We start from the raw sequence: 60,534 nt of genomic DNA, 5'->3' as shown, positions 1-60,534 counted from the left end.
AGCAAGGCACCCAACCCCTTACTGCTCCCTGAGCGCCGCTGTAGCTGGCAGCTCACTGCTCCGGGTTAGTGTGTGCTTCATCTCACTGTGTGCTCTGTGTGTTTCACTAATTCACGGATGTGATAAATGCAGAGACCAAATTCCTTGTATACACAACATTTACATTTAAATTTTTTTAGGCAAAGTGAAACTAACTTCACCGTGGTGTCATAGTCAATGACAAAACAGTTATACACAGCGAAGCGATGGTCATATAGGTTTAGTCAGGGCTTTTTTTTCTTCCAGATTTTCTTTTCTTTTTTTTTCTTCTCAGTGATTTTGTGTCAACGATTCCCGGGACACTGAAAGACCGGGCTGCACGAAACTTGGTGGCCATGTAGCCCCACAAGGATGGCACAGAACCAGTGTTTTTTCGTGTTGATCCGTCGCCTGACTGGACCCCCCGAAAGAAGGGTAGGCCGGACACAGTTTTCTGTGAATATCTCGAGAACTGTAGGGTCTAGGAGGACCACATTTTTTTAGTATGTTCGTCTCAAAGCGCTATGTCAACCCATCCCATAACCACTCATTTGATGTATAGTGTAATCGCAGGTATCTCAGGCTGACAGGTAGCCTGGGTGCCAGCCGAACTTAGCCCCGCTCACAACAAGTATAAGTATAAGTATATATACTTTTTTGATCCCGTGAGGGAAATTTGGTCTCTGCATTTAACCCAATCGTGAATTAGTGAAACACAAACAGCACACAGTGAACACACAGTGAGGTGAAGCACACTAATCCCGGCGCAGTGAGCTGCCTGCTACAATGGCGGCGCTCGGGGAGCAGTGAGGGGTTAGGTGCCTTGCTGAAGGGCACTTCAGCCACGGCCCACTGGTCGGGGCTCGAACCGGCAACCCTCCGGTTACAAGTCCAACATTTGAGCTTGGGAAGTTTGGTCTGACATTGCTTCGATGTGGAGCAACTATGCTCAAACCAGAGCTGTTTGGAGCAATCAAACTGGGCTTTACGATGATGGACAGGTGAGCAACAGTGCCCCGTCTATCACGTCATCTGAGCACGCTTAGGTTGATTTTGTTTGTGTGGAGTTTTGTGGAATTCCATTCATGGGGGACCACACAATAAATTAATATATGTGTACATTTAGTGACCGTACACTAAGCAGTGACTGTACACTGCACACATTCACAGACGCAATCATTAACACACGCAAACACACACATAAAGATACATGCACACACATAAAGATACATACACACACATGCCTGGCATACACACACACACACAAGCACAGACACAGGAATGCACACACTCACACATACGCACGCATGCACACATAAACACACACACATAAACACACACATATAAAGACACACGCACACACATTCACACACAGTAGACATGTAGACATATGTACGCAGGCACACAAATGCACATACACGGGGAATGCACGCACAGACTCACATACACACACAGGCACGCACGCACAGACAGGCACACACACAAGCACACGCACACGCACACACACACAAACACGTACACGCACGCATGCACAAACACACCCACACGCACAGACACACAAACATGCCCACACACACACACAAGCAGGCACATGCACACACACATAAACATACACACCCAATTACCCTCACACACCCACGCACAAGCGGACACGCACACAGACACATAAAACACACACAGATGCAGGCAAGCAAACACACATAAACACACACAAGCACAGACACACACACACATACAAACAGGTATGCACACACATAAACACACACACACACACACACACACACACAAAAGACACACGCACACACATACAGACATGCAGACATATGCACACACGCACTCACATACACACGCACAGACTCACATACACACAGGCCCACATATAAGCACACACACACATAAACACAAACACGTACATGCACGCATGCACAAACATACCCACACACACACATAAACACACACACGCACACACATACACACACCCCATTACCCCTACACACACAGTCACAAGCGAAAACACACACAGAGAAGCACACAAAAGCAACGGACACATGCACACACTAATTTACATACACAAAAGTTGCTAGAGTAGGAGATGGAGTAGGAGATGAAGACAAATTGACATGTGTGATTTATTGACTGTGCAGGACTTGGCAGCAGTCATATTTTGTACCGCTCTCTACCGTTACTTTCACTGTTGACTGTCAATGGGTTACCATCGAAAACATAGCCTGAAATAAGCAACACTTACCCCAATAATGTTCAAATGACTGAATAAAAAACCAAAGGACATTTATCCTGCAGAGGAGTTGCTGCTTACATCCCGTGACAGTGCGTCTTCAGCTGTGCTTCATATGCACCTTTCGCTATAGACCAGTTTTTTTGTGGTCAGTGGCGTAATGCTTTTTAGATGGTGTAAGATAGCAATTTTTAGATAATGTGCTAGACCACGCCTTAGGTCTTTAATTGCCACACCCCTGAGTGCATTGTTTAATAAAAGAAAAGCGCAATGGCGAAAAATTCAAGTGTAAGATAGGAATATGCTCTCCACCGTGATAAGAATACACTATGCGCTGCGTTTTAGATCGCCGAGATAGGGCCCTTTGTGTTGTTTTTTTCTCAGAAATGCCAGCACCCCAAGGCTCGCTATAAATGTATGTGTGTGGGTTGATCGTGATAAAGAATTACATCCTATTAGAGTCCCTCAAAACAACAGAGCCTGTTTTACCAGTTGTATAGCCTTGCATGTAAATGTATTAGTATGCTGTTACATGTTAGACAGTTAGTCGATACTCTATTATTCATGCCTTTATATGTGGGGGCGGGGGGGGGGCATTTTGAGCATAGTTGAATATTGTAGTTCAGGTTTCAGGAATCAGGTTTGTGTAAAATAGTGGCAGCTGTACAGTCTTCAGTAGCTACTGCTTTGGATGGGGAGGAGTTAGGACCTTATCTGAGTAAGATCTTATCTGCGTCTTCATGTTTTCCATTCTCTACTGGAGAGGGAGCCTGGTGCATGTCCTGCGTGCACACAACTGGACAGAAGGATGGTGAGGGTGAGCTGTGTTCGAGGGCTTGTGCCTTGTGTGGTCGTAGCTGCCACCTTGCTCTGTCTGACTTGGGTCAATTTGAAGATCCTCTCCAAGAGAGAGAGCGTGGTGGGGGAGCATAGGAATGATCACCTTACAGCAAACTACTCCATGCAGGGCACTGATATTCTAGAGAGACTAGAGAGAATGGAGGCCCACATCAACAAATTAGGTAAGGAGACGTTATGCTCATACTTGTTCATGGAACGAAGAGCATCATTCCAGCTCGCATGAGTTGTTGCACATACTGTAGCTTGGTGCCTGTTAGGTTACAGAAGGTGATGCATTGATTTGTGCCATAGTGTTGTTGAAGACTTTAACCCTCTGAATTGCTCTGTGAGGACCGAACAGTCATAGTCCCATTATTACGTGTTGTTATTAGGGGTGGTCAAAAATACATACAAAAAAGATTCTTGAACAAATTCGTGAAAAGATAATATGTTTATGTTATCTTTTGAAGAATAAAGTGTAATAGTATAGTTTTTTGAGCATGGGAATACCCATACAAACAAACCTTTTGGTAAATTTGGGATTTGCTCTGCAGGTCTGTCTGTCTTGAATTTCCCCTTGGGGATCAATAAAGTATCTATCTATCTGGCCAAGAGGAACTGATAACTACAGAGAGATAGATATGATCTGAATAGAAGAACGCTATTTTCCAAACTAAATAATATTGTATTAAAAAAAAACATACTTTCTGCAATCAAAAAAATATACTTTCAATCCTGATCAACTACTTCCTGAATAGAGACCTTGTTGTACATCATAAAAGATCATTTGAATCATAGGAACTCCCGCCCTGCGTCCTGATTGGCTCTACCATACAATCTGGTGCCGAAATCACTCTCAACGGAACCGATCCCAGATGGATGTGAGTGGAGCTAGGCGGAACAAAATTCATCTGGCGAGAGTCAGGTTAGGCAAATGCACCCACACCCAGAACTGAACCCAAGAGAATTGAACTGAGCTACATCCATTACTATTTTATTTATTTATTTATTTACTTTGAGTGCACTCACTTTTAGCCTAAATACTGTATCAGAGATGGACTCAAAAAGTCACAACTGAACTTATCAAGTGGTACAAACTAACCACCGAACCTATTGAGAGCCACATAATGCGGGCTTAAAGCAACCAAATGCAGTTCCATTACCTTAAAATACAGCTTTAAACTCATGGTACACTGACATACAATACAGAGAATGAAGTCTCTGACTGTCAATGCATGTCCAGAATGTTTGATATTGCTTTAGCAGATACATGGGGCAACTTTTTGAGCAATAACAACACACAAAACAGGCAAACTTAAACAAAGTGTGGGTGCAAGTAACCATGTGGTTGAGTGTGTGTATGTGTGTGTGTGTGAGCAGCCACTGTGGTATAACTTATCACTAATGTCTGTAAACATCATGATGAGACAAAGAGTTTTTGGTAACACTTTACTTGACAGTATCGATATAAGAGTGACATAACACTGTCATAACACATGAAACCTAATCCTAACCTCTAACCCTAATCCTAACCTCAACCCTAACCATAACTCTAAGGGTACGTCTACACGAAACTGCCAGGTGAATTATCTCTTACCACTTTCACACCGTTATGTCGTAAACGTTTATGTTGGTAAACAGTAAAAGTTGGTAAACAGTAAAACATGTATTTATATAACCTCAATGACAATCAAGCAATACATAATGAAGCCACCCTACCAGAATGTGCACTCTGTACCTCGATGCCTCTTTTTGTCACATTGTGTCTCATGCTGCCTTAGCATAGGCCGTTTGAAAAAAACAAAGTCAGCCTTGCAGCTGCAAGATAAGGTGTAAACAGGGGCGAGCTCTACTCATAACATCCAGTAGGAGAGTGCAGGAGAGTGAACGATATTTAGGCAGAGGCGGACAGAGTACACAGCTTCATTACTTGAGTAAAAGTACACATACCCTTTGCTAAATTTTACTCAAGTACAAGTAAAAGTACAACAGTCAGATGTCTACTTAAGTAAAAGTACTGAAGTACTTGTTTTTAAAAGTACTTGAGTATCAAGAGTACAAGTACCTACATTTTCTAAATATTGCATTACTACTGCCACAGTGCTTACATTTATTTACAGAATGGTCCTACATGGAGTTATGAAAAATGTTAATGTTAATACCTTGGAGAATGTAAAAGGAATTGAAATTAAAATCAAGTCATTTTTATCTTTTTACCATGTTGCCAGGGATGGGCAGTATTTCTAATACATGTATTTAAAATACGTATTAGAAATACAAAATACTATTTTGTAATTGAAACACTTGCGAAAACTATCATTAACTTGTTCAAAAAATTGAAATAGTCTGGCGAGGTGGGGCCACAGGTTGGCACATTCCCGGGATGGACCTGCTGCGTCTTCATCCATTGTTTCGTCCATGGTTTCGTCTCTTATCTAAATCTGACCATGGAGTTAACTTTGGCAGAAAGCTGAAGGTGATTGCTGATAGGCTGTCCCAATCAGTGGCGCCTGCACAATCCAATCACGTTTGAGAGGGAAACAACAAATTGAGGGTTTCCGAGATTTTTCTTTTTTCCTTTTCTTTTAGAAGAAGTAACGGGTACTCAAGGTTATGGATAGAAATGTAGTGGAGTAAAGAGTACAATATTTGCCTCTCAAATGTACTTGAGTAAAGTCATGAGTACTCCCCAAAAATGATACTCGAGTAAAGTACAGATCCCTCAAAATTGTACTCAAGTACTGTACTCAAGTAAATGTGCTCCGTTACTGTCCAGCTCTGTATTTAGGCCATGCACGATGTATGACCTGTGATCACTCTGTACACCCCTGAACTTTCTGTAAACTGAAGGTGAAAAGTTTGTACCCTTGGCAGCAATATTGCTGCTTTGTAAAGATAAGACCGATCAACGATCCTTTCATAATGCCATCTGTGGGTTCGGGGTAGTGTTGTGTCAGCATTTTGGAGGGGTATAAGTATGGGAGTTCAACCATTGTTCGAGAGTGCCTTCTCGAGATACACTCACGGTTTATTGCTGTTGGTATTGCTGCTAGCATCAATAAAACCATTTTTGCATTGAATTCTGCCTGCTTAAAAGCTCCTTTTTGCTTTAGCATAAGTGTTAGTGGTGATTTTTTTTTTTAAGTCGTGAGCTCAATTTTCTACTTATCTAACTTTACTCATCTTGCACTGGATCATCTTCCTGATCTCAGTATTCTGATCACAAGCCTGCAGTCAGAGGCTACATTTGTTGTTTTGCACCTTTATGATGTCATCACATCACCAAAAGTTTTGGTTTTACCAAAAATATTTTGCAGTATTTTTAAACTACAAAAATACACACCTATAAAGTATTTTGATACAAAATATGCAGCCATTTTTATATAGATAATATAGAAATGACCAAATACTATTTTGTATTTGAAATACATATTTTTATGTATATGTGGGCATAAATACTGCCCATCCCTGAGTGTTATCTCAGATAGCTAGTCATTGTTTTCTTCAGTACATTGGCCAAGTACAAGGGTGTGTGAAAATGTGAACATGAGATGGTGTGTGTATACTGTACATGCTGTAAAAAGTAAATCATTGGTTCAATGTGAAATTGAAGTAATCGATAAAGCTATTCGACATTGACTCAACATTTAAAACCCATTCAGTTTAAACTTATTCTTCAGGTCAATGGTCACGTTGACATTTTATATTGTATCCAGTTAGGTACAGTACAATGGTACTAGTACAATAGGTTCATTATCATTATAATTCAAGTAAACAATCTAATATTTGTAGGCTACTGTAGTGAGAAAATACTAATCAAATGAACAATAGCCACGTTTTACTTTTTACAGTGTACATACATTCACTACATACATACACTGAATATTCACCTAACTGTAGATCACTTATACACCAAATGTAATGAACATTTGACACACCCTTTTCCACTTTGATCCTTCTTGTGTGCAAACTCAAACATTCAGATTCACAAGTTTTTTTGTAGTGCACACATACAAAGTTATGGCCTAATGTGTTTAAGTAGTGACAAAACATGGGTTAAACATTTGAAACAGTGTAGTAAAATGATGACTGGTGTGATCTCAGTCAGTTCTCTTCACAAACGTGAGGAGAGACGGGTGGATGAAGTGAAGGAGGAGAAGAGGATCAAAAAGTACCCAAACTCACCTCTTTTCAAAAACTGGGATGCTGCTCTGACTGAGGAAGAACAGATGGAGGCTGAGGAGTTGTTTCAGAGATATGGCTACAATACCTTTCTGAGCAACCGTTTGCCATTGGACAGGGAGCTACCTGAAACGCGACATTATAGGTCAGTTGTGAGCAGCGCAGGGATTCAGCTATTTTTTCAGTCATGCACTAACAACTGTAAGAAAAAAAACTGTTTTCGACTGTGTTCCAGGTGTTTGGAGCGGGAATACCCAAAAGATCTGCCCACCATTAGCGTTGTGCTGATCTACCTTGACGAGGCCCTGTCCATAATCAAGAGAGCCATCTACAGCATCATCAACAGGACCCCTGCCCACCTCCTCAGAGACATCATCCTGGTGGATGACCACAGCTCCAACGGTTGGTTTCTCAAGCTGTCTCTTATTTGTCATGATATCAAGTTTGACACAATCTAGGATCCAGATATGCCAATTCGCATGTGCCAAATAGCTGTTTCATGTGGAACACAAATAAAATGGCTCAGTGTTTAGCCTGGCCTGTGCAGTATACACATGCTCTTGAAAGTTGCTATATTGCCCTATGATTGATGGCTATGTATGATTAATGTAGTTTGGAGTATGTGTAACTGTAAAATTATATATCTTGACAGGTGACCTGAAAGAGCCATTAAATGCCTTTGTGAGTCTCATTCATGTGACTAGGCCTGGCTTGGTGAAACAGGTCAGGCACTCCAGCCAGCTAGGCCTAAGTCAGACGAGAATTTCGGGGTGGAAGGTTGCCAGTGGTGATGTGGTTGCCATTTTGGATGCCCATATTGAGGTCAACAAGGGCTGGTAGGTTAACCAGAGGTGCGTTCAAATTAGTAAACACAGGCGAACATTTGCAAACAGGTTTTTGGCAAACGTTTGCGAACACTCGTAAACAGTCTGAGGAGGTGGTTCTCCGCGAACATACAATGGAGCTGGACGAGAGCTGGACGAAAAGTTGGACCTGGCCAGACTCTCAGTACATTACGAAATGTACGAGAGTCTGGTAGGACCAGGCTATTCCTACATGGCCATGGCCACATTTACTCATAACTAAACTCATGTCATTGTAAATGTGATGATGTCCATTTCTGAGTGCATGTAATGGCTTATGTTGTGCATTATGAGACATTCTTCTAACAATTTTATAATCAGTTCACTGAATTGTGATGCATTGTTGATCCATTAACTAAGTATCTGGCCTATTTCTTTGTGTTCTGTATTGACATCTATATATTTCCCCCCTGTGTACTTAGGGCAGAGCCGCTCCTGGCACGAATCAAGGAAGACCGCACTGTGGTGCTATCACCCGTGTTTGATAAAGTAAGCTGCTATGATCTGAAGTTGACAAACTACATGCCATCAGCCCAAGGGTTTGACTGGGCAATGTGGTACAAGAATGAGAAATTCCTCCCACAGTGGTATGCCAGAAATGATGAGACACTTCCTGGAAAGTGAGTTCTTGTTTTATCAACCATTTACATCCAGTGTGCTCCCTACAATGACCCAGAATACTGACCCAAAAACAGACACAAGTACAATAGGCATTAAGTACTTCCATCTAGGGTTCATGGTTCAATCACCAGCTGTTACCTCATAGATAACACTTTAGTTTAGGCAGAGACTGTTGATAAAGTATATTAAGGATCTTTGGTTTAGGGAACATGGCGGCCATATGTGGAACAGTTACCCCACTCCCTCACCTCCCCCCAACAGTCTAAGTCATTTTTATGCATCATAAGTTATGTAGCATAATCATATAAATGTGTAGTGCTTTACATGATCAAATTGATCTTATTAAGTCTCAATTCAAAATGTCCGATACCCCAGTACTTCGTACTTCACACAGGTATTCTGATTGTTCAAGAATATGTGTGTTTATTATGAATATGTGACTTATATTGACAGAATAGTAGCATATAGCATACCAATGTATTAGAAGGCTCTAAAGTGTCTATTTTGATCCATACTATATTTCAATAACCTTAGATCAAGACCAACTAGTTGTTTATTAGGATTACTCTATTCAGTAAGATTAAGAATAAGAAGTAGCTGAATAATTATATAATAAATGTGTGATGAGGGATGACACTTAACTCATAACCTATTAAGCACTAATACATACACATATTACTTTATATTAATGGCTAACATGTGTTATGGTATAAAATGGTTTTACATAACTTCCAAAATTGTGTTAACAGGAGTCCATCCATTATGGGGGTGCTGGTGGCAGATCGTGTTTTCTTTGGGGAGATTGGAGCTCTGGATCCTGGCATGAAAATGTATGGCGGAGAAAATGTTGAGTTCGGAATTAGAGTAAGTTTCAGCAGGTGCCAAATGAATAAACTGAGAAAATTACATGATTTACTCTGACAACAAAGACAAAATACTGTGCGAACGCTAAGGAGTGGGCCCTGAACTCATCTCATGGGAATGACTGATTTCAGGTGTGGTCGTGTGGTGGTAGCATTGAGGTGATTCCCTGTTCCAAGATTGCTCACCTGGAGAGAGCGCATAAACCTTACATGCCAGAGCTGAAATACTTGATGCAGAGAAACGCTCTCCGGGTGGCTGAGGTGTGGCTGGACGACTACAAGCACAATGTCAACGTTGCCTGGAGGCTCTCTGTACAGGTGAAACAAAACACAGAAGGGCTGGAAAAATACTATGATGTGAATGGCCAAATAAAGTTATTTTTATAAATAAATACAAAATGGAATCTTTTGAAATTGAAAATTGAATTGATCAATAAAATATACTATGCATTTAACTGATTGATTGATTGATTGATTGATTGAAATACATGTATATACTTAGTGTTTTGCTGCCCTCTGTATATTTTCTGTCTCACTGTAGAACCATGGCATAGATATTGGTGATGTGTCTGAAAGAAAAAAGCTGAGGGAAAAACTGAAGTGCAAGCCTTTCCAGTGGTACCTCGACAATGTCTATACCAGCTTAAAGCCATTCAACATTCTCGGCTATGGCAATGTAAGTTTTGTATGTAAGCATTATGTTACACTTCTTACACTGAAAGGTAGATTTTTGCACTGACGTTCACAGATTTTGCACAATGTTTAGACTGTGTAATAATGTATACAACCATACACAGTTAGAGTTTATTTTTAAAAGAGAGACTATTGGAAAGGCTTTTGTGAAGGAGTCACCACCTTTGTCTCTGATGTCAGTTGCAGAATGACATGAACACAGATGCATGTGTGGATCAAGGTCCTGTTCCAGGACACACCCCCATCTTATACCAATGTCATTCTTACACCTCTCAGGTATGTGCAGATCAGTATATTTTTTTAATGTGCTAATATAGATGCAATAAAGAGAGGCCTATAACACCATCTCACACATATCTTGCTGCAGGCTTGCTACTATCACTCAAGTCGCAAGATATACATTGGAGAAATCCAGTCCAACATGGACCAAACTAACCGTTGTCTGGTGGATCCAGGCTCGGGAGAATTGCCACAACTACATGAATGCAAGAAGGCCAAAAAAACAGGCCTTAATATGCACTGGGACTTCAAACAGGTGAGGCTCTCAATAAACCTGAACATGATTGATTTCTTGTTAGCTGTATTAGTTTCAAATGGAATACATGAGACATCCATGAACAAGATGCAACATATATTTGGTTTTGGATATGTTTTCTTTACCATGCAGGGGTCTGCCATACAGAACAGAGAGACAAAAAGATGTTTGGAGGTAAAGGACATTGAACTTGTCATGCAGGAATGCAGTGGTCAGAACTGGAGGATTACAAATGTGGTCAAAGAGTTTTGAATTCCTGTAGAGCATATTTCAACATTTAGACAACTGTCCTGTACCCCGGTTGCAAAGACACTATTAGGTCTTTAAACATTTACCATCACACACATTAATTCATCGGACCTAATATTTGTAGTTGCCTTAAAAAAAGGAAAAGAAAATGTGATAGTCCCCCCCCTCCTATTTTTTTTCTCATCGGATCTGCATCGATCTCAAATATGACATTTCTAAAATCAAATTGACGGAAATCCGTCGTATGACGGAGAACTTTAATCCTTGTACACTATCAAATCTATAAGTAACCGTGACAAATAGGGTATAAGATATATAAACTCACGCTATTGTATTATCATATATGTTTGGTAATGGCTCAGCTTTCTCTGATTGTTCTACTGACTTGGAAACTGCATCATGGAAGCAGTAAGTCAAGTCGCATCAAAAACAGTAGTGGCACCAAAGTGACACCTTGTGGTTGTTTGTGTCAACTGCAGTTTGTGCCATTTCTGCCGAGAAAATGGGGATCGTGATTCCTGAAGAAACCCGTCCAAACTTAACAGGGACCCACTGTATTTAGACAACTGCTGTCCTGTACTCCGGTTGCAAAGATTGATTTTTTTGAGTGACTGTACACAAACAGAATTCAGAAACAGATTCATAATCTCTGGTCAAGACAAGAGCATAGGAGATATGCCAGGTTTGAGTTGTGCTACAAGTTGAAGTCGTTCTCTATCTCCGTTGCTTCTAGCGCCACGGTGGTTAAAAATGGTACGGTCCACAATAGGGGTGTCTGAAATCGCTTTACATTAAAATGTTCCTACAGTGGAAATAGGAGTTGACTTGTATTGTAACTGTAATGATATTTTTTCTCAATATCAGAAAAAATATCTGACCCCCCCAAAACTGACATTTCTGTCTCTTTGGGGGGTACTGGGTATTCATTGGGGGTACCCCTCAGTACCCCCCGCAATTCAAACTATGCACACACACACAAAGACACATACAGGGAAGCAGACCCTATGAAGCAGACACACATACACACACACACAAGCACAGACACACACAAACAGGCATGCACATACTCACACACACACACGCGCACGCACGCACGCACGCACACACACACACACACACACACACACACACACACACACACACACACACACACACACATACACACACAGTAGACATGCAGGCATATGTACATACGCACTCACATACACACACACAGGCATGCCGTGCCATGCTCTGGGAAGAGGTTGCAGATATCATCGATTACTGGCAGTGACCACACCTCAGGGTTCTATGGGCATTGGAAGAAGAAGGTGTTGGAGAAGGTGAAGATCAATTCTGAGGCAAGAGAGCTCCTGGGACGAGTGGGTGAGAGTCTGGAATTAAAACATGAAGTCGGAGCGGATATGAAGGCATTTGTCCTCCATCATTTATGCTGAGAGTGCAGATGTGAGCTGCGTGCAGGCCAGATTTTCCAAATGGCACAAACTGAAGAATAAGTGTACAATCCATCTCCCACCTGATGATGACTCTTTGAATCTTCATATGGAAAGGACAAACTACCTTACATATTGCCAGGTCCATTACAACCCGCAAGAGAATCCTTCTTCCATTGGTCACGGCTGGAAACTAGTGAACGGAAAGTGTCGACCAGTGTGTCACACTGCCCAAGCAGCTCACACCTCATGACTGCTCAGATGAGAGTAGCAGTGATGATGAGAGGAGTCAGTGTGGAGATTCAACAGATTCAGATGGAGTCTTTTTAGTTAATAAATAAATAAATAAATCATAATACATTTTGAAAAATGGACATTTAAAGAGCCAAAAATTGGCGGCCATCTTGAATTTGAAGGTCAAAAATAGGTGAAATCAGTATATCTACATCATATATGAATTTCTTGAAAAGAAATAAAAAATCATGTATTATGCCGCACTGGGCAAAACCATTAAAAAGTTCATTTCCAGCTTGGCTGACGGCAGCCATTTTGGATATAGGGCTCTCACAAAATTTCCCCACATTTTTTTAAGGAGCACCCTGCTAAATTTTTTCTTTAACCATTATAGATGATAAATCTAGTGAGAAACGAACCTTCACTCTCCACGGTCACGGAACTGTCATAGATGACCCAACTAAAAGGCAAAGTAAGTAAACTCCAAACTAGGCTATTGAGTGCAGGGCAGACCTAAAGGAATCAAAGGAAGTGTTCACCTACAGTCTGCCTCTCCAAACGAACCGCAATCAAACCATTAGCCTACGTAAATGCACACAAGGGCCATGGTGTATCTAGCCAGGCGTACGCGCGTCACATTCACCAGCCAGTTCCAAACAGATGAATGAGGCCTCTTCGCTGTTTAAACAAAGTGGAATAAAAAGTCCAAATCTACACACGACGCATAATAAATTAGTAAGCTGACAGCAAATACATGGCATTTAGGCAACCTTTATCACAATGTTGGCACGGCAAGATGTCCAGATTGGTGCAACGGTAATTTTCAACTGCACCTTAATATTGGAAGCATTCTCCCTACAGGTTGGACTAATCCCCTGAAAATTGCAGTGACATTTTCTCCAAGAGGCCAAGGGCCCTGTTCTGTCCGCTACTAGTTGCGCTAAAATCTCCCCCCTCATTTAGTTAGCGAAACAGCGCCATCTACACATTATGTGGTGAACGTATGGTGAAACACAGTGTTACACCAAAGTCCTTTTAGGCAAGTCCCTCCATACAATAAAGGCTAGGTGTCTTATGGCGGTCTCTCATAGATATATACACTAGATGTCGCCTTGATTACTGCTGTTCATTGGAACGAATGCGTCAATCGAGACGCCATCTTGCTTCAGTGATCCACTCCTCTATAATGCATTAGCGTCAATCTGGGCAAAGATCTAGCGAAAATAAAATCACCATAAATCGTCAAAATCTCAAGCAATTATCTAGTTTTTGGGGTTGTTCCAACTGACAGGCATGTATTTATGGTTGAGTCTAGAGAAAACTAAGCTTAAGACGATAATAAAGATACATTTTACCCGTCTAGCCCCATAGACTCCCATTCATTCTGCACTAGCTAGCGGCGGCCCCTAGAGGAACAATGAGTAAACTGCAACCAGGCTCGATACAATGAAAGTAAACAGGCTCTTCGTAGACAGGCTCTGGTTGAGGCCACATACCCCTCGTCTCGTTTACTCATGTAAGTTGTAATCTCACCAGAAGTTGCTGTAGATCTGTAGAACATTTACATCTGCTACTACATAGGCTACGCCAGTCGTTACTTTCATAATCATGGGTCAGTGCCATGGGCAAACGAGATGTAGCTGAATTCATAAATGACAAAGCCATGAGAGGTGATTTTCTTACGTTTCAACAACAAAGAAGCCGATCTGCCATCATTGTGAGAAGTTCCCAAATTTGTCGCTAATCGCTAAAAAGGTTTTCTATCGCTGGGGATGGCCAAACGTCGCTAAATAGGTAACGCTGACAATACAGGAGAACTAGTTTAGCGCTTCAGATCCCTGTACCAAGATGGCGGCGGTGTTGACGCATGCTGAGAAGCAGAAGGCGACATCTAGTGTATATATCTATGGCGGTCTCTAACGGCATCACCGGCGGCCATCTTGTCACAGGCAAGCTATCTGGTGGGTTCTGTGGTACCTGATGTAAGGTGAGTGATCTGCACGAACACAAATACTCTTATCTCGCTGAAATCTTGACGGATTTAAAACGGTTTGGTTTCTTACAAACATTAACATAGCTATAATCTGGATGCTTGAACATTTTGAAGTTATAATTTTCATAAGTATGCAGTGTCATAACTTCATCTCTGACGTTTATAACAAACCAAACCGTTTGAAAATCAGTAGAAAATTGAGCAAGTTATGCACCATTGAAACACAATGTTATGAGTTAGCGAGCTGACTGTGGCAAGATGGCCGCGAGGTGCGGACGTCGACCTCCATTGGCCAGCAGCGCGGATGAGACATCTAGCCAATAGGGGAGTTCGACTTGCGGCAGATCTGTGCAGATCTGACTTGATGTGATGCATGCTGGGTTGTACACAATGCATACTGGGATGGACGCAATGCATACTGGTTAGAAATTCTGTCCGACTTCTGTCAGCCGGGGAGGGACTTACCACCGTGACACCATGTCACATGGCCTTAAAATATCGCGGGAGTCTTTGCCTGCAGACAGATCTTTCAGTTGCCTTCCACGAGCTGCACGAGCTGAAACACGCCCTCATGACGTCAGTTCTAAGACGTGATAGGGCCATTTGGGAGGAATGTCCTCATGACGATTATGACTAGAGGCTCATGCTGCTTCCTTATGTTGGAATATGCGAAAATAAACAGAAATCGAAGGGATACCTTCTTATATGTGATTTCTGCAACAATGGTAGGCTAGCCTACTGAAAACGTTTGGATATTCTATTTCTGCTGTTGGCTAAATAGATAGACACACATATAGGGGAAACACTTGATATTGAATTTATGTGCTACAATGCAGGCCTGTTAACTGTATGACAACAGTGGTTTATTTAAACTACATCATAAGAATTTATTTCGTCAGTCATCATGCTCATTTTAATGAGTAAGAATGAAAGTTCTGCTGTGTTTATTGCAAACAACATTCCGCGATATCTCCCGCGATGTCTCCCGCGAGTCACGTCAGGCAGACTGTAGCCTTTCTGTCCTGGATGAGCTGCCCTCTGTTGTAGCTCCTCCTGGCTAGGCTCTGAAGATCACGTTTACGTAGTAAGCCAGACCAAGTCAGACTCAGCCGAAGTCAAACAAGCCTATTATTATATCTATGAGTCCCTCCCAGGGGGTCAGGATTTGAAGGGTTAGCTTCAGCCACTTAGCATGGCATTTGGCCGCCGACATTTTTGAAAACATGGCGTTACATGGTTGCAACTTCCGGCACCAGTTTTTACATGCTGATTGGTAGATGACAGCTCATGCACGAGTTTAGTGTTGGGCACGAGCGTCCTCGCGCGTCCATGTTGGTTTGCATTTCTGGAAGACGACAAATAAAACAACTAACTACTTGGATTAAGCTACTGATACTTGACTTAATGCCAACATGGTTTAGGCTGTATTACCGGACTTTGTGGTAAATAAAAGAAAAATGTTAATGTTGTCATATTAGGCTATTATTTGCCGTATATGCGGGGTGCCAATTACAAGTAACTGACTATGACCATACACTTTGGCAGATGCATAGCAATGACCTAGCCTACTCATTGCGTTGTGTATGAAGACTATTTTAAAACGCACAGGCTGTAGTTCTGTAGAACGCAACGTCTGGATCATGTAACCTATGTCTAGGTGATTTAAAACGAAACAAATGTCAATTACTTATTTAGTTTGCTTTCTTGCAACATTGACATGATTAGGCTATGCATTTGATTTAAATGTTCAGGCTGCCAGTCGAGGCAAAAGCCAAATGTCCAACAACAGTTGCAGACTCTATGCCTGCTCGAACCACAATACCCGAGGGATGTGCGCTTCTATCGGAAGTTTAACTTGCATTGGCTTCATTTCGTCTGCCTGCAAATGTAGCCTAGGCTTAACAAGCTGCAAATTCACACTGGGTGCAGCAAAAATCCCAGCTATCCACACGTTTCCTACATACCACGTCTACTTAATTGTCATTTTCGTTGGATAGCCTATTGCGTAATAGGCCTACAACCTGTCCAAACATAGTATTTAGGGATCATTATTTGTGAAGCCTAAAGTGACACATTATTGATTCGCATAGTTTATTATCACATATGAACATCACATTAAATAACCTAGGACTTCAGAGAGAGGGCCAACTTTACCACCATTCCCAAAATGTTATCACAACCAATTAAATTAATTTGCGCTTATAACGAGGTGAAGCGCGTTCCCGAACAACCTCTTTTCCTCTGAGGGAATGTCCAATCTTCATCAACGACATACCGTTGTACCTTACGTTGTCTCCGTCTGTAACGTGGAATCTAATAGTCTAATTCTAGCTGGTGCTGGAAACGAACACCCATGAAACGCCATTTTCGTAAAGATGGCTGCGGTCAATTTCATGCTTTTTTGGCTGAAGTAGCTAGCCTAGCATGGGCCATTGAAATGAATGGGGGCGGGACTTAGTCACTCTCTCCAGTTATATATAATACCTACATGGTCCCTCCACTCAGCAGCCATATTGCAACACTTTTTGGGCACTCATTGGGCATCCGTTTCGACAGAAATGCGCGTGCGCAAGGCTTCACGACACCAATCTTGCTCCAGCGGTGAGAGCAGAACACATGATTGGCACGTCTTCACAACACACCACATTATTGGCTCAATGTATTTACAACACAGCACATGATTAGCTCAATGTATTTACATGTCGACGTTTTACCGCAGAAGGGGTGTGATATGCGTAGACAACTGCCATATTGGTGTTACAAACTAACCCAATGCATTTCTATGGAGGATTTTTTGAGTGCTGTGTCTCTTTATTAGAAAGCTTCTGGTTACACTTCTGCCATCTTCAGAGCAGAGAAGCCAGCTTGAGTTGGCCCCTTCACTAAGCAACGTGAAAAAAGAATGATCAACCAATCAGATGCTATAGTGGAACTGTGTACGAAGGGCAGGAAGCTTGCCTTTGGCTACCCAGCCTCACACCAGTCCAATCAGTGCCCATGGAGATTTGGGTTGGGTGTGTTGTTTTTTTTTTTTCCTGATTATGTTAGTGAATAAAGATATTATTTTGTTTACTGGAGTGGCCAGTTAATGAGAGAGAGAGAGAAGAAAAGAATGTGTTGCTGTCACAAGTGTAGGTAGTTCTTTATTTGACTTTAGCTGTGCAGGTTTGGGGTTAAGCTTTACTATAGACAAGATGTCCTGGGAGCGATTGCATTAAAAGTTCTGGGGTTCATCTGCAATGGTTTTACTCCACTGTTATTCTTACATCTCTCAGGTACGTGCCAGCTCTATAGGATAATGATTATGATAACAATACAATAATAATCTTTATTTATAAAAAAAAAAACAAGTTACAAAAGCAGCAAAATCAATCAGACAGTAAAAATAATACATTTTCAAAGTAAAATAAAACAATTACATGTTGTGAAAAGGTAGTCCCTCCTTTTCACCAACCTGCCTAACCCTTCCCGTAATATTACACTGACTATTTTTCTCCTACACACAAAAACACGGAAAGACCCTCACACACACACTTTCACTTCCCTCATGAAACTGGAGCACCCTGAAATTGGGTAATTTACTCCCTGATTGGGACATGGGAAAGTTATCAATTTGTGCAGGGGTTTTAGCAACTGTATGTGCTGTCTGTTAAATTATTATATTGCAGTGCTGTTGTTATTTAATTATGAATAATAATGTTATAGACCTCCCTCCTCCTTAAGTCATAGTGGTATGTACCAATTTAGCTAATTTACTTTATTTAAGGTGAAGGTTTTCTGTCCTCAAGTAGAGGGTGAGTCTGTGGAGAGTCATGCAGTACTGAGAAAACTAAAGTTTTTGTTTGCCGGGCCCAGGTCACTCCTTTTTTCTTTCACTGTAAATAAATCTGCACTCTTCACCAAAATCCATGTTTGCTTGCTGTGTCATTCACCCCATCACCACCTGTTTTCAATCATCGAGTTTTCAGAGCATACTAGAATATCATCCATAAAAAGCATTGCAGACTTGACAAAAGCATCTCAGGCAATGTTATAAAATAAATGGTATATGGCATGAATAAGAACAGGAACATTTCTACTTACAAAAAGAAAAAAACAGCTTGAAACAAACATAACAAGACGAACCAAGAAATGTCATGTCAGGCAAAGAACATATCTTAATTTAAGATTATGCTGCCTTATTCTTCCTTAGATTTCACATTTTGCAGTATATGGTTGGAAGACCTCCTGAGAGTGGGTCAGAGCGGATCTGGGTCTTTACAATGATCAGTTTCTTAATCTTTTTGGTTAGAAATAAATTTCTTCCATTTATCCTGCCACATGTTCATCAATTTCTTCTTTAAGTGTGGGGACAGAGAGCTGTACCTGTCAAACATGCAGGAACGGTTGGTTAGTTTTATGTCTCATCTTTCATGACTGAAAAACTAGAGCCTTCAGGTAAACTCTGAAGTGCTTACTTGATTGAATTCATAGCGAGTTCTTTTAAGGTGCCCAAGTTTGCTCTCATCCCTCCAATCCCAACAAAGGCCTCGTAGAAGTCATAGGAGAGTCCAGGGTTCCCAAACAGGGTGGGATCATCAGAACTTATGACCACAGGGTATCCCTCAGTCATAAGAACCACAGCAGGGTGATTACGCAAATCTGAGACCAGCCTCAGCACCTGTCATTAAATGTGAGGCAAACTTATAATAAATACAATTCTAATGAAATTAAATTCAATGAAAGGATTTTTATAATGAACTCTTCCCCTACCTGGTTTGATATCGGACATACTTCTACAGGTACACCATTCTTTCTGGAAAGTTCTTTGATTAAAGGATGGTGAGGCAGTGCATAACCATGCCCAATCCGACTGGTGTTGAACAGCAGGGCATCTATCAAGTTTGCATCCACATCTGTGCCCTCCAAGTCTTTACACACACACACACACACACATACTGTACATATATACAGTAGTATATATACACATACATACATAGACAAGTCACTGATTCAGCTTCAGATGATTCAGCACATAAAGACCAACTCACCAGTCTCTCCTGCGTGGAAATAGTAGGGTAGTTTTACACCAAGCTCAGCAGGGAGAGACAGCGCCTCCCTGAAGTACCAGAGAGGCCTCCCATCATCCTCCCTCCCCACCTGTTGGACCATGTGTACGACAAAACCATGTCTTAGTTTGAATTTATATACTGCATGAACATGAATAATGCAGCAGCCCAAATAACAAATTCTACAGGTAGTCCGTTGGTGGTGCCCCTCACCAAGTCAAACCCTGCAATTAGTTCTGGGAAATTCTTTTGCATTTCAATAGCCTCCTTGATTGCAGCCTTGATTGTAGATACTCTCTGAATCCTGTACAGAATCACAGTACACTACATCAAGTCAGTCAAACGACCACAATATGAATATGTATCTGGAGAAGGAAAAGGTTCTTTCCTTAAGGTTCTTTTATTTTGGTGCAGCAATCAATTACTGCACCAAAATAAAAAATTTAAGCCATCTCTGTGTGCTCCTTTGAACCCTCTCCTTCTCCACATGATCGGTCCTCTCCCGTGAAGTACCAGGCGTGACTCCAGAAGCGCGGTGGAACAATAAAAAAAAAAATGAATATGTATCTCTTTAAAAGACACAGTCCACAACCCTAATCCAATCCAGTTTTTGTCAAATTGAGTGAATTGCTCCTCTGTGTGTGCTCACTGCTTAGACACATGTGAGTTTGTACACACAGTGGTAAACACAGAGGCTCAGACTGAACTATAAAACATCTAGCAAATTAATTAGCAAGTTGCCTCAAGTGCGCCTAAGGGAGACGTGCCATTTGATTGGCTGTTGAGCTCAACTAACAAAACCCTTTTTATGAAAATTGTGGACTGCATATTTAATAGAATAGCCTAAATCTCTTTTAATCATGCTGCCTCTATTAGTTCCAGAGCCAAATCTACTGAATGTTTGATGAAGTGGCAAGACTTAGACTTGTGTAAAGTGTATTTCCATACCCGTGTTCCATGACCGTTAAAATACACTATCCATTGAGATGGAAAAAATCTGATTAAAAATCTTATTATTAATTTAATTAAAATCTTTCACTGACCTGTGTGTAGAAAGTATGATCCTTAACCCCAAAAAGTCTGGATGTTTAGCTGAAAACTTTGCACTCACATCCCTATAGGCTTTTAGGGACCAAATTTTGTCATGGACGCTGCCATCAAGCTCATAAGTCTGCAATCAAGTTCCTATGCATTAGTGTTTGATTTGATTGGCCAAAGAAACTATGTATAGCCTTGCATGATGAATAATTACAAATTAGCCATCATGTACTAACCCTGGTCAAACCACTCCTGATTTCGACATACATAACATTGTCTGCATAGAATTCTTCCAGGCTTTGGTAAAGGTAGTCCATAAACACAGCTGCATAGGTGACAAGTCCAGAGATGATCCTAAAAGCATCTTCAAACCTTGCCCACACAGCGTCGTCACTTGGGTATGCAGACTCTGGGTCCTCAGTAAACAGGGTGAGGTTTTGGATCAGGCTGGAGAATGAGAAACCATCCAACATGAACATAACAAGTAAACCTCCAGAATAGAAAGGTATATGTCAGTACAGTATAGTATTTTACTTGACTGCAATGCATTTTTTAGAGCAGTTTCAGAAAAGCATCTCTTTTCATTCATAAATGAATTCATTCACTAATCCATTAATGAATGCATTCATCCATTCACTAATCCATTAATTAATGCATTCATCCATCCATCCTGAACCTTTTGTCAAACTTAGCAGGGTCAACCATGCTGGCTCTGAGGCTTTGTAAGAGCTGCCAGTAGAGACAGTCCCACTGTGGGTAGGGCTGTCCATCTGAGAACAGGAACCTCACTGAGCCGCCCCACGTGAAACAGATGTAGCAGTTGGGCCTGTAGGTGACGTTCCTCACCAGCCACTCAGGGCTGACCATGGCTGTGCTGTGCACATGGAGAGCTGCGCCTGGTAAACAACAGCCCAGGTCACACTTTATTTTTCCAGGTGCAATCTGAGCACAAGAGATCCAAGGACACCGATGCAGATGTTTTAAATACTCCAGAAAAACACAAACACTGAGGTGTGATATGACTGGAAGGTGGCAAAAATTAAGACAGAGGACGATAAATCATGAATGCTGGTACCATAGCAATGCCAGTACAGGCCAGGGAATATAAAAAACAACAATAACTCGCAAACAGTTGCTTCCAATTCACCTTATATCACCTTACAGTAGTGAGCATAGACTAGGCCACCTGGGAGACAGAATGATAAACATACCTTTTGGCATTTTCTGTAAGAGTTTAAAGACAGGACTCTTCTGGATGAGTGGGCGAGCTTTGAAGAAATGTATGGAAGGAGGGAACGGAACAGATGCCATCTCCTTCACCTTCAACTTGTGCAGGTATGCATCCAGCTGCAGCTCAGCAGGAGTCAAAACCACACTGCCCCCTGTCTGCCTGGAGGCCTCCTGTCGCATCAGCATCTCCCTTTGACGTGGATCAGGGGCACCAGTGCAGGGGTTCATTAGGGCCAAGGCCATCAAAGAGAAGAGTGGGAGCCTGAGGATTCCGAAGGCCATGTTGTTGTCCTGGTATTACACAATTATCTAACCAGGGGTATTAGGACACATATCATAAAATAAGCAACAACCTGAGTAGTCATACATTTGTGCAATAATCAGTAAACACAAAAGTAGCTTTTTGTAACATGCTTAGGCTAACAAATGCTTATGCGTAGGCTCCGTTGATATGGACTCTAAGCCGTTAGCCTTAGTAGGCCCATGTCTTAATATGAATATAAGCTAAACAACAATCATTCTCCTCCAGATCAAAATGTAATGCCTGCCCTTATACAATTCTAGACATTTTAAGGTCTTATCAGAAATGAAATATAAGACATTTTAAGACTTTAAGGATCCACAGGGACCCTGTAGCAACCACCACTATAATGTCAACCTAGCAATCACAATAGCAACTAACATGATTACCCTAGCAACCACTATAGCAACCCTGTTATTACGCATAACAACCACCATATGTACCCTAGCAACACCCTAGAAACCATCTTAACTACCCTAGCAACAACCTAGCGACCACCACTATAATTACCCTAGCAACCAGCATAGCAACCACTTTATTTGGAATAGCAACCACTATATGTACCCTACCAACCATCTCAACTACCCTAACAGCAAATTGGCAACCACTAAAACATTGTTTTGATCAAACTACACCTGATCAAGCCCACTCTTGCAGTTCCTTGAACATGCATTCTAGTTTCATATGGTAGCCTGTCAGAGTAAACTTGCTCAGTTATTTATTTCTAAGGACTTTATGGGATGTGAAGCCATGTAGCATCATCCACAATTAGTTGTGATGACTTTGTAGCCTACCAAAGATTGTATTTTATTGGTGAGCTAATTATGAGAAATTAAATTTATTCCAGGCTACATCGCAAACGCGGTTTCCCGTGGTTGGTCAATATTATTTAACATTACTAGCAAAGGGAGCAGTGGCTTAATGCCAAGAGATAGAAATAACAACCAGTTATCTATCTGACTTTAAATCCTGAATTTTACTTGTAACATATGCTAATGGGAAAAGGTAGAGGTGACTTGCAACTTCCTGTCTGAAGTAACCTAGTAATCATATTTGCTAATAATGTCAACGCCATGCCTTGTTGACTCAGTGGCATGAATTGAATCTACCGCGCAAAAGTAGCCTAACCTCAGTTTTGTATTGTTTCACTCACTTGGCTTGTAGTCGAGGCCGTTTTCTAGCATAATCAGTATGAGGGATGCTGTCTTGACGCTTCAGAAATCGGAGTACGCCTATATCCATTTTAAAAATCCATTATCTAAACTCATTTAGGCCCACATGACATGCGGTGTGACTAATCGTTGTTGCTTCCTGCCGCAAGACGATTGGTCACTGACAACATAATGCAGAGCAATATGGATAAACTGTGTTGCGCAGGCCAGGTTCAACAATATGAAATTTAAAACTATAGACAATTGTAAAACGACATAAGCTTAATTTAGAATTGTTTATGAACGGTATACTATTTAAAAGCGCGTAAACGCTATTTCCGAATTTCAGGAGGTGCGTAAAGTGTTTACATGCGTTTAGCCTCCACTACATCCCTAATGGTACAGTGTACATTGGGAAGATGTACATATGCTCTTGTTAAACAATAGCTGGTGTCTAATAAACAAATATAAATAATTGTTTTTTTATTTTAAAAAAAGGAAGAGACTATATGCCAGGTGGACGGGTAGCCTAATCATGAATACTACTAATTCGCAGCTGTGCTTCCTCCTAAGAATTTTCTGATTGTGTGTGCGTGTGCGTGCCCCGTCACAAGAGTGCACCCACAATGACCCACAATACTTATAGCACATGCAGGCCTACATACAGATGAGTCTAACATTCATTGGAAAGGCAGCATTCTAGAGTTACACACAGATCCAAAGGTACTAGCCTACTAGTGAATGGCAAATAGGAAAAATGCTATTGAGTTATCAAAATCAGATAAAACTGTATATCCTAAACACAGCAAGTATCATACTGAAACATGTTGATGAAAATATTTCAAAACACACTATTAAATATAAAAACTGCAGAGTACAACCCAGTTATAATCCTGAGCTTTCAGAGTAAAACGTACCATTACCATGATGCGTCTCCAAGGACCTTCAAGTGAAGATTGAATGAGAAGTGAAATTTACTCCATGTTTAACTCTACTCACTCCATTCCAATGTGCAATGAGTGAATATTGGCTGCGACTAAAAGGCATTCCCTTTACATACGTCCTGCCTAAAATTTACAGAGGGACCAAATGTATCCCTTGGCAAACAGTAAGCTCCATAGTAGGCTTTTCCTAGTCTGGCTGGCAAACAATGTTCTTGTGTATAGACAACACCAACTCATTTCAAGCAGTCATCTGTCAGCTGAATTCCTCCACTAGCTGGAGACGGGTCAACAAAAATTTTTACAACAATCAAGCATGTGACCACTGCTAGACCATAAAATGACTCAATTTTGGGGGAAATAGGATGGGCATTTATAATCACAGGCTTCCCCAGCATTGTGCAAATGTGTGTTTCAGTTTGGATATAGAACACTTGAGTATGAGTAGCAAGAAAAAAAAATGACAACACAAAACTTTTACTCTTAATCATATATATTTCTTGAACATCAATATAATCCTTTCCACTCGGAAGCATTTAGACCAAGAAAAATAAAACAATATCACAGCCTTAAATATATGAATATGCATACCCAATTTTGAGACACAGCACATACCTTGTATTACAGAGAATGACAGAACCATCCAGTTGAAGACTCAGTTAAGTGTGCAGTTGAAGCAATTTAAAAATCTGACCAAGAAAATGTAATGCTATTCATCTTATCTCCATAACAAAGAAATAACCAACTATTCTCTACAATGCATCTTACCGCCATTGAACACAATCTGCACAGTGTACATGCTTTGGAGGTGTAAAATCTATGCTGCAATTAGGGAACTGATACAAGAGAATCAGTTTCTCTGTGCAAGATGGTTCTTGTTTCCGTTGCCCTAGACCTAATTGTAAGGTTTTTTTCTATGCCTTGCTCAAGTGCTATGTGTATGTGGCTTCGGCAAGGGCAAGAAAGGTTTGCAATGTACTCATCTCAATATGACCAATTGAAGCACTGGGATTCTGCACAGCTGTGAGTGTGTCTGAATAGGAGGTATCCAGGCAACAGTTACAGAAGCTCAACAGCAGAATAAGCGTGTCTCTGTGTCTAATGGTCACTGTTCACTGGACTGATGAGTTGTGTAAACATAATAAGCTGATCACTGAGCAGACCAGAAGTGGACAGACCAGAAGAAAAACAGTGGAAGTAGCACTAAAACACATTTGGTCTTTTCTTCTGTTTCATAAGGAACATCAACATTTATATACATACACACAGACAGACATGAAGATGAGGTCTTTCACACAGCCAAAATAATAATAATAAAAAAAATCAAAAACAAAAAACAAACAACACAACACCAAATACTGGACTCGTTGCCCTTGGTATGCGGTCATTTGCTCTGCTCTGTTGGGCAGTACCACACATTAATCCATGAACTTCCGGTTCTGGTTGGGGCCAAAGAGCGACACCCTTATCTCAGGCATCATCTGAAAGGAGAGAGACCACTTTTAGAGTCACATGTTTGTTTGATTTCCTACAGACTGTTGCAGTCTTGTATAGTTGCCACTGACACTGCAAAATAGAGCTGCATGGACCTTCATCAGGTCAACTACTCCACCTTCACAGAGAAAACATGTCATACTCATTTTCTACAGCGATGACGGAATTGATCATTAAATATGAATTGCCTTTGTTTCATTTGCCTTACACAATGTATAGTAAAAACAGTATTATATAATTATATAAAAGTCTGGAAGAGGAGTATAACCCATCCTAAATGTGTCTAACGTGTGTGAAGTCTTGGAGTTTTGAGTAATATGTATACTATTTAGCCAATCGAATTCTGTAGATGCTCCTTAGTGTTTAGATTCCACAGCCAGCCGTAGGGTTTACCTGCTGGGCCATAAGATCAAGCCTGCTGTCCAGGGTGTTAGAGACTTTGATTTTCCCATCTGCATTGTAGATTTCAATACCACCAGAGCTGTGAACACACACAAACAAACAGACACACTACATTCAAAGACACAAAATTACAGTAAACAGAGTCTTAAAATTATGATATTACAATGAAGAAGAATCCCTTACATTTCCGGAGAGAGGAAGTGATCCTGATCAATGCGGACCTCAATGTTGTTCTTCACCGCATTTTTGTAGATGGGGATGTTTTTCTGCACAGCAGCCTGAGAACAAACATATCAGCAATGATCATTTCAGATTTACTCCATACCAGGTAGACAGTCTAAAAAACCCTGTATACTCAACATCTCCTTCCCTTTATCCCTATAGGTCTTCTTTAGTGAAATATTCCAATGGGTTCCTGACGGATATTAAAAGAAAAAGTAATGTGACGACCAGTACCACTGACCTGTACCATAGCCACATCTTGCTTACGGCACCGGATGGTCACTTTGGGCTCGAGTAGCTGGTAGAAGCCCTGATAAGGTACAGGAAACAGATACAAATCATTTAATAAGGTAAATGATTTGACATATCTAAGAAGTCACAATTAAAGACAACAAAAAATCTTAATTATAAATCTGTATGTTCATATATCTTCTTTACGCAAGAGTAACAGACAGTCTTCTCACCTGGAGCAAAAGTCCCTCCATCAGGGCTGGGTACCTGGCAGGGTCTTTAGCCACATTACCAAGTCGTTGACGAGCCTCATTCAGTAAGTCCTACACACACAAACACACACACACAGAGAGAGAGAGAGAAAGAGAGCCTTAATCATAACAGCTCATCCTTGACATGAAGTTATCGCAGCTCAGATGTACTATGAGCAACACCTACTGAGATCATGTCATCCCGAGCCTTCAGGACCTTGAGGCGGGCCTGATTCATCAGGTTGGACATCTGACTGTAGGTGAGAGAGTGGAATAATGTTGGTCATTCAACACAACACAGACCTGAGGAACAGCAAAGACTCAACAACTCAACTGGCCAAGTGTGACAAATAGGAAGTTATTAATTATAGTTCAGGCCTAGTGGGAATTTCCATTTGCTGTAAGGGGAGGCACAAGGGGTGGTGCTGGCTGGGGGAGGGGGGGGGGGGGGTTGGGGATCTGTGTATGACTCACATTTTCTTCTGTTGCTCGATCTGCTTCTCCTTCTTCTCATAGTATTCCATGATCTTTAGGCGCTGAGTTTGGACCAAACGTCCCTTCTCGATGTTGAACTCTTCCTCGGCCTGCAGAGGGGGACATTGGGGTGTGTGAGTCATCTGGGCAGCACTACAGAATTCACCCTCGGCATTTCTTACAGTGCACCATCAAATTAATTATTATTTCTTAACATGATAAAATTTGAGTGCTAACTGCAACAACACAACGTAAAGGTTGGGTGATACACAACATCTAATGGAAGACATTCTCTTTAGCTTGATAAAAGCCAAGGAACTGTGTACATAAAATATAGGCCCAATGTCCAGAAAACTCAAAACTGTTGTTCAAAATAAAAAATATGGAAATAGGAATCCCTCTACCAGTGTTTGTGTGATAGAGATTACTCATGAGGGAGTGCTGCTTTTTACCTTGGCATCAATTTCCTCCGCCTTTTCATTGGCCTCCTGCTCAATGAAGGCCATCATGTGCTTGATCTATTTGAGAGAAAAAAAAACAATCAGCCATCAAATATAGTACTTCATTTTTATGAATCAAACATGTTGTTGAAATGTCTTGAGATACCTGGGGTGAAGGACATCTTCAAACTGCAAATTAGCACATGAATGTGAACCTGATACCTAACCATACAATTAACTTGGTCACCTTTCACTAAGGTGTAGTATTTGCTAGTCTTATGACAATCATCCAGGCAGTGTGCTATGCCAGGTTAAAGACTAGGTTGAAAGTTGGGGTAATAGAAGTAATTATAACATGTGGGAAAGAATTCCTGGTTATTCCTTTTCTATTCCTGGAGGAATTCTGACACAAAAACATTCGTTAACATTCACGAAAAAGAAAGATAAATATGCTTTATCTTATGGCTGACCACCCCATGATCAAGTGAGGCCAACCCACAACAGCGAGTCATGTGACTTTTTTTCAAAGGGCAGTGAAATACTAATAGTAAAGGTCCTATTCAATGCCGCTTTATGGGTAGGAGTGATTATACGAGTGGGTAAATAAACATTATATATTTAACGTTACAGAAGGGCCCACTGACTTGACGGTACTGCCATATCGTTAGCTAGCTGGTTACAAGGCATTGCCGTTTTTAAACATATCTGCTACATTACCATAACGTTACCCCTCCCTTGCCACAATATCGATTAAACATATATATATGCCAGCAGCGATTTAACCATCGGACACTGTATGATAACGGAGCTTTCAAGCATCCTTTTCTGAAGGTTAAATGTCTCGTTCCAAGCCATCGCTGGCTAACGTTGTCAGCTAGCTCGCTTACCTGTTTCTGGACATCTGCGTCGCTTAGCGCCATGGTTCTTGATAGATAATGTCAAATTTCTAGTGTTAAAACGGTTAATAAATACAAAGCACCAATTGCCTGTAGTAATTCTTGGGTAAAACGCTGAATCTACTGATATATTTGCCGTGCTATTCAGGCAACAAATCCCGCAGTATTGAATCACGAATACGTCCAGGACGGATCAGCTGATTCTCAGTCAAGTAGACGACTACTGTCACATGACATGTACTTCCTGTTAGGAAATCCAATAGGATATCAGCAGAGAATGTCTAATAAGACGGGCTCTGATATCAGTGCGTTTAGCACCTACCGCCCATAGATAATACGGTTATCAGTCTCACCAAGATGCCACAGTGATGAATGATCAATAATAGGCCTACGTTTCATTATGTATTTATTTTTTGCACATTAAACAGTATTAGGGCCTACATTATATTTTTACAAATATAGTTCATCAATCCACCTGAGTGTTGCCACTAGATGGCACTGGGTGAGGTTATCGTTTTGTTTTTAATGGGCATAACCATAGGCTACGGTATAACAAGCTGTTTTTTGTTTTACTTAGTTACACAACTAAAAATGTGATAACCTGTCATTATTATGGGTGCAACATTTCCCTCTGAGTTTGTTTCACTAAGGATTTTGAAAACTGTGAAATCTATTTTTAATGTTTGCAGGTGGTTAACAAAATGCAAACACCTGTAGGCCTATTAGAGACATTATCCTTGTCACCTATCTGTCTGCCAGGCCGATGGAAGGGGGTCATCGCTCTTCACAAGCCAGGAGTTGGAGGACAAAATAAACAGGGTGAATCAACATATTTTCTGCCGGCTACCAAAGATCTGAACTGAATCTGCATGGTGAATGCTTTACAGATGCTCCATGAACTTCACTTGTGCAACAAATATGTTTATTTGTTTATTTGTCATTATGTACCTCTTAATATTTTCAAACAGACATGATTCAAACAAATCTACACACTCACACAGAGACTTATCAGGAGAAAGCCTGTGTTTTATATCCCAGTCAGGTTTATAAAAAGCTTGGTAAACATGCTGTCATAAAGTTCACTTTTAACTATGTTTAATTGTGCTCAACCATAAATCAGCCCCTAATTTAAATGTCTGGCAAAATACAAATTCTAAAGCTAATTTAATAACAGGGCAAAATCTGCTGATTGAACACCATGGGTAAGATTCTAAACTCAAACATTGGTGGGTCAGCTAAATGTTCCCACATGTCACGTGATAGTTTTAGTTCATGCATGAGACTGGCTGTCTTTGCTTTTTGCCAATGCAGCATTTAAATTAGGGGCCCATCTTTAAAGGCTGACTTTCTGTCGATATTATTCAACTGACCTGAATATGTTCTATGTTCTATTGACAATATATTCAACCCGAGTACACTCCTGAAGTGCTGCTTGTTGATGTTATTTTGTCTGTTACTGAAGTGAGACATTAGATGAAGCGGCTTCAGTAAACACTATCCACTCTGGGGCACAACACTGGGAAACTTCCTTGCTGCCCTCAACAACATTTGAGGTATAACTTGAGTCAGTACAGTGGTTAGCTCAAAAAATTGAAAATATGAAATTTTAACCTTTTAAATATGTGTGCAAGAAAACCATATGTGTGTTCTGTATATTTTACTCATGTGCTCTTTTACTTTTGTTTGTGAGCAAGTTATTCATAGAAGTGAACAGAAATTGGGATGATGAGAGATGTTTAGCATTTGGTAATCTTTCTCAAGGTGATTGAGCCTATGTGCTGGTTTGGATAGAGGGGGCCCTGAGATGGAGCTGCCATCTTCATTAAGGAGGTTGGCGCCTGCATGTATGTTAAGTCAAAGTTTGGATAAATGTCACTGATGTCGGTTGTTAAGGGATACATCCTTGTGTACAATGTTGGATGAGTTTGGGTGATGGGGTCAGTGAATATTTGACATACAACAAGGGGTGCTTTGACAAGTCCTATAAGATGTGTGACTTCTCTGTATCTTTAGACTGCGTTTGTTAGCGACACGGCGTAGGTCTCCGGTACTGTGAATAAAGCTCTCTGAGATTTCTGACTGACTGCTGACTCTGAGAAATGTTTTGAACAATCCAGAATTTTAGCACGACGCAGTGATATATCATCAAACTATTGTTAATATTTTGGTGACATTTTGGTGACGGTTATAGATTGGGTGGGTTGGTGTTCCCCATAGATAGCTGGTATGAAGATACACAGTTTTTGGCCTTGAATTGAATTACACTCTTGCAGATGGAGATTGTGACAAGGTTCACAACAGCACACCCTAGTTGTGGCAGATGTTAGTGATATAGAGGTGAGAAGCATGAAGCATTGCCATAAAATGTGGTCATATGTGACTGTGGACTATTTGTTAATGAAATATATCAAATCAATGCGGTCAAAAAGTGGTCTTCTGTTATATTAGACCTAGGGTCTATCTGTTTAACATGCACTAAGTTACCGGTAATTAAGCATAAATGTATTTTTTTTTGTATTTGTGTCAATATTTAAATATGCTATTGATTGAATTGACATTGTTGTTTATCATTGCTATTCTCCTTAATGTCGTCTTAGCAACATTTTACAGTTCACTGTAAAATGTATCTTTTGTATTGTTTGTATTTACAAATAGCCTATGTGGCTGCATCTGCCAAATCCCATAACCAAAATAATTATTTTGGATTTGGATTTACATTGGCCAAGTAGGCTAGGATAAATGGATGTTATTGATTACCAAAAATCATTAATGATGAGCAAAAGTTGTTAAATGATTTACTGTAAGGCTTGCTTGTGCCTACATGGATTTTGTGAATGTGTCGAATCTCGGACGTCCATCATCTTTACCTTAGACATTCTCTGTCTTTACCGAGGTCTCTCAGTTGTGTTTGTTTAGGCCTACTCATCCTAAAACTCCAACTAGCTAGTCAGCCCTTTTTTCTTTTTTTGTTGGCAATAATTTACCTCAGTAGAACTTCCTAAACTTCCAGTTTGTGGTGCTAGCAAAAAATAATAATTAGTGTTAATAAGAGTTAACGTTATAGTTCAACATTGCGTTAATTTAAAGTAGCTGCTACTAAAATTCTACTTGGTGGTGTAGGCCTACTAGCAGAGGTTAACGTTAGAACTCTAGCTAGGGATACGTTAACCGTGCCTTCACAATGAGTAACGTTCCAATCCCAGAAGGGCTAAAGGAGATATTGCAGGGTTTCACTATTGAAGTGATCCGAAATCAGCCAAGGAATATATGCGACTTCGCCCTGCAGTACTTCGCCGAGCTGAAGAACAAAGAAAGTAAAGTGAAGGGGCAAAAGGTGAAGTTCAACAACGAAGCTATGCAGATCGGCTCCGAGGATGAGGACGAGGAATTTGTTGGTAACGTTAAAGTAGTGCTAACATAATTCTAAATGTTAGCTTGCATAAGACAACTGTTAGCATCAAGAAATGTGCCAGTTAGAAGCTAATGTTAATATTATATTATATTAGCTAATGTTAATTCTACGTAACATGATCGTTAACATTCATTTTATTTATTTATTAGCCCCAGTCATCAACAGGTTTGCAAGACGAGTGTCAGGTAGGTTAAGTTAACTTAAAGTTTATTCCGGGGTTGGGTTTGGTCCTAAGGTAACTAAACATAATCCGGTAGAAAGGGCTAACATAAGTTAGCGGCTAACGTTAATTTAGGCAGGAACGTTAACAGCTCCTGGTAGCAGCTTAATGGTAATAGTACAGTACATTGTGTTTGGAAAATAGGGTCCCGTTGGATTTTCATGTAAAAATTGATTTTTTTTTACATATTTTGCTAATATAGAGTCTAAGGAACAAGATTTTTTTTGTCTTCAAATTTTCACGATCCATCTTTAGTGTTTTTTTCTGTATGTTTTAAAATAAGCGATTATATCTAGTCTGAAAAGTGATTTTCACATTTTCTTCTAATTTTTTGACAATTAATTCCACTTTTTGCACACAAAACCCCCAGATAATGTAGAAAGGTTGTTGGTTCTAAAACAATATCCATAGTTTTCAAACTTTGAGTGTCTGAAAAGTGTAAAAACACCTCCACCCTTGTTGCCTATGTCAAAAACGATTTCTTAATCTTTGCTTTTCTTGATGCTTTCCTTGACCTGCCATGTCATTCTATTGTCTACCTTAAGAGAAATTTGTCTTGGAAATAATCTTATAATAGTACAGGCAACACAGTACACCACTAGGTGTCATAGGCATGGGTAGTTGAGTAACAGTAGGCAAAATTAACAAACAAAAGAATATAAGGTAAACAAACAGACAAACCACGGATGGCCCTCTCACAGCCTGAACTAATACAAAAAACAAATAACTCAAGGGAAAACATTGCTCAGACACTAAATCATGTGTATTTGCTCTCTTTAAAAGCAACGGGTTATCCACAGCCAACAGGCCGGGCGTGCGAGAGAAGCAATGAAGTCTTAGAATTAAGAATAAAGCCATGTTCTTCCAACAACAACAACCACAAACACCCATGCGCCAAAATTTTAAATGACGGCATTGTTCTCCCAGAGAGGAAGCTACGTATATGATCACCACCCACGGGTGGGCATGTGCGCCAGCGCTGCAGGTCAGCCTTTCCACATACACACCTGGCTTTAAAGTTCACCGTCCTGGTAGCATACCTATCTACTGCCAAGGCCTGAAGGGGACGGGGAGAATATTTACTTCTGCTACACTGGCAGAGAGCTCATGTGAAACAGACTGTGGGAGGTGGAGGGGGTTTGAATGCTGTCCGGCAGTATTATGAGTGGAACGTCTTAAGGGGGCCCTCTTCCCCATACAGCCTGATCTTATAGTGTGTGCCAATTCCATCAAGACACTCCACAATTTCATACTTGGTAGACACCCATGTATCCTAGATTTTGTGGCGATTGCAAAAGAGCTTACATGTACATTATATTTAGCAGACACTTCTTGACCAAAGTCACTTACATACTGTATGTCAGCTATATTACAAGGGATCACATTTTCCCCGGAGCAACTTGGGGTTAAGTGCCTTGCTCAAGGGCATAAGAGTGAAAGCCGGGAATTGAACCGACAACTTTCAGGCTACTGCGCGCTAGCAGAAGAACTACATTTATTGAGTTAAAAATGATGAAGACCCTGGTGAGTCGAAACGTTGCGTTATGTGTTATGATTGCAGTGTGCGGACAACTACTCTTCTTTCCTTGATAAGCTTTTTTGTCCTGCACCTGGCCTCAGTGAGGTGGGATGTGCATACAACCACTTTGAAGAGGACTACAGTGTTAGGACCACCATGCCTACGATATGCCGCAGCCTCTTCTAAGTGTCTCCTAGCACTAGCATAGACAGAAGTCAGGTACTCTTGATGTTGCACCACCCAATCAGTCGGTGGACTGTCCCTGTGGTCACCTCCAGTATTTCCAAGTAGGTGGTCGAATGGTAACTGTGGCTTCTAACCGAACATCAGCTCGTATGGGGAGTACTGTGTGGACTGGTACACAGTGGTATTATAGGCGAACAGGAGCTGATGGAGCAACTGGGGCCATTTACGCTTCTTTTCAGGGGGTAAGGTCCTGAGCAAGTCATGAAGTGTCCTGTTGAAACGTTCACATTGACCATTCCCCTCTGGAGGATAAGTGGTGGTTCTAGTCTTTGTTATGCTGTAGGTGTCACACAGGTGCTTCAACAGCTCCCCCTCAAAGCTGCGCCCCTGATCAGAGTGGATTCTCCTTGGCACGCCATACACATAGAACCATCTCTCAGTTAGAATCTTAGCTACTAGGTGGAAGCTCTCTGATCAGGGGTGAGAAAGGCCTGGGTAAACTTTGAGAAAAAATTTGTGACTACCAGAACATTCTCTTGTCCTGTGCTAGCCCAATCCAAGAGAGTAAAGTCAATAGAGATTATCTACAAAGGCTAAGTGGCTAACATATTTCCCAAGAATGTTCTGGCTTGGGTTGTCTTGCTTTAGCAACCACACAGTGCTCACACTCAGAACACCACTTTTGCACCTCATGCCACATCTGGTGCCAGTAGCACCTCTGTCATATCAAATCTGTGGTTCTGTCCACCCCCAGATGGCCGTGGTTGTTGTGTAGGCTAGTGAGCACTTCGACTCGCAACACCTTTGGCAGTAAAAGCTGCAGCACTGGATCCCTGGAAGGAGGAGCCTGGATCGCTCGGTGCAAGGTCCCATCCATTTCCTGTATCTGGGACCACTGCTTTATCAACTGCGGACTTCCCTTGGTTCACTCCACTTGTCTTAACGGGTATGTGGTCGTCCCTGTCACCAAAACCACAGGTATCTGGAACAGTCCCTTGCAGGACTTTCAGGTCTCTTTTGGTTCGACCAGGGATGGTGTCCACCATACAAGATTCTGCCATCCAAGAGTCTTGGATAGGTGCCAGTGTTGCGCGGGCGGTCGCCCGATATTTTAATCAACCCGACCGCAACTCGGACCGCGAATATTAATTAGGACAAAATTATACCCGACCCGCGATCCGACCCGCTTATTTACAAAATGTGTGCTTTTTGTTATAGCCTGCATGCAGTGTGACAGTAGGCCATTTCTGTAAAACAAACTAATTTATTTGCGAAACTTTATGCAGTAGAACTACACGCAGTAGGCATGCAGGACATAATGTTTGCGCAGGAGAGAGAATGAGAAAAAGAGCGCAAGCACGCATGCAACCACCAAGGATTAGAACACTAGGATAAGATTTGAAGGCCATGGACATACATCTTTCTTTCGAAAACAGAAATGGTGAGGCAAGGTAGGCAAGAGAGATACATTGCTGGTCAAAACGTTAGCATAAGAACTGGTTTATAATGCTGAATGAAGCACAAAGCTTTACTGAAGCACATCCACTGTTTAAAGTCACTTTAAAGAACTAAGGTAACTTTTATGCATGCGCGAACCTATACATACCGGTAGATATGGCTGTGTAGTCTGTGCCATAACATTTATTCCTGCAGGCTGCCCGTTTTGGCTGTCATACTTTTAAATGGCTTAGCAAGAAGTAGGCCTACATAGACCATAACTTGTACTACTGTCATCTTCTTTAAGAACTTTTCCCAATATTTCCCATAGCCTATATCGCTTTTCCTGAAGGGGTGTCTTTATTATTTTAACTCGTGTCTTCAGCTTCTTTGCTGTTGACTTTACTGTATTGATGCTTTACTGTATTGATGCTAGCCTTCTTGTGATATTTTAGGTAGGCCTATTTGTAGAAAATATATATTTAATTATTTTTAACTGACCCGCCCGCAAATGACCCGAATATCATTAAAATATTTTGTTTATGACTCATAACCGCGGGTGACCGCGGTCATCCGCGGGCGACCGCTTAATTTCGGGCAGACCGTGCAACACTGATAGGTGCACTCGAGGCTTGCATGTTGGCTATGGCAAGCGGCAGGGGGACGTCCAGGCCGTGTGACACAGATCGCAAAGTGTTAGTGGGGCTTGTGGGAAGCCTAGAAAGGGTATCAGCATTGCAATTAGCTGTCCCAGGACGATATTTGATGTTGTAATATAGAGGGCAAGCTGAGAAACCCAGCAATGTTCCAGAGCGCCCAGTTTCCCTGACTGCAGGTATTGGAGGGGATTGTTGTCAGTGTACACGGTGAGCGTGTTGCCCGGGAGATACCTGCCATTTTTTTCCGTGATTGCCCACCTGACTGCAAGGAGTTTGAGTTTCATGGCACTATAATTTGACATGTTCCTCTCACTTGGCCCCGGCTAGCAAAGGCTATTGGTCACTGTAACCCATCCTTCTCCTGTGACAGAACTGCCCCCAATCCTGCATGGCTTGCATCCGTCTCTAAGATAAAGGGACGACTGAAATCGGCATAACCTAGGACTGGCGCTTGAACAAGCCATTCTTTTAAGGCTCTGAATCCAGAAAAAGTTCTGAAGGCAAACCTGAACGTGACTACATTCAATGTTAACTATCCAATATTCAGATGTCTGTAATTGAAATGTATGCAAATTAGTGCATAATTAATGAGATATTGTTAAATTACATCCCTAAACATATATTTTTAGAAAACTTGTAATGCAAAAAATATTGTCTCTACATAAATAATCAACTAGTAACGTTTCATAAGAATATCAAGGAGTTACATTTTTTACCCTATTCACCCGTTCTATGTTGCATATGGAGGCCAGTTTTAGGCCGCAAATGCTAATTAGCAGGTTTAAAACAAAAAAATCAGCTAAGTAAATATGATATTCAGAATCAGCACCCAAAAATTAGGCAGAATACCCTCTTTACCAGTGTTTTCTCACATTTGACCCCCAAGTGATCGTAGTCCCAGTCTTAATTATGCATTATATAAATGATGATGTCATCTAAGTGTGAAAATGGATTGTGAAAAATTGAAGACAAAAAAACTCTATACTAGCAAAATATGCAAAAAGACTCTATACTAGCAAAATATGCAAAAAAATCAATTTTTACAAGAAAATCCAGCGGACTATACTATACCGTACTATAACGAAAATGTTTACTGCCAGGCCTGATTTTGTTCACATCTAATGTTTCACAATTCTAGCTACTGAAAAATGTAAGGTTGTTTATTAAATATTATTTTGACCCATAAAAAAAACTTTGTTTTATAATTTGCCATAAAGCGCTTTCTTATCGGGCGGGCCAAAATTAGAACATCATGATATTAGGCAATATCTCCCAAGCTGGTTAGAGGATCTTTATCTAACTTGGTATACTCATTATAAGGGCTTGACTAACTATGGAGTGAGGATTGTCTCAAAATGATTTAAATATATATAAAAAGGATATATATACATATACATACATTTATAAATATCCAAATACAAAATACAAATATAAAAATGTGACATACAAATAAATAAACAAATTTATATAAATAAACGTGTCTTTGTAAATATATTTTCGAGATTTGAAAATAAATATGCTTGACTTTGTATGTGGAATCTGCATTTGTGAATCTCCTTTTTGCTTTTATGTCGATGACGTAGTTTTGAGACATTCCTACTGCACACCAAGATCCACAAATAAATACCACTAGATTTGAATGCGAAGACACCCTCCACTGAACAACCATAATCATCAACCAACAACCATTAATCTACATAAAATGATAATTCAAATGATACCAAATATGCTTTTGGTCTATTTACTGCCACCTTTGACCCTCTTCCAGGCTAATTCGCTTAGACTAAGAGGAAAGTGTGAAAACATTATACCATCAATGGGTTAAATAAATGAAATTGGCCTAACTAATATTACTGTAAACTTTTATTTGTCATAGTTCCAATTACTGCCTCAATGTTCTTTTCTAGTTTGGATTAACTTTTTAAGCCTGAAGGGATCATAAAATGGTTAGAATTCACCTTATTCACCCGCCGGTCAGAACGAGGCTACACTTGCCACCACACTTCAGTCCAGCAAATGGTGGTAATGCAATCCGTTTGCAAACTGCCAAAAAAATAAACCTCACTGAAGAAGAAGAAGAAAGTTACTCTCCGGCCCATAGATATTAGAAAGCTAGATACCGCATTGGGCTTAAGTTCTATTAGGTGGCATATGTAAACACGGCCGCCATATTGCTGGGGGTTACATTGCTCAGAGACATCTGTCGGATTTCCAGTCAGAGTCACATGCTTCTCCATTGGCCTCCAGTGATTGTTGCCCCCACCAAGATGGCGGCACTATTTACGTACGTTCTGGAGCCCAATACTTTCTAATATCTATGGGCAGGCCAGCGAACCCTTCTTCTTTTTCCGTCAGCTTTTTTTTTTTGGCAGTTTGCAAACGGAGTGCATTACCACCATCTGCTGGACTGAAGTGTGGTGGCAAGTGTACCCTGTAGCCTCGTTTTGGCCGCTGGGTGAATAAGGCAAATAAGGTTCACAGCAATATGTTTATTCCCTTACTCTGTGAATATGTTTACCTTGTTTCCTCTGTTTTGTAGTGTGTGCTGAGTCATATGACCCTGACAATGAAGAAGAGAGCAGGGAGCCAATGGTAAGATCTTTACTCTGACCATCTGAGTTGTGTCAGTTATCACCATGTCTCAGTGATTCTTCACCCAGCCTATTCCATACCTACCGATAAACTCAATGCACAAATTACAACATCTCACTTTTATTTTCAGGTCATTCATTCGAAAACAGATGAACAGAGGCAAAGACTGCTAGAGGCCTGCAAATATATTGTTCTCTTTAAAAGTTTGGAGCAGGTACGCTACAGAAAAGCAGCATTACTAGACACTGTGTCTCGGAGCAGTTGATAAGGTTACTTGATTGAATAAATCCCAAATGTTGTTACCCAACTCAATAAATTATGATAAGCCTAAATCCTTAACTTGGGAAAATGTGTCTAGGCCTGCAGGCTCTTTGAAGGAAGTAGTGCTTGTTTGTTGTAACCTGCTGAAGAAAATTGTACACGGGGTCAATGCAACATAGAAATAAGTTTAAAAATATGTTTCCCCATCTCTGCAGGATGAGTTTTCTAGGGTCCTGGATGCCATGTTTGAAAGACCTGTGGCTGCAGGGGAGCACATTATTGAGCAGCATGAAGATGGGGATAATTTCTATGTGATTCAAAGGTAGAGTTTACACATTGTTGATGGTACAGAAGGAACAGACTCAGCAGTTGTCCATATCTATATGGGATTAATTTGTGCAGAACTGTGGGTATAGGAAAAATTTGCCAAATTAGCATTATTTGACATGTGCAGTAATTGTCCGGCAGCCCAGAGCCTTTTGATTAAACGAAAAGAGTACCAACATTTGAGCACAGGGGCATCCAGAGGATAACCTCTCATATGCAGATATGGATGTCTACCGGAGCCCCGCAGCAGCATTTGGCCCCTGGGGGCCTCAAAGAGGGCTGAAAAAATGTGTTCAAAAGTACCATCTCAAACCAATCTGATATGAACATGATATGCCAGACAAAATATCCGCTGTGAAGGGCCTGGCAGACAAAAACGGCCCCTCAGATATGACCTAGATCAAACGAAGGAGGTACCACATGAAACCACCTTGAAATGAAAAAGCACATCCCACCGAACCCCAAAATCACCATGCCAGACAAATTACTTGCTGCAAAGGGCCTGCCAGACACCCTTCAAATGCGGCCCCAATATACAATATCATACAATGGATATTGTATAATTGAGTACCACTTCAAACAGTTTCTGAACCAACTGTGCACATCCACAAACGGGTGTAGTGGTAAAAAAGACTATAAATCTGTAATTCTGTAATCAGGCAGACCATGACATGGTCACTGGTAAGGCAGACCACGGTATACCGGTGTGTATCCTGACCACATCGCTATAGGCTACCATTTGATGGTACCAAGAGCATCACTGGGTGTTCCCTCATAGGCCACACAATCATTATTTAATTCCTACATTAATCTAAGTTCATTGTTAACTTGTTTACATGGCATGCGGTGTGACTAATCTTTGATGCTTCCTGCCGCAAGCCAATTGGTCACTGACACCATAATGCAGCGCAATATGGATAAACTGTGTTTCAAAACAATATGAAACTAAAGACAATTGTAAAATGACAAGCTTAATTTAGAATTGTTTAGGAATGGTATGCTACTTAAAGGTGGAAAAACACAATTTAGAGGTAGATAAAAGATCAAACAATTGGACACCTCTACTCATTTATGTGTCTTTCTTTTGGCAGAACAAAATTGTGCAGCAGATGTTGCAAACTGCCAAAAAAAAAGCTCACCGAAAAAGAAGAAGGGTTCGCTGGCCTACTGGCTGGCCAGTTCTTCTTTAGTGAGTTTTTTTGGCAGTTTGCAAACTGAGTGCATTACCACCACCATCTGCTGGACTGAGGTGTAATGGCAAGTGTACCCTGTAGCCTCGTTCTGGCTGCTGGGTGAATAAGGCGAATTGACGTAGCATTTTATCTTACTGCTTGGCGTACTCCTAAATCGCACCAGTAGTTTATAAAACAGTGCCATGTATCTTTAAGTAGATACATTTCACACTCCTTAACCACAGACTTAAAAGCCCCCTTCGTTTTTTTGGTACGAAGGAATTAGAGTAACCTGTTTGTACCTGTTAGTTATCAAGAAATGCAACAAACAGACACGCACACACCACCACCTCTCTTTCACACACACACACACACACACACACACACACACACACACACACACACACACACACTTCACCTCAACAAAAGTGTGATTCTTTGTGCGTTTGATCAAACTACAAACACTACACTCTTAAAATGAATGTGTTGTCCCTATCTGGACATAGAGATGTGTTAAGAAACAACGCAAGTTGTATTGTTTTTAACACATTCGTTATAAGAGTGTACATGCTTATGCTTAAGGTTCTTAGCAGACGCTTTTGTACAAATGTAATAGACTAAATTTAAAAAATCTGAACACAGAATAAAGGCAATAACCTTAAACATATACAAACCACAACACAGTGGCAAAACTGCTAGTAACTGGTTTGCTTACCATGGTATTACTGTGCTTGACTGGCCAGACAACAAGTCTGACCTGAACCTTACAGAGAATCTATGGTTTATTGTCAAGAGGAAAATGAGAGACACCAGACCCAACAATACAGATGACCTTAAGGCCGCTATCAGCAACCTGGGCTTCCTTAACACCTCAGCAGTGCCAAGCCTGATACCTGCCTCCATACCAAGCCACATTGATGCAGTAATTTGTGCAAAAGCAGCCCTACCAAGTATTGACTGTATAAATAAGCTATTTTAGATTAGTCAGATTAGTTCATTTCTTTCCATTGGTCAACATTCCTGGATTATAAACTCTTTATTCTAATATTTTGAGATACTGATTTTTGGTTTTCATGAGCTGTAAGCCGTAACCATCAAGATTAAAACAAAAAATAGCTTTAAATATTTCACTTTATTTCTAATGAATCTATAATATATGAAAGGTTCACTTTTTGAAATAAATTAGGGAGAAGAAATTACTTTTCCACGATAAATACAATAGCTAGAACTTACTTACTATACTTATACTTTAGCACAGTAACTATGCTATATAATTATACTTATATACAGTAACACATACAATATAACTTTGAACTTTGCAGTTAATCTTTCTTTCCCAGGCCGTAAGCTATAGCCCTTTAATCAATTACTCTAAATGAGTTGTCTAATGGCAATGTTTGAACTAACCTAAATTATGGTGCACTTGTGCTCTGTGAATGTTCAAATTTTTTAGTGTCATGTGGTTCTTTCATTATGTACTGAAGGTGAATCGATATAGTATGAGGGGACTGCATTTCAGGGGTGTTTGGTGGACCTTAAGCAGCAGAACATTTGTCTGGTATGCTGATGGTTGTACTTTGTGGATGTGCACAATTGGTTCAGAAACTGTTTGAAGTGGTACTCTCAACATTTTAATCTAGGTCAATTGTATAATATTGAATATCGGGGCCACATTTGAGGAGTGTCTGGCAGGCCCTTTGCAGCAAGTAATTTGTCTGGCAGGGGCCATTCAGTACTCTGACCTGCCTGTTCATATCAGATTGGTTTGAGATGTTACTTTTGAATGTTTGATCGAACACATTTTTTTAGCCCTTTTGGAGGCCTCCAGGGGCCAAATGCAGCTGTGGAGCTCCGGTAGACATCCATATCTGCATATGAGAGGTTATCCCCTGGATGCCCCTGTGCTCAAATGTTGGTACTCTTTTTCGTTTGATTAAAAGGCTCTGGGCTGCCGGACTATAATGAATATGCTCTTGTGTTGATGGATATATTAATGAATATATTAGTGGGATTTATGATGTCCATGTAACGGATAACGGGATAACACGCCTGGTTGGCACCTACGACAACCACGGGAGCTTCGGGGAGCTCGCCCTGATGTACAACACGCCGCGAGCCACCACTATCATTGCCAGAACTCCTGGAGCCCTGTGGTGCTTGGTGAGGGACTGGCCTTCATTTCCTTTCTGAAACTTTGCCATTTCTTCCTTATGATCATGGTAATTTGTGAGTCTGAATAGTGTATATTGAGCAATGACACCCTCTGCTGGACTTTTAGATCTATGTCAATTGAGGGATAATTGTTGCTTTGTCCAGTATGCGGAGCAAACGTTTATTCTACTGAGATGTTAACCCAGGGGTTGAGAGAGTGGATATGTCCAGAATTATTCACCTCACTAAAGGAAGGGGTTTTGCTGAGTTATGAAGTTGTGCTGAGCAAACTGCGGCTCTGTGGTTCCAGGACAGGCAGACCTTCAGGCGGATAATTGTGAAAAACAATGCCAAGAAGAGGAAAATGTACGATGATTTCATCCAGACAGTCCCTTTGCTGTCATCCTTGGAGGTAAACACGAATGCTGTCTGTCCTGTTCACCCTCGAGCAAATTGTTACTGAGCTCCTGAAGAGAATACAGAATACCCACAGCTTCTCTCCTTCTCTGTAGACATATGAACGGATGAAAGTGGTGGATGTGCTTGTCCCACGACAGTACACAGACGGGCAGCAGATCATTGCTGAGGTGGGTTCATCTCACACATCCACTCATCCACATAATATAGATATTCTCTGGATTAAAAGTCATTCAGTTCAATGATGGCCCATAGTGAAAATAAATATGACGTTTATGCAACATTATTCACTGTAACCACCAGGGGGAGAGTGCAGACGACTTCTACATAGTTGAGTCTGGACAGGTCAGGATCACAATCAGGAGTCCTACACAGCAAGTGAGCATTTACTTTAGTCGGGGGAAAAAAACATAACAAAACCCCCACGTGGTAATATTTGTCCTCCCTCAAACTCTTGTTTCAGAGCTCAGGAGCATAGTTGTAGCCCTGTCAGCCTTACCGCAACCCCTTTACCCCAGTGATGACTCGCTGTTCTGTGTTTCCTGTCATGTGATGCAGGAGGGTGAGATGTACGAGGTGGAGATTGCCACATGTACGCGAGGGCAGTATTTTGGAGAGCTGGCTCTGGTCACCAACAAACCACGAGCAGCGTCGGTGTATGCAGTGGGGAACGTCAAGTGCTTAGGTACTGTACTCTGGTATCTCACACAGCTCCCCAGTGTGTTTGCTCTGACACTTCCCTCCATGACACCTAGTGTGAGGCTTACACAGGGTTTCACTTCACTTGGCTTTCCGCTCAAGATTTTACATTTGATTCAGGTGTATTGAAATATATATTTATTTTTTCAATGCATCTTCATTCATGTCTTAAGGCAGTGGTTTGGGGTCCCACTAGTGGGGAATAGAGACATGTTAGGTGGGGCGCGATGAACAGGAGGAAATGTGTTTTTTCTATCTATAATTATGCCTTTCTTTTTTTTGAAAAGGAAGATCATAGATTCAAAACAAAATAGTCACACACAAACATAGAAGTCATAAACAGACCGACATTGGAATTAAAAATAGCATCTTATCCAACGGACCGAGAAAGGAAATGCAACGTGGAACCAAAATGCAACAAAATATTTTAACATTACCATTTTGCAGAGTTGCTAGGGTCAGGTGGGGCTTGACAATTCCTCACCTTTAAAGTGGGGAATGACAGAAAAAGTTTGAGAACCACTGTCTTAAGGGATGTTTGTGAAAGGAGGATAGAGGCCTCTCTCTAGAGGCCTGCACACTGTTTTAAAAGCTCCTAGACAACTTTATTTGAGCAACGTTTTAGATAGATAGATAGGTAGATAGATAGATAGATAGATAGATACTTTATTTTAATCCTTGAGGGTCTTCTTCAGACTGTTCATGTCAGACAGGGATGTTAGTCAAATATATTTTTTATATATTACAGTGCATCAGTGTAATGTTGCCCATAGAAAGATACTTTTTTTCTACGTTCTTCACACTGCATGACCTTTATTTTGATTGCAGCCTTTTAGAAATACACAGAGAGTACACTTTTAGAGTAGACACACATTTACTCCCAACCTGTACCCATGTGCGTTACTCATTAAGCCTACTGCCTTGCTCTGTGCTCATGCTGCAGTCATGGATGTGATGGCCTTTGAGAGGCTGCTGGGTCCGTGCATGGAGATCATGAAGAGGAACATCAGTAACTACGAGGCCCATTTTGCCAGCCTTCTGGAGAGCAGTGACAGTGTCGCCAACAACTCCTCCGCCGCCACCAGGGCTGTGGAACCTGGAAGTGAAAATTGAACCGGGTACGTCCCAGCAACCTCACGATGACAGCCAAATGTCATAGCTGTTTGTTCGCTATCCCCAACAATGCCCTTATGCTCTGGGTTAAAGTGCTGGATTGATGAAAGGTGATTTTGTTTGTCACAGGAGCAGTGGACAAGTGCTTGAGATCGTTATGACCTTAAGTCCTGTCGAAAAAGCAGAAGCCTGTGATCCATCAGAAGACTGTTGGCCTCTGTTCTGTTCTGGATGAATGATTTTAGAATAGGGAAATAATTCTTTGCTGTTTGAATACTATTTGAAACTAGTTGTTAATGAATACTTAAAAGCATCTCTGGATGCAGCTGCAAGAGCAGTGATTTTGTCTTAAATGATAAACATGCGCAGTGTGCCTTAATTTACTTACGCAATATTATTCAAGTGAATGACAAGATGAGTAGCTGATTTTCATTTCAGTAAGCTTCTTGTGCATGTTTATTATCAGTCAGAATGGAATCTTTTTTTAAATGGTTAAGAACTGCTTGGCTTTAGTGAATATGTTATTTAACAGTTTGTTTATTTATTGTTTATTTTTTAATTTCCTTCATATTATTCTGAGGTCATGTTTTATAGTGTAAACTTCATATAAAAACAATGCTGAATTGATCACAGTAAATGTACCACTTCAGATTTTAAAGTGTTAAAAGCACTGAACTTAATGCAATAAGATGACGATAGGATACATAATAACTAAGCAATAGTTTTACTACTTATTCTTTGTGACATTACAAATATTTTTAGAGTTGTGAAATGGCTTACAGGATAATTTACGGTAGGCATAACATGCTTTTGCACAATGTTCCTCAGATACTAAAAGTATTGTATAATATTGTCTGTATATTTAATTGATAATACAATTTTGGTTCAAAGTATTTTTGTAAGCATTTAGGTCATTTTGAGTAGAAGATGGAGTACCCAAGTTAACCAATGATAGAAAACATGAAACCAGAGGGCCCTAATTTAAATGCTGAGCAAAGTCTATGAGCAAAGTTCTCTTGCATTAACTTAACGGCCTCATGGCGTGAGACAGCTTCTGGCTGACCCAGCGCTGTTTGTGCTTAGGATCTTTCTCATGGTATTAAATTAGCAAATAGATTTTGCATGGTTATTAAGCAAGCTTTAGTTAGACTAGACTTTGCACAGCAATGAAATTAGGGCCCACAGACTATAGCAGGTTAGTTACAAACTAAACTGCTGGTGGGTGACGGTCAGACGGAAGCCACCTTCATGAACTGCAAGTTCCTTTTTTTGTCAGGGACGGTTGCAGTCAAGTCGTGCAACCAGCCACACTAACTTTGCACAACAGGATACACAAACACACAAGCGTAGCGTAACTCTTCAGTACTTGAATGCCCAACAAAAACAATGGTTAGGTTACTACTATAACACATGCTGCCTATGCCATATCATTATTTGTATGGTGGAAAAAAATTATGCTATAAAGACACACACAGCAGAAGTTTACTAAGAGCACAGGTCAGGAAAGGGCTTTGAGACTAGAGCAACTAGAGACTTCCTGCTTCCTGCATGCACTGAACTGAAGTAAGTTATTTAGATGTCTAAACTGTATACAGGGTTACTTGCCTGTGCTACAAAAACAAATTTAGAACAAACTTTTATTAAAATTACTGACAACCTCTAAAACAGCATATATTACAGAGCATATATTATACATTTGGTTAAATTTGTATTAACAATCAGATAAAAAAAAATGTACTATGAATTGAACATCACTGTTAAAAAAACATTTTAGGAAGTGGCATTGAGGTGTCAAATTAGAAAGAGTGGAAACAGCAACTTACTTCTCTCATCAGTGTCCTAGTAGCATTGTGTAACAACAAGTACATCCTGTGACACTAAATGCCCAGTGGCCACTTCAGTGCTATGCCACTGTAAGCCTTTTTCTCAAACGGAGAACCCTTTAACAAAGTTGGTTTAAAAGATCTTTGGCGCAGGATTGACATAGTTTCCATTTGGATCATACAGTAGAAGCCTGAAGCCAAGACATTGAGTTTTGCAACGTGTCACACATGCAGTTGAGATCTGCATTTCTGAAGCTCGACATCTTGCAGTGTCTTCCTCTATATGTGTGTGTGTGTATGTATGCTCTCACAGTTACTTTGTGCAACTGTGAGTATATCTGGGTGAGAGTGTGGGTGATTTTTGGGTATTTTTCTGTGGGTTTGTGCGCACACATAGACACCATGGTCCTTTCTGTCTGAGATACCTTACTCTGTCCCATCAATGTGAGCTGGTGCATAGCATGCCAAGCTATAGCTGGTCTGCTACAGCACTGCATGCTCTATTCACACATTGTCTATTCACAGCGAATTGAGACTGGCATAGCGTGCCACTGCCGGTCTATTCAGAGCAGTCGTAGCCTAGCTCCATGGCACCGTTGGGTGTACCCGGGCTGTTGGGGAGGGGGCTCTCGGGAACCTCCCCCTTCACCGCCAGCCGGATCACCTGCAGCCAGCGTTGCCTCATCTCCTCGTTCTCAGCGGCGAAGCTGTGGGCGGACTTGGCGTGGCACAGACGAAAGCTGAACAGAGGGTCCCCAGGCCGGGGGCTGTCCTCCACGCTGTAGCCCACCAAAGGAATGGTGGAGTGGGCCTTCACATCCTACAACGCAAGGGCACATTCAGTAGAGATATGGAATAGGGCAATTCCATGTAAAACCGTCATGTCCATAACGCCAACTAGATGCCATGGTATTTGTATGATGCGAATGATTATGTCAAAAGTTTTTCATGTAAGTTCTACAACCAAGAAGAGTGAATGCTCAAATTTCAAGTAACCATCATTCACAGATATTGCTTTATGCAGTATTAACAGTACTGGAAAGACACATTGTATCAGTATGGGTTTCCTTCATTGTCTTAACTATAATCTTTGAATTGATTGAACAAGAGGTGCTTTAACACAGTTTGTTTCTATTTCCCATTGAGCGACTCTGACGGTCATCCTCACAAACTGATGTGTAATGTCATAGTCCTCATCAGGGGCTGAGCCTGGGCTATTCTGAGCCTTACCTGAGGGGCTCCATACAGGTAGAGCACCAGCGCTTCTTTCTGGGGGATGATGCACCACACCCGCTGCCAGGGCTTGGCCTTCTCACTGTGATGCAGGAAGCCACATACCAGGCTGTTTCCTGAAAACTGAGCAGCCTCAATCTATAGAACAAACACACATTCAAGCATTAAAAAAGCATTACAAAATATTCTACTATTAAATTTAACTATTGTATTGATGTTATTTGTATGTCACTTTGGGCAAAAGCGTCTGCTAAATACCATAACCATTAAAATGGTATATAGTGGACTGAGGTAGAATGGTGATTAACAGGTAACACACTGGCCTTTCTTGTGCTTCCCCTTAGCTGAACCAATCTTAATAAAATTGCACTTCTTCAAAACTTAACCAAAAAACTTAGTTACACTGGTACACTGTTATTCTTGTTTAACAAGTACTTTAACAATTTTGCCTGTGCAGCACCAAAAATATTTGTCAACACATACATACTGTACATATTTGTGTGCACCAAGTGTGCAGACACGAGTCCATAACAGCATAAACAGTATACTTTTGAGGCACCCATGCGTATGTCCGTGATTACATTGTGCAAAGCCATGTCTGCATAAGGAGTATACTCAGAGATGGTTCACCAAGATCTTTATTATATTATACTACACTTGAGCTGTTAATGTTAGACCACTGATGGGGAGCAGGGTGTTACAATAGATGCTCTCCTCTTACCTCCAGAATGCCCTTCTTCTTGCTATCGTTCCTCTTGTACTCAGTCTTCTCCTCTCCCTCCGTGCGCCCCGTCAGGACAAAGTAACAGTCTTTACACACCTTGTTCATCTTGTTACTGTCATACTCAAGAGGCGCCTTGTTGTCTGAGCACTTGGAACAAACCACCTACAACGAAAACAGTCATCTTTAATCTAAACTGACACCGAACTACAGTAGGAGAGTCTGATGTCAGATCAGGTGTGTTTAAATGAAGATATGTGCATGGAGTGGAGGACAAAGGGTTTGTTGGTTTTATTTTGAAGCTGAAAGAGTGTGTGTAGGGTATGCTGAGACGTACGTAGCCGCAGGCTCGGCAGTGGTGTCTTCGGCGGGTCAGAACGTTGAAGGGCTCCTTGCATTTCATGCACATGGTCACCTCATTGTCACGGATCCAGCGTGGAGCCCGTCTCCCCAGCTCCTCTTTCTGCACCATACATAGACAAACACACACACACACACTAAATATAGCTATAGCTTTTATGTAACCAAGTTTCACAGGTGTTAAGATGGTCTACGTACCGACACCTCATCCTCATCCGCTTCTCGTTTCAGCGTTTCATTTTTCTGCTGAAATATCTCTATGGTCTGATTGAGGACCTAAAACCAACAACAGTTTCACTTTTAAGTAAGCATCTTATGATTACTTAGGTGCGTGAACAAAGAGACAGAATTGTTGCACATTTCCATGAACATAGAGCAATTCAATGCTTTTATACCTTTATCCAGTCCTCTTTGTCTTGCTCTGACCTGAAATGATAAAAAACAAGTTTTGAAGCTTGACAAACATCAAGAAAAACATTGAAGCCAGTCAAAAAGCAGTCGAAATCAGCAGGACTACAAACTGACCTGGCCTGCAACTCAAGAGTCCTCTCCTTGCCGGACACCTGAAAAGTGTGAGAGTGGCCCTCGTTTGAGGTCTCCACGACCTTCATGCCATCAACTCCGATTCGCGTGCGGACTGTGTATTTCTGCCCCACCAAGCTGAACTTGGGAGTGCAATACAGCAGCATGTTGTTGAACTGGGGAGGACAACAGGGGAAGGGAAAACACATGAGACTCTCTGGGTCTGAGGGAACTGGGTCATAAGACACCACAACAAATCACACATCATAATCAAATCACACCATATCCCTCATAAAAAATTGTATCTCAGACTTTTCAATGCCTGCTGGAATAATGTTTGTGAGGGAAACAGTAATTAAAATGTACTACACTACATAAAAATGTGAGATGAAGGAGTTTCAAGGGTCCAGTATATGACTGATTTTATGATTAAAAAGAGCCACAAGCTGTGAGGGAAAAAAAAACAAAATAGACACAAATTCTTCAGAAAAAAACAGAATAGACACAAATTCTTTAGAATTCTTCAGAAAAATGTGACAGTAAATTGGACATTTCATGGTGTCAGACAGACTCTTAGATAGAAAGCCCGAAAACTAAGTTGATATTAACATTATTGTTTTTTTAGACACAAAGTCTCAGACAAAGACAAAGTAGTGTTTTCAGCACAGTGAAAATGAAAGCAACATTTAGAGCAACAAACAGGTTAAATATGGAACCAAAGTTTCAATAGCTGCCTTCGCTTCCGCCTGACGCTTAATGTCTGCTTTAGATGCAGCACTGAGATTAGCAGAGGTCTAACCACTCTGCTTTGCACAACATTATTTATATGGACTGTCCCCATCACAGCAACACTTCATCTCACCTCACATCACATGTCACAACATTATCATATGCATTAAAAACAAAATGGTGTTAAAGAAATGTAGAAGTATCAGTTCTAACACATCATGAACACGGAGTAAGTATTTTTTTTTTCAGGACCTACTACTACTTGGCCTCTGTATACCATGTGGCTACTTTTGTCCTCACATATAAGGTAAATAAAAAAACATAACCAAACCAAAGCAGAACCAAAGCAGCTCTCACCAGATAAAGGTATCTCTCCATGGCTGAGGTGTTTCTGGCTGCCAGCTTAAGGATATGTCCCTCCTTGATGAGCTCATTGGAGGCGTGCACGATGTCCTCCTCCCCACCCAGCATTTCATGGATCTCCATCAGCTTCTTGAGGTTCTCCTGAGAAAACAGATATTGAAGAGATCAAGATATCACAAGACCACTTCAGCTACATGGCATCATTGTGGGGGGGGGGGGGGGGAGATAAAAACTGATTATTTTGATGACACTGTTGTCTTTATCTAATCAGCTTTGGTTATAAAAGACATAAAAGAGGCTCTTACCATCTTGCGAATGGCACTGTTGGAATGAGTGGCAGCCATGGAGATCATGTTCAGCGAATCTATAGGGTCAGTTTAATGGAGAAAATGTTAGCAAACAAGATCAACACAGAGAGCACAAAGAAACTTCAAGAGGGTGGCGAAATTCTGCGTCTCTTGACTTGTCTCACTTTCTGCATCTCTACGATCCGAATCGTCTTCCGGAAGTTTCTTCAGGTAGTCCTTCAGCAGCATCTCGTAACGTGGAACCCTCTGAACGGGCTCCAACATGTGGTGCTGCAGAGTGAGACTCCCACACTCCTGGAGACCCTGCAACAGTGCACAACGAGTGCACATCAATACCACACACCTCCACACTCATCCTGTCTTTCTGCTTCTAGAAAGGGCACCTGTCATACCTGCACCTCCTGGAGAACCGCTCGAAATGCTGCCGAGCGCTCGGTCCACTGCTTAAGGAGCTCCATGGCGCTGTCAAAGTTCTTCACATACTCCGCGTACATCCTCAGGAAAGGAGCGTGCTGCTGAAGGATGTCACCAATTCGTGGAGTGGAAGCCCTGAGGATCACACACACACAGACACACACACACGAACATAAGTAATGTGTAGAAACACACACAACAAACATATTATACCCATTTTCTGATCACCAAGTAAGAGTCCCATAGGGGCAGACAGACAGACAGACAGACAGACAAAGACTGAAGCACAGAGAGCAGAGCTCACCATTGGCCCATGCGCTTCTCCAGGTCTGGCAACAGGAATTGGCTGTGGAAGGCGTATATGGAGCCCACATTGGAGAAGATGCTATTCACCACCTCTACTGGGAATGAGCCCTTTGTAGCTTCCTCAGTCAGCCTAGCACAGAATAACTGCACACGTGCAAGTCATAAAGCAATGATGAGATGAAGCATGTCAGCATGTTACTACCAAAACAAACTAAAACTACACCTTCTCCCACAACTGGCACAAACAAACAAATGAACAAATCACATATACACCCATGTACATTTTTACTATTTGCATTACTATCAGTTAACAAAGTGTGCATTACTGGTACAGGAAATTCAGCTGCTACCAGAGAATATGGGTATGGGAATATGGGTATTTTAAATAGTGTATGAGGAGACTTAACATAAATAAAGAACACACACACAACACATGCATGTAAGAGGGTAGGTACCAACCTTGTCCAGCAGGTGGAGCCGTGTAACATAGGCTTTCTCTGTGTGCAGGAGCTCATTGGCTATCTTATGCAGCTTCTGCTCTCTGGTTTCCTATGTGGGTTGGTGTGGAAACATTAGGGCCAGACAAATGTATTAGAGTGAGCAAGAGATAGAGAGAGAACGATAAAAAGAGAGTAACAGAGGAAGGGAGGGGAGAGAGAGAGAGAGAGAGAGAGAGAAAGAAAGAGAGAGAGAAAAAAGAAAGAAAGAAAGACAGAAAGAAAGAAAGAGGTAAGCAGCAGCAAAACCAATGACATACTAATGACATACCCCAACAATAGATAAAAACACCACAAAAGCTAACTCCTAATTTTGTGCTGAGCCCTCAGTGAAAATGCTGTACAGTCTGCACAGCACCATAAAGTACAAACGGAGGTGTTGTGTCAGCTATTTTTAACTGTGAGTTCCTGTGAAATGCGAAAGGGCAAATGTGTGGTTTTCAACAACTCAAATAAACTAAACTAAATTCATTTGGGACACTTACAAAGAAGTATTCCTTGTAAAATTATAAGATTATGAACTCAACAACTCAAACGACTGAGATAATACTGTTAACAGCAGCCCAGTCAGACAAAAACAAAAAGACACAACACCCCAGAAAATAAAAAAAAAATCAAATAAAATAAAATAATAGTATAACATAACATTTGAACAACACATTGCATTCGACCAAGCATTTAACCAATTGGTAACCAGCGTGGTTGTGCAGTCTGACTCTGGGTCTACTCACTTTCATCTCGGGGGCTGGCTCCTCTCTGCAGGCCTGCTGCTGGTGGGCAGCCTGCTCCTGCTTTGGGCCGTTGGTGGCTGTTGTTGCTGCTGCTGCTGCTGCTGCAGGAGCTGGTGGAGCTGGGACCTCCTCTCCGCTGGGCCTCTGCTTCTTCTGGCCCTCAGGAGCTTCCCCGTCCCCATTCACCAGGGCTGGGGCCCCTTTGGCCAACGCTGCCGCCGCCGCCACCGCCGCCTCCTGCGTCTCCTTCACCTCCTCCGCTTGCATTAGTGCGTCGTTGTCGTCGTCGCAGCCGGCCGGAGACTGGTGCGCATCCTGAGACTGGCCAGTTCCTGGCTGCGAGCGTCTCGGCGGTCTCTCCTCCGAGTCGGGGTCACCTCTGGCGTCCTCGCAGGGCTTCAGGGACGAGCCATTGGCGTTCAGGCTGTAAGTGGTGGCCAGAGAGAGAGAGAGAGAGAGAGAGAGAGAGAGAAAGGGAGACGAGCGGGCAGGAAAACAAAAGAGATCGTCAACAGTCAGTGCGGAGCGACACACAGACAAGAGCAGAGAGAGAGAGAGAGAGAGAAAAAATTTCAGAAAACACAAACCACTAGAGGAAGTGAAACTGTGCTGAGCTGAGTGCAGCGAAGGGGTGGAGTATGTCTAGTGTGCAAGAGAGAGCGAGAAAAAGAGAGAGGGCGAGTGTGTGTGTGTGTGTGTGTGTGTGTGTGTGTGTGTGTGTGAGAGAGAGAGTGTGTGTGTGTGTGTGAGTGTCAGTGTGTGTGAGTGTGTGTGTGTGTGTGTGTGTGTGTGTGTGTTCTGTCTGTGAACCAGTGCTACAGCAGTTCCCCAAGGACAGTCTTTGCCCTACTTCTGAATAGGCACACACCAGACGGACACATTAGTAAATGAGCACACACAAGCGTGCACACACACACACACACACACACACACACACACACACACACACACACACACACACACACGCACTCACGCACATGCGACTACACACGCACACGCGCACACACCCAAAGAGAGAGAGAGAGAGACGAACGTGCGCACACACACATTCACACCTGGTTTCCTCAAAGTGGCTGATGAGGTCTGACACATTGGTGAGTTTGGAGGGACTGGCCACGTTGGTATCTTCCTCGGCCTCCATCTTGGTGCCAGGGCTCCTTGTATCACTCTGCCAGGATTCGGTTTGGTTTTTCAGAGGTCTCTTTGGCCTCACTGGCACTGATGGCACTGTAAATAAGAATACATATCAACATCACCGTTCTACAGCTCAACATGCCCTTCTACAGTATCTCCAAGTAACATTCTGAACAACAACCAGCACATTATTGAATTCCAAAATGATTTACATTCTTCTCTAGGATTCTGAGATTAGAAAGACTTTATTTGTCTGGCATTTGTATGTTTGAAATGTTTTGAGAGAGCAAACTGAATACTGCTGGACTGTGATGAATTAACTGAGGGAAATGCAGTTCTCATTTACTAAAACAATGCTGTCCTGTAGTGGTCATTATTACCGGATTAACAGATACTTCCAGAAGAGGGCGCAACATTTCCTCATGGCGTGTCACAGTTTTGACAGTTTTGACAAATGACTCAGTTGTGCAATGAATGCAACTGGCCTCTGGTGTATTTCCTCAGTCAAAGCCACAACAGCAAACATTTATCACATGGATCAATACATTACTTTTATCAATTGATTTGTGCAGTTTACTAATTGTACTGCGGTGCAACTCAGTATGTTGAAAAGAGAGAAACTAATATGTACAATGTAGTTTCATGATAAAGGGCTATATTTCTACATGACTTGACACTAGATTAATCCCACTCATTCATGCTATTCTAGCGCCCCTTAGTGGACATGTTGTGGTTTTGAAAAAGACATTTTGACCTGAGTAGCAAAAGTATAGTATTAGTAAAACTAAAATCAGATGACATGTTAAAGTCTCCATATAAAGAGGATTACTCTGCAGTTAAAGATACAAATTCTACTTAAAGATCTCATTAACAAATTCATAATGAGGTCAACCCATCAGGTCAAATAACATTGAAGAAATATGAGAATATAAATTCTCATATTCTCACAGAATATAAATACAAATGTGTTTTTAAAATAAAAATGACTTTACTTAAACCTACTCACACATCTTAGGTTCATCAATTACTTTGCATATCATGACAGCCACAATAGCACAATATCACATAACACTAGTCAAATCAACTGAAGTACAACTGAACTGTCCAAAGACATAGTGTATAGGTCCATACAGTCAACATAAGGCATGAAATTGAACTATTTATGTTCACCCGTCATACCTGAACCTGTTCACTAGTTGACACTCGGCCAGATGAAACAGCAGTTATAACTTACATGTGTGCTGAGGAGCTCTTTAGGCATTATTACCTTGAGCTGTGAGCTGTGGGTGGCCACCTGTGAGGGTCCCCAATCCATCTAGAAATCCTCCATCATGGCTCCCAGTGGTGCAGCTATGGGGGGCGGCACAGGGGGCTCCACTGCTGGGACCTGTAGGACACGGTGATCACACAGAGTTAGACAAATCACTCAGCCTACACATACTGCACATTTAGAACTTAGAACACACTCTGAGCTATGTGCACATTTCCCTGCCTCTCATCGCACCTGCACATCCTCAGAGAGAGAGAGAGAGAGAGAGAGAGAGAGAGAGAGAGAGAGAGAGAGAGAGAGAGAGAATAGTGGCCTGAGGTTCACAATGTTCTCTATCTTGACTAATTCTTAAAAAAAGACTCACTGTATGAAATTCTAATTATCTCCCCCTTCAAGCTACACAGAGAAGCCCAACCACTTAGCTGGCAACAATGCAAAGCATGAATGCAATGACCTTTAGGGCGTGAAAGGAACCGAATCCATGAATCAGACTGATCTTCAGCCGACTGTCTTTTTCGCTTCAGCTCGTGCGCCTTTGTTCTGTAATTGTGACTGCCATAACACCTACACTACAATGTGAAACCAGAAGCAAGACATGCAAGCCCTGGCCCCTGGAGCGCGACCCAATACTTAAGCTCCGCAGTACCGTACAACAGCTTTAAACAGTGCTTCAAAGTGTGCTAACTAAGTGCATCTGAGCACATTTTTCCACTTACAGAATGTGAAATGGTCTATTTGTAGGCACACTGCATTCCTTTGTGGAGCCAGTAAGCCTTGCTCTCCAATCACCATCCCTTGATACAATGTCTTCTCTTAAACCTCAGCCTGGAGTATCGCTAAGGTTCACAGGCCCAGAGCAGTAAAAAGCTATTTAGTTCAGTGCATCTTGCTAATCATTTATTGACAGAGCACTTCCTTAATCTCACTTCTGCAACTGAGTTACCATCTAAAAAAATGAGAAGTCCACTGGACAAAATTCTCTGCTGTAAAACACTATGAAGAGCCACAATTATTCACAGAAAATCCCCAGAAAATATAATACATGATCATCGCAGCAGCATCTATAATAGTGGCATCTATTACAACAATTAGATAAATTACAAATATACTTTTTGTAATATACAGCACTAATAACCACACTGATGTCAGACAAGTGGCTGTGTAGGAGTTGAAAAAGCTTCAACGTTTCAGCAGTGTTGTGTACTACTCTAAAACAATGTTAAGGTAGAGACAAGGGGAACCTTTAGAATCAGCTACTGTATCAGTTAAATCATACATCAAACACAACAAATACAGGGTCAGAAATGCACACGTTAAGCCATATCATGACCACACAACACAGACATGCATGTCACAGAAATATATCAAGGAACAAAAAGAAAGAAAAATGTTTAGAGACAGAATCAGCAGTGTTACCTTCATTTTGTATTCATTTTCACACACACACACAGACAGACACACACACACACCGTTCACAAGCCTTAACATAATACAAAACAAACAAAACAAAAAAAAGACACTAACCGGTGATTGTATGATTGGTCACTCTCAGTCACAAAGAAATAGCCACTAAAGAGTCTGCAGTCCTTTTGTGTGCTCTAGTCCAAAGCACTTACTCTAATCTACGCCACTTTACCTCAACCCTCCTCTACACTGATATTAACAGTTTAGTTCCCTTTTTGCCGCCCCCCTTCCTCTCAGTATCTGTGTATGTCTGTGTTTGTTTGTGTGTGTGTGTGTGTGTGTGTGTGTGTGTGTGTATATATACTGTATGTGTGTGTGTGTGTGTGTGTGTGTGTGTGTGTGTGTGTACTCACTGCCTACAAGGGCAGGGACATCCCTCTCCATTTTCAAAAAAACTCCTGAAGACCCAGCTCTTTAGAGAACATCTCCTCTCATAGCACCACTTACAACAAGTCTTGCTGATCCTAGCACTTACCAGCCGTCTTGAACTGACACTCAACTGTTTAAAAACAGCACTCACTGATGCACTTATTCTTACTGTACTCTACCATTTTTAAATTGTCCTAAAATTGTTGAGAGAATAGCTTTAAAACTTAACTGTTACCATGTTGTTAGTCGCTTTGGTTAAAAATGCGTCAGCCAAATGTAATGTAATGTAATGTACTCATTTCCTGGGTAAACTAATACAGTAGTGCTCAAATATAGACATTAAGTAAATAAAGGAAAGCAATAAAGTCATAGACATAATTATACATCTTATGTTCTTTCTTACATATCTGATGCACAACGACTACTAGTTCCTATTATACAGGTCAGCGGTGGTTAAAACCCAACCGTTTCAAAGTGCAAAACACGTCCATAGCTTTCAAACTAAAGTTCTGTTCACCTGATTCAACGGCAGTATTATCTAAAGAGAAAGCAGGCACTTTTTTTTTTTTTTTTTCATTTCACTGGTAGGACTTCAGCCACCATTGACGTGAACGATAGAGCCATTATTTCTAGAACAGGATGTTGCATCGGCTATTACTGACACAGAGGAAACTTTAATAGCCTAATGTGAAATGTAAATGGTGCCTGTGCCCACTGAGTTTGAGGGTTTGAGGGGATGTTCATTCAGACTAAATCAATCAAGAGCTGATTTGCAATAGGGCTGCAAGATTTGGGGAAAATATTTACCGGTAATTGTGATTTTTCTGACAGATATTGCGAATGTCAATTAAATGAATTGATGTCTCTCTAATTTGTGCCACCCCTGATTGGTGACCACGCCCAGAGCACAAGAAGCACCCCTGACGACTGTGAAGCTCACCAATCAAAATGTATTTGCCTCTCACGCACACACATCCACCAACCAGAAGAGGCACAGTCAAGGATGATGAAATGGATAAAAAGTAAAACATGTGAAAAAATGAACTGTGGCCGATTATTTGTAGTGTTTGCGATTAGGTAACTGCATTGGTTCATATTGTGATTACGACCCCAATGGTGCCCCACACCCAGAATGAGTCATTGTAAAAGATGTACTGGTATCTGCATAAAATTCATTTTCAGAATTTACAGATCTCATGTCAACTTTTCTGAAACACCAACAGGGTCATCAAAAATCCGCACAGAGGGACAGGTTTGAGGACATTCTGTTTGAGATGCTCAACTGTACGCAGATGTTGTGGCACTGTTGAAATGTTGTGGATGACCCCACTGGGGTAATTTGCTCCACCATGAAAACCACACATGTTGAGTGTACTTTTGAAACCAATTCAATGTTCCAGTTTGATAGATTGACACAGACACTGCACATTTGGGGAAAGGGATTGAACAGAGGCCCTGAAGTGTAGAAAATCATAATGTGTACCATCACAGATATCAGAGGACTCTGGAAAAGATTTAACCATGAACCAGCAAAAACAGACCAGGGCCTGTGTGCATGACATCACATCTGGTAGGCTACATAGCCTCAGGCCAGTGTTTCACTGAGTGGCTCTTTAAATGGCCTAGATTCTCTGAGCTTAAAATACAAAACAAAGTGCGCTCACTGAAATGTCACTCCAATTAAACAACATGACTCAGATCTATCCATTTCCAAATTACAACCAAAGTGATCTTTGGATAAAACCTGGCTAATTTGTGGAAGCAGTATAGCCACAGTTTCTGGAGCAATCCTTTAAAATAAGTAGCTTATCAATCATTATCAGCATATGATGAGCTTGACCGATTACTGTACCACTCTGTTTGGACAGATAGGGGATTCAGTCAGTCCTAATCATAAGCAGTAACAAAGGGTAACGCAGTACCATCGGGGCGCCCCTAGCCGCACAATAACAGAACGCTAAGGCTATTAAATTCAGTGCCATGACACCCAAATACAAGCACGCTTTTGTGTTCCTCTTAACAGTGCTACAATATTAGCCTACTTTAATATTCTCGCCCAGAGATTGCAGTTTTCTATATATATTGTGTGCGTCTAAAGCTAAGCAGTAAACCTTTAAATTCGTTTGTCTTATGGACTGGATAATGTCACAAGGTCTATACACAACCTTCTTCATGACATGCGATCATTCATGAGGTTTGGCATCAATACTTTTCTATTCGCAAGAAGTAGGCTAGTTGCTCACCTGTACAAAATACTGAGTGCGCTTAAGCACAAAATACTGGTGCTATGCTATAGCCTCACCATTTAGCCGCCTCCTGAGTGCCGTCCGTCTGAAATCTTCCCCATCCTGCAAACTTTTCCCAGACGGCTTCTCCATGTTGTCAAACATTGCGAAGTGATTCACACCTCTAGGTAGGTAAGCAATAAGCCGTAGTCATTTATTAGAGTGTTTCCCCCTACTCTAGCCTAGAACGGCAAACAACAGACTCAGTGAAATCCCATTCCAAACGTCAATATCGAAGTGACACCACGAACGCCTGGAGATCCTGAGATTAACTCGGAAAGGTAAAGGCTACCGCCCATTCCAATTTCACATCCCACGCCTCCGTTCATTGTAGGCTACATCATAGAGTAGGCTATAACCTATACACGAGACATTTTACTCGATAATATGCGTCGAACAGAATGGAACAGGTAGCAAACATGGTTCAACATTACTCTTACTTAGGGGATGGGCTAAAACAAATAAATACCAGCCAAAATTTTGGAGACACAAATTTCCATTCCACTCCATTATAGACAGAATACCAGCTCATTTGCATTGGTTTTTATTTAATCAGGGCAGCAGTTTTCAGATTACATTATGTGCTTTAATTGCAAAAGGGTTCTATGTTTTCTCAGTTAGCCTTTTAAAATTATATCGGATTACTTAACAGAATGTGCCTTTGCAACATTGGATGAATGGTTGCTGGCAATGAGCCATTTCTTTATACAACAGTGGAATTCGCGGTTTCCTGTTGTTTTCTATGGTTCGGCAGCGGAACAGTGGCAGCAGTAGCGTAAAGGGGGGTTCACATTGCGGCAGTGCTGTAGCCTAGAAATCTAGACGCACCCTAGCGGCAGCAAATTACATTTGCTTCCAGTGCTAGTCTAGCAACTCTCCGTTGCCTTGTGAGCTCGAAAAATTTAACTTCTATCAGGCCAATCAAATCGTTTATAGAGTCGTTAGACGGGCTTAATATAGC

General features: G+C 41.3%; 5 protein-coding genes across 9 annotated transcripts; 2 read left to right on the top strand and 3 right to left on the bottom strand.

Moving 5' to 3' along the window:
• Positions 1-3,028: 3,028 nt before the first annotated feature.
• On the top strand, positions 3,029-14,528 carry LOC143136071 (putative polypeptide N-acetylgalactosaminyltransferase 8). Of its 2 annotated transcripts, none has more exons than XM_076296547.1 (11): positions 3,029-3,276; positions 7,199-7,421; positions 7,512-7,678; positions 7,929-8,112; positions 8,562-8,759; positions 9,510-9,624; positions 9,756-9,941; positions 10,165-10,299; positions 10,497-10,592; positions 10,684-10,851; positions 10,984-14,528. In XM_076296547.1, exons 1-11 carry the CDS (start codon positions 3,063-3,065, stop codon positions 11,101-11,103), a joined length of 1,806 nt encoding a protein of 601 aa, XP_076152662.1. In that variant the 5' UTR covers positions 3,029-3,062; the 3' UTR covers positions 11,104-14,528. The 2 variants fall into 2 exon arrangements, with proteins under 2 accessions (XP_076152662.1, XP_076152663.1); XM_076296548.1 differs by lacking the exon at positions 7,199-7,421 and adding an exon at positions 3,893-4,019.
• A 3,720-nt stretch (positions 14,529-18,248) lies between these two features.
• ada2b (adenosine deaminase 2b) lies at positions 18,249-24,832 on the bottom strand. Of its 3 annotated transcripts, none has more exons than XM_076296549.1 (10): positions 24,446-24,832; positions 22,058-22,385; positions 21,523-21,742; positions 21,083-21,293; positions 20,852-20,979; positions 20,022-20,112; positions 19,791-19,899; positions 19,513-19,697; positions 19,218-19,420; positions 18,249-19,125 (listed from the first exon to the last, which is right to left on the bottom strand). In XM_076296549.1, the coding sequence occupies exons 2-10, from the start codon at positions 22,356-22,358 to the stop codon at positions 19,035-19,037; spliced, it is 1,539 nt and encodes a 512-aa protein (XP_076152664.1). In that variant the 5' UTR covers positions 22,359-22,385; positions 24,446-24,832; the 3' UTR covers positions 18,249-19,034. The 3 variants fall into 3 exon arrangements, with proteins under 3 accessions (XP_076152664.1, XP_076152667.1, XP_076152666.1); XM_076296552.1 differs by having other exon boundaries at positions 19,513-19,670; positions 24,452-24,832; XM_076296551.1 differs by lacking the exon at positions 24,446-24,832 and adding an exon at positions 23,531-23,908.
• A 112-nt stretch (positions 24,833-24,944) lies between these two features.
• atp6v1e1b (ATPase H+ transporting V1 subunit E1b) lies at positions 24,945-29,090 on the bottom strand. Its single transcript, XM_076296553.1, has 9 exons — positions 28,871-29,090; positions 27,996-28,061; positions 27,544-27,653; positions 27,257-27,323; positions 27,052-27,141; positions 26,829-26,897; positions 26,549-26,643; positions 26,357-26,444; positions 24,945-25,950 (listed from the first exon to the last, which is right to left on the bottom strand). The coding sequence occupies exons 1-9, from the start codon at positions 28,901-28,903 to the stop codon at positions 25,888-25,890; spliced, it is 681 nt and encodes a 226-aa protein (XP_076152668.1). The 5' UTR covers positions 28,904-29,090; the 3' UTR covers positions 24,945-25,887.
• Positions 29,091-32,060: 2,970 nt separating this feature from the next.
• On the top strand, positions 32,061-45,044 carry LOC143136844 (cAMP-dependent protein kinase type II-alpha regulatory subunit-like). Its single transcript, XM_076297518.1, has 11 exons — positions 32,061-32,274; positions 32,441-32,476; positions 38,852-38,904; positions 39,035-39,118; positions 39,381-39,487; positions 42,671-42,824; positions 43,126-43,227; positions 43,328-43,402; positions 43,536-43,610; positions 43,791-43,917; positions 44,875-45,044. Exons 1-11 carry the CDS (start codon positions 32,061-32,063, stop codon positions 45,042-45,044), a joined length of 1,197 nt encoding a protein of 398 aa, XP_076153633.1.
• Positions 45,045-46,663: 1,619 nt separating this feature from the next.
• Positions 46,664-59,791, bottom strand: fgd4b (FYVE, RhoGEF and PH domain containing 4b). Of its 2 annotated transcripts, none has more exons than XM_076296545.1 (17): positions 59,591-59,791; positions 55,453-55,572; positions 54,107-54,278; positions 53,052-53,475; positions 52,283-52,372; positions 51,822-51,967; positions 51,496-51,652; positions 51,268-51,406; positions 51,101-51,159; positions 50,790-50,936; positions 49,707-49,879; positions 49,577-49,607; positions 49,380-49,457; positions 49,159-49,284; positions 48,822-48,986; positions 48,098-48,238; positions 46,664-47,687 (listed from the first exon to the last, which is right to left on the bottom strand). In XM_076296545.1, exons 1-17 carry the CDS (start codon positions 59,676-59,678, stop codon positions 47,427-47,429), a joined length of 2,517 nt encoding a protein of 838 aa, XP_076152660.1. In that variant the 5' UTR covers positions 59,679-59,791; the 3' UTR covers positions 46,664-47,426. The 2 variants fall into 2 exon arrangements, with proteins under 2 accessions (XP_076152660.1, XP_076152661.1); XM_076296546.1 differs by lacking the exon at positions 59,591-59,791 and adding an exon at positions 56,980-57,109.
• Positions 59,792-60,534: the final 743 nt, after the last annotated feature.

The sequence above is a fragment of the Alosa pseudoharengus genome, unplaced genomic scaffold (assembly GCF_046254945.1).
Source record: "Alosa pseudoharengus isolate Yale_2024_CS ecotype anadromous, Long Island Sound unplaced genomic scaffold, YU_APseudo_1.1 YU_APseudo_1.1_scf_20, whole genome shotgun sequence".
NCBI lineage: Eukaryota > Metazoa > Chordata > Actinopteri > Clupeiformes > Clupeidae > Alosa > Alosa pseudoharengus.
The sequence above is the reverse complement of the archived record's forward strand: the minus strand, read 5'-3'. Positions and strand labels throughout refer to the sequence as shown.

Bases quoted from the DNA above. Each gene is read 5' to 3' on its own strand.
- ada2b (XM_076296549.1), bottom strand. From the start codon at position 22,358: ATGGCCTTCGGAATCCTCAGGCTCCCACTCTTCTCTTTGATGGCCTTG. The intron at 19,698-19,790 runs GTGAGTTGGTCT...ATATATGTACAG, and splicing joins TTTCCACGCAGGAGAGACTG to TATGTGTGTGTGTGTGTGTG. The intron at 19,421-19,512 runs GTAGGGGAAGAG...ATTTAATGACAG, and splicing joins TATGTCCGATATCAAACCAG to GTGCTGAGGCTGGTCTCAGA.
- LOC143136844 (XM_076297518.1), top strand. From the start codon at position 32,061: ATGAGTAACGTTCCAATCCCAGAAGGGCTAAAGGAGATATTGCAGGGT. The intron at 32,477-38,851 runs GTAGGTTAAGTT...TCTGTTTTGTAG, and splicing joins GTTTGCAAGACGAGTGTCAG to TGTGTGCTGAGTCATATGAC. The intron at 43,403-43,535 runs GTGGGTTCATCT...TGTAACCACCAG, and splicing joins GGCAGCAGATCATTGCTGAG to GGGGAGAGTGCAGACGACTT.
- fgd4b (XM_076296545.1), bottom strand. From the start codon at position 59,678: ATGTTTGACAACATGGAGAAGCCGTCTGGGAAAAGTTTGCAGGATGGG. The intron at 51,968-52,282 runs GTTGGTACCTAC...GCACGTGTGCAG, and splicing joins GGCTCCACCTGCTGGACAAG to TTATTCTGTGCTAGGCTGAC. The intron at 51,653-51,821 runs GTGAGCTCTGCT...TGTGATCCTCAG, and splicing joins GAGAAGCGCATGGGCCAATG to GGCTTCCACTCCACGAATTG.
- atp6v1e1b (XM_076296553.1), bottom strand. From the start codon at position 28,903: ATGGCGCTAAGCGACGCAGATGTCCAGAAACAG. The intron at 26,898-27,051 runs GTGAGAAGACTG...GTACCTTATCAG, and splicing joins TGGAGGGACTTTTGCTCCAG to GGCTTCTACCAGCTACTCGA. The intron at 26,644-26,828 runs GTCAGTGGTACT...GTTTGTTCTCAG, and splicing joins AAGATGTGGCTATGGTACAG to GCTGCTGTGCAGAAAAACAT.
- LOC143136071 (XM_076296547.1), top strand. From the start codon at position 3,063: ATGGTGAGGGTGAGCTGTGTTCGAGGGCTTGTGCCTTGTGTGGTCGTA. The intron at 8,113-8,561 runs GTAGGTTAACCA...CTGTGTACTTAG, and splicing joins ATTGAGGTCAACAAGGGCTG to GGCAGAGCCGCTCCTGGCAC. The intron at 9,942-10,164 runs GTGAAACAAAAC...GTCTCACTGTAG, and splicing joins CCTGGAGGCTCTCTGTACAG to AACCATGGCATAGATATTGG.